A 72,089-nucleotide genomic window follows, 5' to 3' on the forward strand; every position below is an offset into this window, starting at 1 on the left:
ACCGTCTAAATTACCATTTTGTGCATTATCAGCAGCTTCACTTGATGAACCCTCATTATTTGCCAGTATTCCGCCTCAATGCCAACCGATAATAACGAAATCGCGGCGCTTTAATCAGGAAGACCAATCTTTTATTGCGGCTGAAATCTCTCGACTTCTAGCAGAGGATATCATTGAACCATGTTCGTCACCCTGGCGGGCTCAAGTCGTCATTGTCAAGAACCCTCTAAAACCTCACAAACAGCGACTATGCATCGATTATTCGCAAACCATCAATCAATATACCGACTTGGACGCCTACCCATTGCCACGCATTGATGATATGGTTAATAAACTGGCCGAATACAAAGTGTTCTCAACTTACGATTTAAAAAGTGCCTATCATCAGTTACCCTTGAAGGTCTCAGATAAGCAGTACACAGCCTTTGAGGCTAATGGACGGCTGTACCAATTTCGTCGCCTCCCATTCGGGGTTACTAATGGAGTGGCTGTCTTTCAACGGGCAATGGATGGCCTGGTTAAGCAGGAAAACCTAAGGGACACTTTTCCCTATCTTGATAACATTACCATTGCAGGTCACGATCAACAGAAAATACAACTTTGGAGGATGGAACTGGCCTCTTTTGGTTATACCATTCTCTATCGGCCTGGCAAGGAGAATGTGGCCCCGGACACCCTCACACGGGCATTCTGCTCCACTATGTCATCCTCCACCCTCATGGATGTCCACAATGGTTTGTGCCATCCTGGCGTTACGCGCATGCTACATTTCGTACGATCACGGAATCTCCCTTTTTCCACTGGAGATGTAAAGAAAATATGCTCAGAATGCCGGCTTTGTGCGGAATTAAAACCTCAGTTCTTCCGCCCCTCAGATGGTATACTCATACATGCAACCCAACCGATGCAACGACTTAGCATCGATTTTAAGGGCCCAGTGCCCTCTTCAACTCGGAACACATATTTGCTCACCATGATCGACGAATATTCACGTTTTCCGTTTGCCTTCCCCTGCTCCAATATGCTGGCATCCACAGTAATCTGCTGCCTTGAGCAGGTATTTTCTCTCTGTGGCATGCCGGCTTATATTCACTCAGATCGGGGTCCATCCTTTATGTCAAGGGAACTCAAGGACTACCTCTCAGAACGGGGAATTGCTACAAGCAAAACAACACCATACCATCCCATCGGAAATGGGCAGGTAGAGAGGTATAACGGTATCATCTGGAATTCCGTACGTCTCGCTTTAAGATCTCGGGGCCTACCAGACCAGCAATGGGAAACAGTGCTTCCGGATGCATTGCACTCTATACAGTCCCTGCTTTCTACAGCCACAAATACTACACCTCATGAGCGGTTCTTTGGATTCCAGCGTCGCTCATCTCATGGGACATCACTCCCGTCATGGCTAACTACTCCTGGACCTGTATTACTCCGAAGATACGTTCGGACGTCTAAAAATGACCCTCTTGTAGACGAGGTCGAACTAACCGATGCCAACCCCACCTATGCAAACATACGATATTCCGACGGCCGAGAATCTACCGTATCATTACGGGATCTGGCTCCCTGCCCACCAGGACCTAGTGGGACATCGGGTGATGGCATTTCACCAGGAAACTCTTGGGACCTATCGGGTACCCCTCTCCAGAATCCTGATCGGACACCAACTAGCTTGGTGCCGGTAGAACCCCGTGCTCAAGGTTGCGACCCTCCCAGTACCACGCATGAAAGTACTGGTCCGCCACAGACCAGCTCTGCACCTCCCTCTGAACAGAGGCAGTCTGACTTTGAACCTATTGGGGCTCGTACTCGAAGCCATGATCTCCCCGACCCTTCACAGGGCAATCCAGGCCACACGGACTCTGGCCAATGGCCAACCGCATGTAAGCGGACCAGCGACCCTCTACGGCGGGAATCCAAACGGGTGCGACTCTTCCTTGTTCGGCGGCTGCGGACCAAAAGGTAGACCACAGCCTCCTAAACCTGCAGGAGGGAAGAATGTGATAAAAATAATAACTTCCGGGAAGTTATGTCATCACTTCCTGTGAACTGTGAACTATGAACTATGAACTGTGTACATACCTCACTTCCTGTCATGTGTCACTTCCTGTTGGACTGGTATAAATACTGGTCTGTTCAGTATTGTAAGAGGCTTCTACCAGAGGCATGGTAAAGACCTCTCTTGTATATAGTGTGTTTATAAGTTACTTAAAACTTACTTTAAAGTTACTTGATGGTAAGCCTCCTTTTTCTTACATCAAAGTGCACTCTGTAGGACCAAAGACTGAAGTTTGGATAGCTCCCTTGATGGTAAATGGCACCATTGTTCCCTTTAAGCTAGATATAGGTGCTAAGGCAAACGTCATAAGTTGGACTGATGCACGGAATCTCAAACTGCGACCTAAAATACTGAACAAGACAGTGTCTTTGCAGGCATACAATGGACAAAGCATTGAAACAAAAGGAACATGTAGGCTGAATGTTAAGGTAAAAAATCACATTCACCCTTTGACCTTTGTTATAGTTCCTGAAGGACATGAGTCACTGTTGGGGGATAAGGCCTGTGTGGATTTGGGCTTGGTAAAACGAGTCTATACTATCAATGAACTGAACTGTGTCCAGAGTGCCCCCCAAGATAGTACAAATCTGACTCATGATACTATAGCACACAAATATGCAGATATAGTTCAGGGTTTCGGAGCACTGCCCTTTACATACTCCATCAAACTGAGAGAGGATGCACAAGCTGTGATTCATGCACCCAGGAGAGTTCCAGTGGCTCTCCGTGAAAAACTGAGGGAAGAGCTAGACCGCATGGAGGGACTAGCAGCCATAAAGAAGATTGAGGAACCGACTGACTGGGTAAATTCCATGGTCTGCGTCAATTCAAAGAAAACTGATAAATTGCGTGTCTGCATGGATCCCAAGGACCTTAACACCAATATCAAAAGAGAGCGCTACCAAATTCCAAAGAGAGAGGAAATAGTCAGCGAACTGACAGAAGCGAAAGTCTTCTCCAAGATGGATGCCTCGAATGGTTTCTGGCAGTTGAAACTTGATGAAGAAAGTGCTAAGCTGTGCACTTTTAACACCCCGTTTGGTCGATACTCCTACCAGCGTCTTTCCTTTGGTATTAGCTCCACCCCAGAAATCTTTCACAGAGCAATGGAGCAAATCATCGAGGGCCTGGAGGGAGTGCGGGTGTACGTGGATGATCTGGTAGTATGGGGCTCCACTCAGGGGGAGCACGACACCAGACTGGAGAAAACACTTCAGAGAATACAGCAGTATGGACTCAAACTAAATAAAGACAAATGTCAGTTCAGTGTCAATGAAATCACATTCCTCGGAGACAAGATCTCTACAGAGGGGATTCAGCCAGACAAGTCAAAGGTAAAGGCTATGCATGACATGGAGAAGCCAAAGGACAAGAAAGGGGTTCAGCGGGCCCTTGGCATGGTTAACTACCTAGGAAAATTCATTCCAAATCTAGCAGTGAAAACTGTTCATCTGAGAAAACTGCTGCACCAAGAGACAGAGTTCCAATGGGGACATGAACATGAGAGAATTGAAGGGGCTGCTACACATTCTAGCAAGTGAACCCCTACTGAAGTTCTTCTGCCCTAAAAAGAGGACGAAAGTGTCCACAGATGCCTCTAAGAATGGATTAGGGGCTGTCCTTCTGCAGGAAGATGAAGGAGAATGGCGACCAGCGGCGTATGCGTCACGCTCCATGACGGCTACAGAGTGCCGGTACGCGCAAATCAAGAAGGAGTGCCTTGGCTTGGCATTTGGGTGTGAAAAATGTCATACCTACATCTATGGTCTTCCCAAGGTTATCCTAGAAACAGACCATAAGCCACTGCTAGGGATCGCAAAGAAGAATCTGTGTGACATGTCACCACGGATACAACGTCTAATGATGAGACTTCAACGTTACGATTTTGAGCTAACATATGTGCCAGGGACACAAATGTTCATTGCAGACACACTATACAGGGCTGCGCCACACAAAACAGTGAATCAGAAGAGGATGTGGCTCTTCATGTGGATATGGTCTACGCAGCATTGCCTGCCACACAGGAACAACTATCAGTGATAGTCACAGAGACATCAAAGGACCCAGTCCTGAGTAAAGTAATGAGAAATTTGCAAGAGGGCTGGAAGAAAGGGTCATGTAAACAATATTATCACATTCAGTCTGAGCTCTCTGTGGTCAATGAACTACTGCTTAAGTGTGACAGGATAGTAGTGCCCACCTCTATGCGACGAGAAATGCTCAACAGGATACATGAAGGGCACCTGGGTGCAGAAAAGTCAAAAAGGAGAGCACGTGAGGCACTCTACTGGCCAAACATGAACCCTGATATTGACCAGTTGATCAGCGAGTGTGCTACATGTCAGGAGTATCATTACAAGCAAACAAAAGAGCCCCTCATTACCACAGAGCTCCCATCACCACCTTGGGAAAAGGCCGGAACTGATATATTTCACTATGGAGGAAAAGACTGTTAGTTATTGATTATTATTCCAATTATCCGGAGATGGCTCTCTTGTCCAGTACCACATCAAGAGCTGTGATAACTCACCTGAAGTCAATCTTTGCCAGGCAGGGCATCCCTCTAACCCTGGTCTCTGATAATGGCCCTCCCTATGCCAGTCATGAGTTTCAGTCATTTGCTTCAGAGTATGAGTTTAATCATGTAACCTCCAGTCCGCTCTATCCTCAGGCTAATGGAAAAGCGGAGAAGGGGGTACAGATTGTGAAAAGACTATTAAAGAAAGCAGCACACAGCAACACTGACCCATATCTGGCCCTGATGTCGTACAGGGCGGGCCCGCTAGCAAGTGGCAAGTCTCCAGCTGAGCTCTTACTGGGTCGGAAAATCAGTACACGACTTCCCAGTTATGTCACACCTGACCACAGAGATGAGGTGTGGGCAGACAAGGCTCAGAAACTACAACAGAAACAAAAAACACTTCATGACTGCACAGACACTACACTAGTGCCTCTACAGGAGAAGGATATAGTTCGCATTGAAGGGCCTGAGTCATGGCCTAAAAGAGCCACCGTTCTACAACAGGTTGCCCCCAGGTCATACAGTGTCATGACAGAGAACGGCAATGTGTTTCGCAGAAACAGGAGGCACCTACTGAAAACCACAGAGACCTTTCAGCCTCAGGAGGACAGAGAGGATGACGAGATAAGGGAAATGCCACAAAGAGACGAGACGAGGGAAATGCCACAAAGTGACGAAGGACACAGTAGTGATAATGTGACAAGGGACCTGTGTGGTACAGACATGAACTTAAGGGATACAACTGGGGTGGTTCAGCAAACACCCGTTCAGCCACGCAGGTCACAACGCACCAGAAAGCCTGCAGTTAAACTTGACCTGTAGACAGGGATTGATAAGACTGTAAACAGTTAATAGACTCCTGGGTGTGGGTAAGGTTTATACCTACCTGCAATTAGTTCAACGGTGTAGTTACACTGACTGTTTCTATATGATGTTAAAAAGTGTTCTATATGTTATGTTATGTTGTTACTGTGTTATGTCTTCATTGAAGGGGGAAGATGTACGGATAACCATAGCTGTCATAAAGACAGCGGGGTTTGATTGACAGCTGGTTGACGGCTGACTTCATATCCGGGGGCGGGATCCGATGCCATCTTGGCCATGCTTGAGGTACTGAACTAGGAGACACAGCGTCAGGACTGAATGAATGGCACTCCACTACAACTGCTTGGGAGACTTGTAATTACGTTATTAAGATAACATTACATGTGTGAGACCCTGGGTGCCCATTTCCTGGCTTGGTGAGCCATTTGTATTAGTGCTGAAGCACTTTTCCCATTTTTTCAGGTGCGGAAGGCAATTAAGCTTTAAGAGCTGGAGACTGTCATTTGGTAATTCCTTTCAATTTTTCTTCCCAGAAGGCAGCTGAGCTCAAAGGGCTAAAAACTGACTATTTATAAATGATTTATTTTTTCATTTTAGAAGGGAGTTCCCCTTTAAGGGACCACACTGCTGTCCATAATGACTTTAAGAGAAGTCTGTTGTTGCTGCAATGGCGCTAGGGCCATGCTACATTGGGCCTTCTGCTGGTACTACTGCCAGGAGAACCGATCTTGCACACTGAGTTTAGCGTTGCGCTAATGTTAATTACCAAGCAGCACCAATTTACCGATGCTGCCAGCGCTATGAATTTCGGTGGCTGTTAACTGTGGTCCGCAGTGCCACCGGCAGGTTTCCAGCTGTCTCGAATTTCATGGCCAAAGAGTAAAGGCAACATATTTCTCGAATGTATTCAGAACAGTTTTCTGGAAAAATGGGGGTGAAATTGGCCTTGGGCGGTAGAGCAAAACAGGTGATAGCAAATTGGCAAGCCCGTTTTACACCACGCCCAATTTTTTTTCCATTGAAATAAATAGAAAAGAAAATTGGGTGGGGTATAAAACAGACTGCTGATTCAATATCGCCCATTTTGTGCTAATGCCCAAGATCCATTTTGCCCCACTATGCTTTAGAGCCAACAAGGGAACAGGCCATAAAGATTTATTGATGAGTACCGAACCAGAATTAATTAACAATCTGACAGTATGGAAACATCTTGCGAATAGAGACCATACATTGACTGAATTTGATATTAGGTTTGAGAGGGAGAAGGAAGAGTCACACATCAAGTTTGCAAATTTAAGTAAGGCAAACATTTGAAGGGATGAGAAATACATTATCTGCAGTAAACTGGGCTGAAATTTTAATCGGTTACCAATAAACCAATGTTTTTGGTACAAAATAAAACCAGTACTTACCCCAAAAAAGGCAAAAGCTCCACTGGTGCAGTTAAGCAACCATGTTCAACAAATGCAGTAAGAGACAGTGTCAAGCTAAACAAAAGGGTTTACACAAATCCAAGGAAAAGTGGAAATCCAGCAGACAGTGAGAGCTATAAAAAGCAACAAAGGGATACAAAGAAAGTATTAAGAGTTGCAAAAAGGAATATGAATTAAAAACGTGTAAGAGATATCAAAGCTAACAGCAAAGTAATTGTTATATATATATTAAGAGAAAGAGAGTGATAAGGGTAAATGTGGGCCCATTTAAGACAGATACAAATGAGACTATAATGGACAATAATAAAATGGCAGACTTGTTAAGTGAATACTTTATATCAGTTTTCATTGTGGAGGAAGAGGACAAGATAACAGCGTCAAGGGGGAACCTAAAAATAAGTCTAGGGTGGGAACGTTAATATAAGTTTTGACAATGGTAATGGAGAAAATAATGGGACTTAACATAGACAATTCTACAAGAACTGATGGTTTCCATCCCTGGATTTAAAAAAAAATAGGTCAGGAAATTGCAGATACATTAATCATGTTCCAAAGCTCTCTAGATTTAGGAATTGTGCCTTTAGATTAGAAAATATCAAATGACACTTCAATGGCCCGTAATTTCTGATAGGAGGCTTCCTGCGTGCGGATGTCTCCTATCGGAAAAAAATCTACGCCTTCACCTAAGGGCCCCTGAGGTGTGACCATTTCCGATCCTGGGCCTCTCCACAGTCAAAATGCGCAGGGCCCACGTATCCCAGGGGCACATGTGGTTCGCAAGCGTCCCTGGGATCACATGGGCCAGGCAAGCAAATGGGAGAAGGGAATCTCCCTTCATACTTTTGACAGATAGACCTGTCAAAAGTATAAATGGGGATCACTGAAAAAAGGCATCAAAACATTAAATACATTTTTTTTAAACTATCACATTTTTAAAATGAGTTAAAATTACATTAAATTAAATATTTTAAACAAAAATGTAATTTTTTGAAAAAAATAAGTAGGGCTAAAAATAAACTTACCTTTTTTAAAAGTATGTTTAAATTATAAATGAGTGAAAATATTTTTATTTTACTTTTTTTAAACTCTTAAGCTGGTAAAAGCAGGCCTTACGCCTGCTTTTACCAGGCGTAAGATTTTTAAGTGATTTCAGTGGGCGGAGGTTCTGCAGAAAGCAGAATGATACACCCGCAAAGGCCCTTCACCAGGGCAGGGCAGGATTCTTGACAAATCGGAAATGCCGGTTTTCAGCGCATACGCTTCGCATGCCTGAAAGCAGTATTTCTGATGCCCCTACGGGTGTGTACATAGCCCGTACACACCCGTAGGGATCGGAAAATAGGGGCCATTATTTAAGAAGGGAGGTACAAACCAGAAAACTACAGAGCTATCAGCTTAACATCAATTCTGGGGTAGTTACTGGAATCTATCATCAGAAAGTAAGTGACTGAGCACTTGGACAAGTATGAGAGTCAGCAATAAATGCTGGCCTTGCCAATGACACCCACATTCGATAAACAAATTTTTAAAAAGCATGGATTTGTGAATGGTAGGTCATGTCTGACTAATCTGGTTGAATTTTTGAGGTCACTAACATGGTGGATAGGGGAATGTATATGGATGTTGTCTATATTGATTTCCAGAAGATATTTGATAAGGTTCTGCACAAGAGATAATTAGCAAAAATGAAAGTGTATGGATCTGAAGGTAACCTTGTGACATGGGTTGGTAATTGGTTAGGAGTTAGGAGACAGAAAGTAGAGATAAAAGGAATTTACACTTGACTGGTGTTAGGGATCTGTACTGGGGCCTCAGATAATTAAAATATATATCAATGACTCAGATGAAGAAATAGAGAATTGCATAAAAGTGTCAGCTGTGGTTCAATGGTAGCACTCTCACTTCTGAGTCACAAGGTTATGGGTTCAAGTCCCCCTCCAAAGAGTTGAGCACAACATCTAAGCTGATTCTCCAGTGCAGTGCTGAGGGAGTCTTCTTCTTCTTGAGTGCTGCACTGTCGACGGTGCTGCCTTTTGGATGAGACGTTAAACTAAGTCTGCCCACTCAGGTGGACGTAAAAGACCCCATGGCACTAATTTGAAGAAGAGAAGGCGAGTTCTCTCCTGGCCAATATTTATCCCTCAACCACTAATATTAAAACTGAAAATCTGGTCATTTATCATATTGTGGTTTATGGGACCTGACTATGCAGAAATTAGATGCTGCATTTCCTACACTTCAAAAGTACTTCATTGGCTATAAAGTGCTTTGGGGCATCCTGAGGTCATGAAAGGCTCTATAGAAACATAGAAGATAGGAGCAGGAGTAGGCCATTCGGCCCCTCGAGCCTGCTCCGCCATTCAATAAGATCATGGCTGATCATCCAAATTCAGTACCCGGTTCCTGCCTTCTCTCCATATCCCTTGATCCCTTTAGCCTTAAGAAATATATCCAACTCCTTCTTGAATATATTTAATGAATTGGCCTCTACTGCCTTCTTTGGCAGAGAATTCCACACGTTCACCAGTCTCTGGGTGAAGAAATTCCTCCTCATCTCTGTCCTAAATGGCTTACCCCTTATCCTTAGACTGTGACCCCTGGTTCTGGACTCCCCGACCATCGGGATCATCCTTCCAGCATCTAGTCTGTCTAGTCCTGTTAGAATTTTATAAGTTTCGATTTGATCCCCTCTCATTCTTCTAAACTCCAGCGTGTACAAGCCCAATTGACCCAATCTCTCCTCATACGTCATTCCTGCCATCCCAGGTATCAGCCTGGTGAATCTTTGCTGAACTCCTTCCATGGCAAGAACATCCTTCCTCAGATAAGGTGACCAAAACTGCACACAATACTCAAGATGTGGTCTCAGCAAGGCCCTGTACAACTGCAGCAAGACATCCTTGTTCCTGTACTCAAACCCTCTCGCTATGAAGGTCAACATACCATTTGCCTTCTTAACCGCCAGACATAAGCGCACTCAGCACCAGTGCAGATAAGCACACCTCAGTGGGTCACCTGGTGTATCACAAGTCACAAGTGAGCAAGAGCAGATGGTGGAGACAGAGACAGCAGTGGAGACTACTCGCCGGGGGTCGCAGGATGCTCCCACCTCGGCTCAGCTGCATGCAGATGCTGAACCTCGGGGGCCATCCAGAAAGAGGGTGATCCTGGAGGTGCAGCAAGAAGTGCAGGAGGCTCTGATAGGTTTTGTGACCGTGATGTCTGCAAATGTTCAGAGAATGGAGGAGTCCATCTCCAACATAAGCACCACTGTGTCGCAGGCGATGACGACTGTAGGCTCTTCCATGGATAGGATGGCCACCTGTATGGAGCAGCTAATACGCCACTCACAGAAGCACATGGTCTCTATGGAGAATAGATGGCTAACTATGGAGAATAGATGGCAGAGACTCATTGATCTCCTCTCTAGGAGGGTCATCAGTGTAGACATGGGTCCTCATGGTCCCACTGCTGTGCAGCAAGGTGCTCTCCAGCTCCTTGCTAACAGGGAAGTGCGGGTGGCCCATGAGAGGAATGATGGTGAGAGGGGACATGGAAGTGGGGGCTCCTCTCAAAGCGCTCACACTTCTCCCCCATTGCCTCCCCCTCAGTCAGGGCCCACAAGCCTCCTGGGATCGCAATGGCTGAATCTGCCCCTGCACAGTCGCAGGAGGAGCAGACTTTGGCGGGGCCATCACAGGCTCCAAAACCCAGAGGACGTCTGCCAAAAATGTCTATGCAGTCACAGCAGGGAAGTGAGCAGACTGCCTCTACCTCTGCTGAAGCCACAGGGGTTGCACCTTGTAGAAGCATACGTAAGAGGAAGATGACACACAAGTAGATGCACAAGGGTAAGCACTTGGGTGTTTTAATAACTGTTTGTGTTAAGCTTCCGTTATTCTTATGTCACAGATAAAACTGTTTATTTTCACCACTTTCCAGTCATGACCAATTTTGTTTGCAACTTTGGAAGTGGCTTAGTGAGTTGGAGTGCATGGTGAGACATAACGTTACCTCTAGCAATGGGGGTCAATGTGAAAGGAATGGCTTGGTCATTGTAGGGATGCCTTTTGGTGTTGCTGTGGGGTGATGGGAACCTGGTGCAACATATGGCAGCCATATGGGTGTAATGCAGGAAGTTAAGTAAATCTGGCCATGATGAGCCCATCCCTGGCCTCCCGAGCAGCAATGTGATCAGGTGCTGGTGTGGTCTGAAACGCAGGTTCCTCCTCCTCGTCTTCCAGCTGATGCTCCTCCTGCTCCTCCTCTGCTGAAGAGGCTGTGTGCTCAGAGCCTTGCTCCTCATGCAGCACTAATCCTTGTTGCTGTGCTATGTTCTGCAGCACACAGCAGACCATGATGATTCTGGAGACCCTGTCTGGTGCATACTGAAGGGCTCCTCCAGATCTGTCAAGGCATCTGAAGCACATTTTCAGCATGCCTATTGTCTGCTCTGTGACACATCTGGTGGACATGTGGCTTTCATTATATCTCTCCTCGGCCTCAGTATTTGGCCTCCTCAAGGATTCCATGAGACATATCTTCAGTGGATAGCCCTTATCTCCAAGCAGCCAGCCGGAAAGTCTATTTGGAGGAGCAAAGAGCGGAGGGACGGTGGACTAGTGCAATACGAAAGAGTCATGGCAGATGCCAGGGAATTTGGAGCACACATGTATGATGATCTTCTTATTGTTGCAGACCAGCTGCACATTGAGGGAGTGGAAACGCTTGCGGTTGACAAAGACTCCTGGGTGATGTGGGGATGCCCTGATGGCCACATGTGTGCAGTCGATGAAGCCCTGCACCCGTGGAAAGCCAGCCAGAGCAGTAAAGCTGAGCACCCGCTCAGTAACACTGGCTTCATCAGTGGCAAAGTTGTTATAATTGGCTGACTTGTCAAACAGGGCATCAGTCACCTGTGTGAAGTGTTTGTGGGCAGCCGACTGTGAAATGCCACAAATGTCTGCTGCAGATCCCTGGAGGGAGCCGGAGGCGAAGAAGTTGAGGGTGCTGGTGACTTTGACAGTCACTGGTAATGTGAGGAATGGAACGAGGTGAACCCAACTGCAAGAAGGCAAACTGAGGCAGAGGTTAGGTTGCAAAAACAAAGATAGACTTTACTTGAAATAAACAAAATAACAACAGCACAGATACAGGCTAGCAGGCCAGCAAAAGGAATCACAAGGCAGTGAAACTCAAGACTGAGCAAAGAACATAAACTAGGCACCCCTTAAATAGTAGGCATATAACTATGCACAGGTGAGTACAATTAGGAATAAAGAAGTGTAGGGGGTTTCTCTTGCCCGTTCTGGTCTCCTACCAGGCTTCGTGCAATAATTACCCTTGAGTGGTTTGACCCACTCTCCCCTACGGTTCTAGACCTTGGACTTAGGTGCAGGGAACTGTAGTGCAGAGAAAAACTCAATAGACCAGGTTGAATAGCACGAAATGGATGCTTTTATTATTAAACAGTTTGCAGCATTATAAAATACATGTCATAAGCACAGATTAAAGTAACTACAAGCATACACATATCTATAAACTTAACTCTATGGAAATGGGGAACACACGGCACATCGTAAAAGGGAAAACACATTACGATTACCCTTAACCCCTCCCCTAGACCTAGACTAAGTTTCGACTTGAGGAACTCGGAATCATGCTCACCACTTTCAGATTCGCAAAAGAGGGGGTTCGCAGCCTTTTTGGCACAGCTTTCCGTCGTCACGTGGATTTGGAAACTTCTGGCGCAGCTTGTTTTTCTCTCAGGCGATGGAGCAGCAGATACAGTCCCGATGAGCGCTCGTCATGACGGAATCCGTTACCGGCGGGACTTTAAGAACTGGATGCCCATGGAAGACTCAGTCACCAATTCCTGGTCGAATGGTATGTTGAGGCCCTGGAGGGCTAGGCCCGGAGTGTCCTTTTATTTCTCTCTCCCGCCTGGCTCGTCGGCTTTTCCTGAGGGTGTCTTCTCCTTCGGCCTGGGTCATCGATGATCTCCCGACAAAAGTACCCGGGCCACCCTCGTCGTCTTCCCGTTGTGGCCGAGCCTTGCCTGGCCGAACACCGACCACGCTGTCTTAACCGAAGAGTCCGTCCCGAAACGTGAATCTGAAGCGAAGCGCCGAAGCGTACTCCCAAGCGTTGAAGAAATGAAAACCGAAGTGAAGCCTCAAGTGTAGCCGCGCCAAGTATAGCCCCAATGGACCTTTCAATCCATAGTTATACCCTTTTGGGACAGTCTTATCTCCCGCCAAATCATAGTCCTGTCTTTGTAATATTTTTGGCGGGCAGAAATCTCTGCAGGGGCGCTTTGTCTTGTAACGGGAGCTGGTGATAGCTTAACTGGCCTTCCTGGCCGATAATGTCTTTTACTTTGTCACCGTAACTCGGTTCGTATATTGATCGGTCTGGAGATTGCCCTTGATGGCTGTTAAACCCATTTACTGTACAAAGGAAAAACCGTTTAAGTGTTCATTCAATTGTCCGCCCATTTCTTGATGGACCCCATCCTGTTACCTGAAACTGTCTTGTACTTAGAATCCAATTAATATGTATGCTCAGTTCCCTGAGTTTCGTTTTCCCGATACTGGCTTTCGCGGGCTTACTGTCCTCAATCCACAAGCCTGTCTGGCTTGCAGTAACAGAAATCAACTGGTCCCAGAAACTGATCACGAGGTCCGGCGGCCATTTTGTATGCCCTTTTTATCAAAGGTTTTTCTGTACAAGCTTCTTTTGGTCAATAAAACTGTTTTATTAACCCTGTTTTGTTGCGTGATTAAATTACTGAAAATTTCAAATCTTACAGTCCGCCCTGTGATACGGATAGCTTGCTTAAAGTATCAATAATCCTTGGTGAGCAAATTTTCCCTGATTCCTCACATCCAAACATTCCTAGTAATTAACTATCTATGACCCCCATGACACATGCAGTTCCTATTTCAGAAAAATTACCTTGTGTAAACTGTTGGACAATCATAGACAGTATTATCTTATACTATAACACCTTCATCTTTCAGATGTGAAGGGGGCCATTGCCCCTTGCACCACCTGCATACACCTTTTATTAATCAAACAAAGCAAAACTTCACCAACGGCTATAACATTACAGTATTCACACACTTAAATCATGCAGTGGCTGAAATCCAAAAATGGAGGGCCGCTTTAACTTTTAATACTAGCCGCTTACACTGGGGTGTCCTCTTCCCCCACTCGTACATAGCGTTCTCTCCATTCTCCTGTGTTCTCGTGCCTCTGGAGGCGTTTGCCTCTCTTGCAATGCACGAACAATAAAAATATTACAATTAAGACCTGACACACTACTAGGATGTGGGATGCTATTCTAATCCAGGCCAGGATCTCTATATTGGTGAACAGGTCCCACCATGGTGGGGTGACTATGTCCAATATGTCTTTCCCTATCTCTAATGTCTTCTGCTCCAGTTTGTAGAAATGCTTCTGTGAAACTATAACGGCTTTTAAAATCTTGGTGGGGTGTTCGGGGAGAGGGGGAATGACATAACCAAAATGCGCGACGAATCGCTGAAAATCCGTGAAATTCTCTTTTACAGTGAGGTGAACGGTGGAGGGTGCAGGAATGGGGACAATCCGTTGTTGTGCCACTTGAACTTCAGCCCTGGGTTTGAAACAGAAACTGCTGTCACTGACCGGACACCATTCGTGCTGTCCGTGGTGGTAGTGAGGCGCTGCAGTGGTGACACAGTATGTCCCACCTCCAATATATGCCACCTGCGGGGGCACATGGTCCTTTGCCATTGCCTACATGGTGCAATTTATCGGCTTCGCGCTAGCGGCTCTGAACCCGCACTGCGGTTTCAAAAAGGCGTTCAAGTGCTGGGGACACAGGATGATGTGTGCTCCCCGGCTATGACACCCTGAGAGGTCGGTGCCTGTCATCATACGCTCCCATCTGATGACATAAGGCGGGACCACTGCGTAACGAATGTGCGCACCCCCCTGAATGACTCCAATGTTCTCCACCCTGTATACCGGGGCGGGCTTTGCTGCGGGACCCAACACCGGCATCCTTACCACTATTCCCATGATAGTGTGGTTTGAGCGTCCGCAGTCCACTGGGACTGGGTATGCCTCTGCAGCTAGTCTGAGCTGGCACAGGCTTAATGCGTTCTCAAAAGGGTGGAGCGCTTGCAAGTGCTTGTTGCTGATCCAGGACAGGACCAAACCTTGTTTTACATCCTCCAGATTACTGCGGCCCTCGCCCAGTAACCACGCCCCGTATAGCACACAGGCCTCGTTCTGCGCAGCCTGATTGGACGCATTCCGATCCTCCCTAATGAGTGCATTTACCGTTCTAGCATGTTTCTCCAGCTCAGCAATTATTTCTTTTAAGTGTAGTGTCATGGCTTGGTCCTCATGTAGCTCAGAACCCACTACCTTATTCTCGCTTGTCAGTATGTTCCTTAACTGGGCCTTTAAACCATTGATCTGTGTCTGCAGCTCCACGTTGTCTAGAGCATTGACAACAGACGTTCCGGTGTTAAAAGCAGTGAAAATGTCATTTACAGTACCCCTTCTTTGCCTCCCTACCCGATCCAAAACTTCCTGTGGTGTGGTGTATAATTTGGCATTGTCGATGTCGGCAAAATCAAACTCGTAAAATTGTCTGAACATTCGGGTTAACAGGACCTGGTACAATTGTTCCGTTTCCCTGGGACACCACTCCGGCAATCATACCTCAGTGAGGTTTAAAATCACTGAGGCCACCGCGTAGTGTACCCCTTGGTACAGCACCTGAACGGTGGGTACCAATACTAGACCGTTCCCGGGTCCCTTTGTGGTGGTGGGGCACCCTTCCTTCTGGGCTAGTGCTACCGGAATCGTGGGCAGGGGCTTGCGTGGGCGGGTGATGAGTTCAGTGGCGTTTACTGGAATCGGGGAGTATGGGGCTCCGCACGCCCGAGTGCTGACATCCCATCTCATCCCCTTTCCTTCATCCTGCCACTGCCTCTGGAAAAAGATGGATACGCCCTTGGGGCAAACGCGTTTTGAACCCCACATACAGACATATATCCCTTCACCTGGTTCCCACCATTTGTCCCAACACACACGTAATTGTCCGTGAGTCCCCGTAATTGTCCGATGGGTATTGTTACCCAGTCGTTCCCACTCGACAGTAGAGTTCTTCATGTCCTTCCCCAGCTTTCGTAACCACCACCATCTACTTAACGGTGCGTTCCCATTACACACCAAACAGATCCTCTTTCCCACGGTAATGCTGACTCTGGGTGCAAGGATCCTCACCCGAGGGCACATTAACGAAGTCTCTTGGTAGGCGAAACCGAAATTGCTGGAGTATTCTGTAGAATTCGTCCCCAGCCAACCTGGCCATCTCCCTTGGTGGAAGTAGGTGGCTGTTTCCTCAACCTCTCACTTCCCCGTCCCATCCGTCGCGATGGGGGCTTTGTCCCCGGAACATCCGAACACGATGACGTCCTTGGTGCGGCCCCGGTAGGCCAGCCCGCACCCGATCGCCGCGAGCGCTACGAGAATCCTTTCCATCATATCTCTGGTTTCTGTAATCGATAAGATGATGTAGCCAGGCTGCCAATAGGTGCTGGCTTAATTAAACGGACGCTGGGGTCCCCTGACCCCGCTTCCAAACAACCACACATTCTGGGCAGACTCCGAAAACTACCTTTTAAACATCCCCATCATCTTAAACTTTACACACCTTAAACTATCATTACAATTACCTAACTTAACTTATCACTTACTAACACCTATGTACAGCGCCGCCCTCCTCCGGGCGGCCTACTTAATTCCTGTGAGGGCTGCAGCGTGCCGCTCCCTGTGGCGGGGCTGCACTGACCTTCGGCTTTGATCCCCTGCAGCCTGTCGCTGCTGAACGGGAATCGTGCCTTTCTCGGGCTGCTCTGTACCGAGGTTGGGGAAGATAGAGAGAATTTGGCCATTGCTTCCAGGGCTGGGGCGTTCGAGTCGACCTACGAGGGGATACCTTGGGCGAGGCTCTCAGGGCTGACGGACCGGGGACCGGGACCTTCACCGTCACAGCCTGTGGTCCCACCACAGCTGCCGGCTCCGGCTCCCTTTCCTCAGGCTCCGCCCCCCCGGGGCCGGGATCTGTGGCGTCCGACTCCACCTCACCTGTCCCTACAGGTGGTGAGTCTCCGCCCCCAATCCCTACCTCCCCTAAGCTTGAGTCAAGGGCGGGATCTTCGTCCTCTGACTCATCCTCCTCCGTGATCGGGTCAAGGGCGTGGTTGAGCTGTTCGGGCTCTTCCTCGTCCGAATCCCAAATCAGAGGGGAGACCTCCCACTCCAATGGGATGACTCCTCCCTTCACGCAGGCTACTGTTCCAGCCTGTGTGGTCTGTGACTCTGTCGCAGGCTGAGGATTTTTGTCCTCAGACCTGGCCACTGTTGTTGGCCCTTGTGCACCCGACTTAAACAGTTTGCACGGGTTAATGTGAAACCATTTAGTACGTCGGGGCACCTTCACTGCATAAACCATGGGGCTGGCCTGGTCTACAATGCTGTAAGGCCCCATGTACAGTGGTTCAAAACTCCCCACCCGGGCATAGTTCCTAACCATGACCTGGTCTCCGACTTCCCACTCTTGTTGCTTACGAGATTCCAGCAACAGCCGATTTCCCTGATGCTGTCTCCCCATGTTCCCAGCCGCCTGCCCATAAATCTGTTTCAGGCGCTCCAAAAGGGTTTGGACGAACTTGTCTCGCTTCACCTCTTGGAGCTGGCCCTCAGTGAGCACCGGGGCTAGTACATGGGTGGGTGTTCGCATGATCCTTCCAGTCATTAATTCGTGCGGGGAGTACCCCGTACTTTTGGACTGGCTGGCCCGGATCCCCATGAGGACGAAAGGCAGGACCTCCGCCCATTTCTGGGGCGAGCTCATTGTCTCTTTCCTCAGCTTTTCCTTGAGGGTCCGGTTCATGCGTTCAACAATCCCGGATGACTGGGGATTGTACGCTACATGCCACTTCCCTTCAATGCCCAAGAGCATGAGGGTGTTCTGCATCACTTGACCGGTGAACTGACTCCCTTGGTCGGACTCAACAAAACGGGGGAGCCCCCACCGTGAGAACACTTCCCGGATCAAGACCTTGGCAGTACCCAGCGCCGTAGCTGTTCTGCACGGGAAAGCTTCTACCCATTTGGTGAACACATCCACCAGGACAAGGCAATACTTATAGCCTCCTTGGGCGGCGGGCAGGGGCCCTATGTAGTCGACCTGAATCGATTGCCATGGTCCCTCTCCCCTCCTGATGTGCCCCATGGGCACCTTCCTTTTCTGGGGGTCTGGGTTGTTTGCAGCGCACACAAGACAGCTTGCACAGAACTCGCGGACATCGTCTCTAAGTCCCGGCCACCATCCCGCCTGCTCTACCCGTTGCCAGGTAACCTCAGGCCCAGGGTGTCCTGCCCCTGGACCCTCATGGGCCAGTTGAAGGAATTCCCTCCGGTGTTGCTGCGGCACAACCCACTGTTCCTCTCGGAACAGCCTGCCTTCCTTGACTGAGAGGGCTGCCGTACTGTACGGACCCTCTACCTGCTTGCCCTCAGTAATGGCTTTGAGGACTGTTTTTAGGGCGGGATCCAGGGTCTGGACAGTTTTTAGGTCTAGGGGCGGTGTCACCCCTGTGTTCCCTGGAGTCCCCTCCCTGTCTCGGATCGCTGCCATGGGTCCTGGTCCATCGGGGTCCCAGAGAATGCCGTTGCGGGCACCCTCCCTGGCTAGCGCATCCGCCTGCTGGTTGCCCTGACTGCGGGGTTCCGTGGTTGAATGAGCCTTCACCTTGTGGATGAACACCTCCCCTTCCTCCCCCACAGCGGCCAGGATCTTTTCCAGCAAGGGCTTAACTGTTAAAGGCCGTCCGTCCGCGGAGGTATATCCGCGGCGGGGCCAGATGGCGAGGTATTCCGTACACGAATTGCACGTGAACATGCTGTCCGAGCAAATCGTGTAGGGGGTTGGGAAGATCTCGGGGTGGGTAACCACGTACGCCACCGCGGACAGTTCAGCTTGCTGTGCGCTCATAGTGCTGGGGAGCTTAATTGCCAAGGCAATGTCTGCCGTAGGGTCATAAACTCCACACCCTGTGAGTCGTTCGCCAGCAGATACCATGCTGGAACCGTCTACATAGATCTCGCGGCCTGTGGGGTGTATCCCGGCCCGTAAACCTATGTTAACCTCCCATACCCCTTCGATGGAACACCGATGGGCTGTTCCGGGATAGACCATGTTGGCTGCGAGCTTTGGCTCGCAGAGACCTTTAACCTTGAGATCCATCTGGGAAAGGAGGAGGGTCAAGCGCGCAATCTGAGCGCTGCTTATGGTCCCATCCTTAATCCTTCCATCCAGAAGCATCTTTGTGGGGGTGTGATGGGTGAGGAGAGTGATGGGAGAGGTTCCTGTGAAGATCACTGATCTGTTCACAGCCCAATGCGTGGCCAGGAGATGCCGTTCGCAATTGGAAAAACTCCTCTCCACATCCGTGAGTACCCTGGAGGAATAGACTACTGGTCTCAGCTTGCCGTGTCGCTCCTGGAGCAGCACGGCACTCAGGCTGTCCCCACTAGCGGCTACTTCCAGGAAAAACTCCTCCCCCCCATCTATGGCCCCTAGGGCTGGCGCGGTCTGCAGATCCCTTTTCAACTTCTCGAATGCTGCCTGACAACCCTCATCCCAAGACCACTCGATTCCCTTGTGTAAGAGTCGGAGTAGCGGGGCTGCTGTGGCTGCATAGTCCTCGATGAAATCCCTGCAGTACCCGGTCAACCCCAAAAAGGACCTTACACCCGTTACTGTGTTAGGGATCGGTAGATCTTGCACCGATTACCGTCTAGCCTTATCTATGGCTCTTTCCCCAGCGCGGATGGCCAGCCCCAGGAATTTCACCTCCTGCTGGCCGATTTGTGCTTTCTTTGGGTTTACTTTAAAACCCTTCATTTCCAGCAGCTCCAATAATTCGGCTAATAGTGGGCCGTGCTCCTCCCTTGAGTCCATGAACAGGAGTAAGTCGTCCACATACAGCACTATCTGATTGGGCTGGCTAAATTCTTTTAAACTTCCCGCCATGCATTGATGGAAAATGCTGGGGCTGTTGTGAAAACCCTGTGGCAAGCAGTTCCAGGTGTACTGTTGTCCTTTAAAAGTAAAGGCAAACTTGTACTGATCCTCCCGCCGCAGTGGAATGGACCAGAAACTGTTCGAGATATCCAGCACCGTGAACGTGGTCGCGGATGCTGGAATACTCCCTATTAGGTCGGCAACTGCTGCTACCATGGGCAAACAGGCTGGGATGTTACTGTTGTGGACTCTATAGTCCACCGTGGCCCTCCACGAATTGTCCGGCTTCTTTACCGGCCATAATGGGGAGTTCACGTGAGTGGCTATTGGTCTCAACACGCTCTGCTGCACTAAGGAAGATATTGCTGTCTCCATGTCGGGTTCTGCCTCCTTGGGGAAGTTATACTGTTTTTGGGGTCGGATCATGGGGTCCCCGTCTACGCTGACCTCAAACCCGGTGGCCCTCCCACAGTCGTGCTTGTGGGTGGCAAACGCGGTCAGGTTTTCCGACGCACACGCTTGCAAGTCCGTTGGGACGTCCGCGACCAGAAGCTCAAGGTCGTAACCCCCTGACGGCTTCATGGTGCACAGGGTCCCCTTTTCTCCTCTTCCTGGGATTACAACTACCTTGCCCAACCCATTCTCGGCTCCCCAGAGACAGTGATTTCTAAGGTCCACGAGGATCCCATGTTCCACCAAGAAATCAGCCCCGAGGATGCCTTTCCCACCCCCCTCATTCCACTTCAATAGGATGCACGTCCATGTGGTGTGGAGTGCTCCCAAATGAATGGAGAGCGGGATGGAGTACGCGCCAGCCTGTTCTCTGCCTGTGAAACCCGCTACTGAGAATGGAGCCTGGGTAGATAGAGGTGAGGCAAAAGGCTTAGCTGTGTGGATCATGGTGCATGATGCTCCCGTATCCAACAGGTAACTACCCTTTTCCTTCTCCACCTCCATCTCCACAACGGGTCTTCTCCACGCGTCATAGCGGAGCGGACACAGGTAGGTGGGCTGCGCGGGCTTCAGTCATTTGGGCGCTTCGGTTGGGGTTGGGGAAGCAACAGGGCTGTTGACGACTGCCACCTTCCCCTGCGAGGTCATTAGAGACCGCATTGCCTCTAAAACCGACTCGATCGTATCGGGATGGATCGACACATCGGCTCCCCTCTCCCGGACGGGCGCTTGGGCTGGGGCTGGGGAAGTTTTTCCCTTTAAATCCTTCCAGGGATTTTTACAGTCTCGGCGCCAATGACCCTCCTTTCCACACCCGTAACAACTGCTCTTGGCTTGGGGAGGGCGATTCCCCTCCTGATGCCATTCCTTTTTAGCAGGAGCTGCAGGCCTCACCTCATGCACCTTTCCCTTTGAGGAAGGCACATCCCTACTCTTGTTGTTCCTGTAACTTATCGTGAGCTGATCAAGTACTACTTCCTCCGTGGAGCGGGGGTTAGTGGGGTCAAACCATGCTTTGGCCTGCTCCCTCACCGGTGGCAAGCAATTGGCGACCAGACACCGGAGCCAATGAGCCCTTTGGTCATCATTTAGCGCGTTCCGGTCCGGTCCTCCCGGGCAGCTGCGCCGGTACACTGGCCACAACCTTCCGGTGAAAACCCGTGGGGGTTCTCCCTCTAGCTGTACTGTCCTTTCCAAGCGGAGGAACGGAGTTCCGTCACCCTCCCCTATAATCTCCAGGATCTCATCCCGTATCTCCACATACGTCTTGCGCCCTCTCTTGCTCTCGTCAGGGAGGCACTGGAGGAGCGAGCTGTCCAGGGAGAACAGGAGCATTTTGGACATTTCAGCCCCGTCGCAGTCATTAACTGCTGCGGTTTGCTCCACGTCCCGAAAATGCACGGAAGGATCTCCTGACTCGGAGAGTTTTGGGATGTGACTGATCATTTCCCTTAGCTGTCGTGCGATATGGGGCATTATGATCTGATTCACGAGGGGTCCGTCCTCGCCATCCTGGTCCGGACCGAGCCTCCGGTGTCGCATGGGACACATCGGTGCCGGTCCCGACTCTACTACCTGGTGTTGCTCTACCTCAAGAACCTCTGTGTCTGACTTCTCCGTTTCCTCCCCCGGAGTCCAAGACTCGGTATAGGCAGGAGGTGCTGAGGGCTAGGGGGTTGGTACCCTAACTGCCTCCTGTGGAATTGGTCTTTTTGATTCCTTGGCTAACAGTAACTGGCTCGCTGGCGGGTTTATGAGACACACCAAGCCGGTTGCCTTTGCTAGGGCCATTCTCAGGTCCTCTAGCTCCCTGTGGCAAGCGCTATGATCGGTGTTCTCAGACCTAGCCTCCATGGCCATCTTATAAGCTGCCCTAGCCCCCAAGATTCTTTCCTCCTGTGTCGCTATCTGCTTAGCTAGGCGGAAACACCTCTCTTTCATTCTACCTTCACTGGCCTTGGCCTCAATGACCTGACATTCCAAATACTCTATCCGGGTCTCATGGCGGTGAGTTGCGGATTGGCGTTCCTGATTCAGCGTGTTAAGCGATTGAATCAGTTTCTGACCTCCCGCAACCTTTTCCTCTACTTCTGTAAGCAGCCCTTTGATCTGGGCTGTCTGTGCCACAACGACCTGGTCCAAAAGCTGGACTTGCTTCTTGTAACACATCAGCCAGACCGCCTTTTCTACCGATTTCTTATGCTCTTTACTTTCTGTCCACTTGATGGCTGCGTCTAGCGGGCGCCTATCTCTTACTAGGTCAGATATCCACTGTTTTGTAAGGTTTACCTTCCCAAAAACATAATCCGCTATTCTCTCATCCATCACATTCCGTTTATTCAGACCTTGATCTAACACACTACATTCCTGCTGCCAAGGTCCTGCCGCGGTCGCCATCTCTGTAGGGGGTTTCTCTTGCCCGTTCTGGTCTCCTACCAGGCTTCGTGCAATAATTACCCTTGAGTGGTTCGACCCACTCTTCCCTACGGTTCTAGACCTTGGACTTAGGTGCAGGGAACTGTAGTGCAGAGAAAAACTCAATAGACCAGGTTGAATAGCACGAAATGGATGCTTTTATTATTAAACAGTTTGCAGCATTATAAAATACATGTCATAAGCACAGATTAAAGTAACTACAAGCATACACATATCTATAAACTTAACTCTATGGAAATGGGGAACACATGGCACATCGTAAAAGGGAAAACACATTACGATTACCCTTAACCCCTCCCCTAGACCTAGACTAAGTTTCGACTTGAGGAACTCGTAATCATGCTCACCACTTTCAGATTCGCAAAAGAGGGGGTTTGCAGCCTTTTTGGCACAGCTTTCCGTCGTCACGTGGATTTGGAAACTTCTGGCGCAGCTTGTTTTTCTCTCAGGCGATGGAGCAGCAGATACAGTCCCGATGAGCGCTCGTCATGACTGAATCCGTTACCGGCGGGACTTTAAGAACTGGATGCCCATGGAAGACTCAGTCACCGATTCCTGGTCGAATGGTATGTTGAGGCCCTGGAGGGCTAGGCCCGGAGTGTCCTTTTATTTCTCTCTCCCGCCTGGCTCGTCAGCTTTTCCTGAGGGTGTCTTCTCCTTCGGCCTGGGTCATCGATGATCTCCCGACAAAAGTACCCGGGCCACCCTCGTCGTCTTCCCGTTGTGGCCGAGCCTTGCCTGGCCGAACACCGACCACGCTGTCTTAACCGAAGAGTCCGTCCCGAAACGTGAATCTGAAGGGAAGCGCTGAAGCGTACTCCCAAGCGTTGAAGAAATGAAAACCGAAGTGAAGCCTCAAGTGTAGCCGCGCCAAGTGTAGCCCCAATGGACCTTTCAATCCATAGTTATACCCTTTTGGGACAGTCTTATCTCCCGCCAAATCATAGTCCTGTCTTTGTAATAATTTTGGCGGGCAGAAATCTCTGCAGGGGCGCTTTGTCTTGTAACGGGAGCCAGTGATAGCTTAACTGGCCTTCCTGGCCGATAAGGTCTTTTACTTTGTCACCGTAACTCGGTTCGCATATTGATCGGTCTGGAGATTGCCCTTGATGGCTGTTAAACCCATTTACTGTACAAAGGAAAAACCGTTTAAGTGTTCATTCAATTGTCCGCCCATTTCTTGATGGGCCCCATCCTGTTACCTGAAACTGTCTTGTACTTAGAATCCACTTAATATGTATGCTCAGTTCCCTGAGTTTCGTTTTCCCGATACTGGCTTTCACGGGCTTACTTTCCTCAATCCACAAGCCTGTCTGGCTTGCAGTAACAGAAATCAACTGGTCCCAGAAACTGATCACGAGGTCCGGCGGCCATTTTGTATGCCCTTTTTATCAAAGGTTTTTCTGTACAAGCTTCTTTTGGTCAATAAAACTGTTTTATTAACCCTGTTTTGTTGCGTGATTAAATTACTGAAAATTTCGAATCTTACAGAAGGACACAATTAAAAGTTCATGGTGCCCTCTGGTGACGAGGCGAGGCAGAATCTGGGTCATTCCTGACAGGACCGCCCCCCTAGGAACGGCCCCTGACGTTCCCCCAGAAGGTCCATGGCGACGAAGAAAGTTCTGCACTAAATCGCGATCCAGGATGTTCCAGTCCAGGACCCAGGAGCGTTCCTCCGGACCATATCCCTCCCAGTCCACCAGGAACTGGAGGCCCCCTTGAACCCGGCGAGAGTCCATCAGGCGACGGACCGTGTAGGCAGGCTGCCCTTCGATGATGCGGGGAGCAGGAGGAGGCCTCGTGGCGGGTGCCAGGGAACTGATGGCCAGTGGCCGGAGCCATGGAAGGTAGGATGAATCCGCATGGAGCGGGGCAGCTGGAGACGGTAGGACACCGGGTTGACCTTCCTCAACACCGCGAAGGGACCGATGAAACGGGGCGCCAGCTTGCGGACTCCACTCGCAGCGGGAGATCCTGCATAGAAAGCCAGACCTTCTGACCAGGACAGAATGAAGGAGCCGGTCTGCGCCGCTTGTTGGCCTGGATCAGTCGTTGCCGAGAAGCTCGTTGTAAGGCCAGCCGCACTCTCCTCCAGGTCCGTCGACAGCGCTGGACAAACTTCTCCGCGGAGGGAACCCCCACCTCGAGCTCCTGCTCCTGGAACAGTGGAGGCTGAAAACCGAACTGGCACTCGAATGGCGACACTCCTGTGGGGGAGCAGCGCAACGTGTTGTGCGCGTACTCAGCCCAGACGATGTGACAACTCCAGGTCGCAGGGTTAGCGGACACGAGACACCTCAGGGTCGTCTCCAGGTCTTGGTTGATCTGTTCTGTTTGACCGTTAGACTGAGGGTGGAAACCCAAGGAAAGGCTGACAGTAGCTCCAATGAGCTTGTAGAAAGCTCTCCAAAACCGGGAGGCGAATTGTGGACCACGGTCAGAGACGATGTCAAGAGGCAAACCGAACAACCTGAAAACATGCTGGATCATGAGCTCGGCTGTCTCTTGGGCTGAGGGAAGCTTGGGCAAGGGCAGAAAGCGACAGGCTTTGGAGAAGCGATCTACGATGACCAGAATGACAGTGTTGCCTTGAGACGGAGGAAGGCCTGTGATGAAATCCACAGAGAGGTGTGACCAGGGGCGGGTGGGAATGGGGAGAGGATGCAGCAAACCCTGGGGGCAAGATCGAAGGTTCTTGTTTCATGCACAAATGGCACAAGCTGCCACGAGCGCCTTTACATCCTTCTCCATGGTGGGCCACCAGAACCTTCTGCGAAGGAACTCCAGCATCTTGGATGTGCCTGGATGACCGGTGAGTCGCGACTAATGCCCCCACTGCAGGACTTGAGCGTGCCGTGTTGGGAACAAAAAGGCGACCTGGTGGGCTGTTGCCAGGGTCTGCCTCCCTCCGTTGCGCCTTTCTGACCAGCGTCTCGATCCCCCAGCGAACCGGTGCTACAATTCAAGAAGTAGGAAGAATAGGTTCTGGTTGTCTCTCCCGCTCGGGTGGATCAAATTGCCTGGAGAGAGCATCAGGCTTGAGATGCTTGGATCCTGGACGATATGACAGGACAAAGTCAAAACGATTGAAAAACAGTGCCCAGCGAGCTTGACGAGAGTTAAGGCGTTTGGCCTCCTGGATATAGGCCAGATTCTTATGGTCTGTCCAAACAATGAACGGGTGTTTAGACCACTCCAACCAATGTCTCCACTCCTCCAGTGCCAACTTAACTGCTAGTAGTTCCCTGTTTCCAATATCATAGTTTCATTCTGCAGGAGTGAGTCGGCGAGAAAAGAAGGCGCAAGGGTGCAGTTTGTTGTCGTTAGACCGCTGGGACAAAAGGCACCCACTCCTATATCAGAGGCATCCACCTCGACAACGAAGGGGAGTGAGGGATCCGGACTCACGAGGACAGGAGCAGACGTGAAGCACAGCTTGAGATCCTCGAAAGCCTGCGCAGCCTCAGCGGACCAACTGAACCGGGTGGAAGCGGTTTTGGTGAGGGCGTTGAGAGGGGCAGCAATGGTGCCGAAGTTCCTGATGAATCTCCGATAGAAATGAGCAAACCCCAAGAAACGTTGCACCTGTTTGAGAGAGGTGGGTGGTGGCCAATCTCGGACAGCTTGGGTCTTGCCAGGGTCCATTTGGATGTTGCCGCTGGAGATGATGAAGCCCAGAAATGAAACCGTGGAAACGTGAAACTCACACTTCTCAGCCTTGACAAACAAGAGGTTGTTAAGCAGACGTTGCAGGACTTGCCTTACATGCTGGACATGATCGTGAAGAGTTTTGGAGAAAATGAGAATGTCATCCAGGTAGACAAAGACAAAGCGATTCAGCATGTCATGGAGGACGTCGTTGATGAGCGCCTGGAACACAGCAGGGGCGTTGGTCAATCCAAAGGGCATGACCAGGTTCTCATAGTGCCCAGTAGGTGTGTTGAATACCGTCTTCCACTCGTACCCTTCGCGGACGCGGATGAGGTTGTAGGCGTTGCGGAGATCCAATTTTGTGAAGACTGTGGCTCCCTGTAGTAGCTCAAAGGCTGTCGACATGAGCGGAAAAGGATAACGGTTTTTTATAGTAATCCTGTTAAGGCCACGGTAGTCGATGCAGGGGCGGAGACCTTCATCTTTCTTACTCACGAAGAAAAAACCGGCACCAGCAGGAGAGGTGGACGGACGGATGAAGCCAGCGGCGAGGGCATCATGGATGTAATCCTCCATGGCGGCGGTCTCTGGAGCAGAAAGGGAGAAGATCCTACCCCTAGGTGGGCATGTCCCAGGCAGGAGTTCAATGGCACAGTCATATGGCCTATGAGGGGGAAGTGATGTGGCTCGAACCTTACTGAAGACCTCGTTTAAATCCTCATACTCGGGAGGCACTCGGGACAATTCAGAGTGCGATGGGGACTCCTGGGGCTGGGAAGGAGACTTGGAGCAAAGACTGGTGGTATGGCAGGTGGAGCCCCATTCCGTAAGCCGGCAGGCGGCCCAATCCAAGCGAGGATTATGGCAGGCCCACCAAGGGTAACCCAGAACTAATGGAAACATGGGAGAGTGGATAAGGGAGAATTGGATGGTCTCAAAATGTTGTCCTTCCACGCCCAAACACAGGGGGGGCAGTATGATGGTGAATAGTTCCGGAGCCCAGGGGTCTTCCATCCAGGGCGACAACAGTGAGGGGGTGATCAGGGTGGGTCAGGGGAATCTTGGATCTAGGTTTAGCTAAACAGCTCATGAAGTTACCATCGGCCCCAGAATCCACCAGGGCCTTAAGATCATGTTGTTGATTGCCCCAGAAAAGGGAAGATGCCAGCAGGACCCTAGAAACAGTGGGGCCGGGAGGGACGGTTACGCTCATCTCAGGGCCCTCCATCCTGGATGAGCCCTGGCTTTTCCCACCAACTTTGGGCAAGAAGAGTGAAAGTGGCCCGGTTCCCCACAATAGAGGCAAGATCCCTCTCTCATTCGGCGATCACGTTCAGGCTGCAAGAGACGAGTTACTCCAAACTGCATGGGCTCCTCTGGATCAGTCAAAGATGGACTCGGGATGGCTCGGAGGTTCTCGGATGGCTTCGAAGCAGGGAAGGCTCTTGTCTCCGGAAGTGGGGTGAAAAAGAAGTGGCGTTCTCTTCGCCTCTCACGGAGACAATTATCCACTTGAATGGAGATATCAAAGAGAGACTCCAAATCACTCACCGGATCTCTGGAAGCCAGTTCATCCTTGATTTCATCCGTGAGACCGTGGCGAAAGGTGGCGATGAGCGCCTCCGAATTCCATTGGCTCTCTGCAGCGAGAGTGTGAAACTCAATAGCGTAGTCCGCAACTCTACGAGCCCCCTGGCGAAGCCAAAGTAGTTTGTTAGATGCCACTCTCCCACTGACAGGATGATCAAAGACCCTTCTCATTTCCTCAGTGAAAAGTTGGTAGTTTGCTGTTCCCAGATGGCCGTAGCCCAGGTAAGTGCTTTGCTGGTGAGTAGCGAAATGATGTAGGCTACTCGGGAACAGTCACTGGGAAATAATGAACCTTGTAGTTGGAAAGCCAGGGAACACTGGGTTAGAAAGCCTCGACATCCTCCTGGGTTACTGTTGTAGCGCTCGGGTGCAGGTAATCGGGGTTCATTCAGAGGGGGAGGCGAAACCGGAGGAGCGGGTAACGGTGCTAGAGTAGCTTGGATCACCTGACTCTGGCTCTGATGGAAAGCAATGACGAGGGCCTCCAGCTGTTTCAGGCTTCGGGAGAATGACGTGGCGAGGCACCGCAGTTCGTCCAAGATCAGTTGTAGGTGTTCAAAGATTTGTCGTAGCCATTGGCCCTTCTCTGCTGGGTCCATTGTTTGGCTCAGTCTTGCTGTGAGGAACGGAATGAGGTGAACCCAACTGCAAGAAGGCAAACTGAGGCAGAGGTTAGGTTGCAAAAACAAAGATAGACTTTACTTGAAATAAACAAAATAACAACGATACAGATACAGATACAGATACAGATACAGATACAGATACAGATACAGATACAGATACAGATACAGATACAGATACAGATACAGATACAGATACAGATACAGACCAGCAAGAGGAATCACAATGCAGTGAAACGCAAGACTGAGCAAAGAACATAAACTAGGCACCCCTTAAATAGTAAGCATATAACTATGCACAGGTGAGTACAATTAGGAATAAAGAAGGACACAATTAAGAGCTCATGGTGCCCTCTGGTGGTGAGGCGAGGCAGAATCTGGGTCATTCCTGACAGGTAAGGCCTGTCCACCAGGTCCTCTGGGCTCCAGGTCTTGTTCCTTGGGACATTTTACTACGTTGAAGGCGTTATATAAATACAAGTTGCTGTTGTTGTTGAGAGACTTCCAGATTTCTACTACCCTTTGTGTGAAAAAGTGCTTCCTGATTTCGCTGCTGAATGGCCCAGCTCTAATTTTAAGATTATGTCTTCTTATTCTGGATTATTCCAACCGAGGAAATACTTTCCCCGCATCTACCGAGTATTGAATCCTTTAAATATTTTAAACACCTCAAACCGAGCCATAGGCAACTTCCACCAAAGGTGGCTTGTCAGGTGAGATAAGTGAGGCACTGCCTCGCCTCGAATCTTGTCTGTATGCACACGAGCAGGGAGTTGGTGTCGATGTCAGCAGCAGCTGCAGCTCCGGGGAAACAGGAAGGAGCTGAGTGGTGATGTGACTCCACAAGAAGGGCTGCCAGATGAGCAATGGGCCAGCTTGGAGCCAAGTGGGGGTTGGGAAGAAGGAGAAAGAGGCCTGGGTTGTGAGATTAGAGAAAGGGATCGAGGTTTATGACGTACTTCAAGAAAAGGGAGCTGGTTTTGGTGAAAGTGGTTATTGGCTTCTTCTCCTCCCATCTATTTACTGCTTCACCTCTTACTCTTTTCTTTGGCCTTGCCATCTTTTTATAATGAAAGATAGGTATGGAGAAGAAAATAAAATGCATTGCACATACACAAAGGGCCCATTACCATGGTAACATGGTGGCTTGGTTAGGCATGTATAGCCATGCTTCACCTGCCAAAAAGGTCACCACAGCCACTGACCTCTGCCATCTTAATAGGATCTGCTTTAAAACGAAAGTAAATTAATTAATGCATCTGATATGCAACAGCTGCAACTGCAAAAAACGTACAGACTTCAAAGTCAGTGAATTGATCAATACAGTAGACCGTCTACAATTGGTAAAAGTTTGACTTCTATCTCTCTGACAAACATGGGGGCTTCAAATAATCAATTATTCATCATCAATACATGCTGCATGCCAAAAAAAGTGATGTGACATTAAGCTGATGTCCCATCTTGTTACTTTTATCAAAGAATTATGAGCATTTTGTGAATAATTAATGAGCCCTCCTGATTCTCAGAGGGATGGCAGAGCAAGTAAATCCAAGTTATATGAGCCAAGAGCAACAGACTACTTAAATCTAAGGACTGTTGCCAGTGGTGTATGTGGAATCATTTAAAGAATATAATTTCCCCTACCCACATACAGCAGAGCAGAACAATTAACAAATATTATTTCCTCAAGCCAGAAATTTTAGTCTGTATGAAATCTAATTTAAACCGGCTTTAATTTATTGCATAATTGATCTTCTCATTTTTATTAAATCTTTTCTGGCCTTTTTATTATTTTTATTGCAAGATTCTTCAGTTGTTATTAAAATGGAAACAAATAATCTCTGAGCATTGGGGTTTGGACTCTTCTATAACTCACAGTCCCAGTATTACATTAACAACAACAACAACTTGCATTTATATAGCACCTTTAACATAGTAAAACTTGGAAAAGATAACAAGTAATGTGAACTTGGTGCAGAATTAAAACACTTAAGCTTGATTTTAACCCACCATGCCTGACGTGAACGGCGTGCCCGCGTGGTTAAGATTTCAGCCGCATGGCACTCACCTTGTCCACAGGGCGCTCACGCCCATGCTATTTTAACAGGCACATTTTTGGACAGTGTATGAGGCCTCATCGTAGGCAGGTGAGGGACTCATTTAAATGCAAACATCGAGGCCTGATGACGTCATTCAAACCCCAACACCATTTTAACTAGTTTACAGTGAGGCTGGCTTCACCAGGGAAACCTGGCGCCAAGGTGCAGCAGGCCCAGGAAAGGGCTGAGAAGTTGAGTTTATTTACTTTTCAGGGGTCCTTGAAGGCTGGGAGGATCAGTAATGTCCCACAAGGAAACATTGTGCAACCCCCAACCACGATCACCTCCGAACCCCGCCCCAGATCCACATACTTTAGTGCCAGGGACCGTTCCCATAGGCCCCCAGCAGTGGTGACCTCCTGCAATGCTCACCTCGTTCTCAGCTGCCGGCATTACGTCATTGACACTGGTTTCAGGCAGGTCGGGTCTGGTGTATTTATATGAGGCCCGGGAGATAAAATGCCTTGGGCCTCATGTTGGCGAACTGGGGCAAGCCTGACGCGCACCCTGCCAGCTGTTCCCATGCTTGATGCTCACCCCGGATTAAAATCGGGCCTTTACTGTTTCACTTGTGTAGTCAGCAAGTTGTTAAACTTTTCTTATCAATATATTTACTTTTGCGCTGTTTAATGGTTAGCAAACAGTTAAAAAAAAGCTAGTTTGCCAAAAAAAAATTATGCTTCAATCAGATGCTCAGATTAAGATTTGATCAGCAAGTAAAAACAATCAATTGGCGATCTGTTGTACCACAGGACACTTAAACATGTATTCAACAATTCAGTCTAAAACAACAGAATTCCTTAGCAAAAGCAATTTCTATGAGCTGTTGGCTCTGAGTGCAATTTGACAGCGTATTTAATAAATGGGGTATTGAAAAATAGATAATTGAAGAACATTTTATGCTGACAGAGGGTCTTTTATTCAAATGTTATCTTGGTTCACAAATTATATGCAATGCAAGGGAATGGAAACATGGTATTCATAAAAAGAGGATATGGTGTAAGATTCGCAAAATTCCCACATTTCCCCCAAGTTATTAATAAAAGGGACCCTGCATGGACATTTAAAAAAAAGGGTACCCAAAGATGGCGTCCGCACCTCATGACCAAAAGCCTGCAAGATTTTAAAAGCGCCTAGAAATTGGGTTGAGGCGCCAAAGTGGCGCCAAGTTCGCCTGGGCGCTGATTTTTGCGCTGCATTCGGAGCATTAATGAACATCAGAAATTCAGTTTCAGCGCCCCTAGAGGGAGACGGGGCGAGGCTCGAGGCGCTCCGCGTCCCTCTTAGGGCGCTGAAACTGAATATCGCAGTGCAACGTGCCGCAGCGGCACGCTGCGGTACTGCAGGCCTTCCTCCCATTGTTAAGGGGGAGGGGCCTGCAACAGCGCGATCCCTGATCGCGAGTGCCGGCAAAAGAGCCCGGCACCGAGGAGAAGTGCCGGGCTCTCGGGAAACAGCCGGCAATGCCGTGGGGGGGGGCGTCAGGAGGCCGGGGATGGAGGTGCTGGCAGGCGGCCGCCCCGCACCTCCACCTTAACTTGCACCACTGCCGGCGCAGCAAGGCCCCGTGAAGCGGGTGCGGGTAGCGAACGGCGCTACCGCGGTATTCGATACCAAATATCGCGATCGGGGCGCTGCGCACACCGATGACGTCATCGGTGGTGGCGCAGCACAACAGGCTAATGCCACCATTAGCGCCCCCGCTGAATATCGCAGGAGGCGCGGCCAGTGGCACTACAGCCACTGACTACCCGCTTTAGGCACTAATAGGTGGCGCTACATACCCAATTTCTCCCCCTTGGACTCTGTAGCAGCACAAGCAGCTTTTGGGGAAATTGAAACCTAAAATGCAGTTTCTGTGAAGAAGGACTTTGCATTTTGGAAAGCAAACACAGGACTTTGAATATGCATTAAGCTACATCGTAGACAGATCAAAACCAGTTAGGCCTATACTGGAGGCCATCAAGCTGTCTGCATAAATAATCGGAAACAGCTTAAGGAAGCCATCGAGGCTGGACAGACCGATTAGAATGCGTTAATAACAATACAGCTCAGACATCAGGCCATCTAAAAACAGTTAGTTTAGATTGCTACAATTATTTAAACTAGCCCGCCAAAATTGGAACAATGAACTAACCTGATTTGGCGTGCAGATAAGGGGCTATCGTAAGGAGTATAACTGTGGGCCTCGGGTAGCAATCGCTGTCTTGGCTCTTGCTCGCTTGCTCTTGCTCTTGTCCCTGCTCTCGTAGCTCCGGCCTCTTGGGCTGCCACTCACACTCGTGCCCTGGCCTCGTGGTGGGTTCTCTCCTCGCTCCCCGTTGCAGATTTTCAGTAACCAGTTACACCATACCAATCATGGGGAAGGGGAACGAGACCCAAGTCCATAGCCATCCAGGATGCCCAGGCCGCAAAAGGGGTGAGACAAAAGTGAGTAGGCAGTTCAGGACTCGTATAGTAACCGAACGAGATGAGACGATAGGAGACGAAGAAGACGGTAACAACTCGATAAGAGCAGAGCAGGGCAGCGAAAAATGTATTGATGAGGCCAAGCATTTAGTTATAAGCTGGCGCTTGGTGAGACGAACATTCCCTGTTGAACACAGCGAAAATGCAGGTGGCCACGCCATGACGAATATACTGGCGTTCTTATGCTTGGGTAGGAAAATCTAGGCAGTTAAGACTGCCAACTGCCCTATAGGCACAACGCTGCCACCGCCGACCGCCCGAGGGAGACAAAGAGGAGAACCCATCGCGACGAGACAACGACGGCAGCGGAGGGGAAGAAGGTGTGTCGCAGCAGCAGATCTAGCACCGCGCCCCTGAAGACCACGTGGCGACGGGGTACCTAGAAGGACCAAAGACCAAACCTCAAAACCTGCATTCGTCAAACAGTTGGCTTTATTTTGGATTGGTGAGCATGAATTCTGGCTCCTCATAGCTTAATCTAGTTAGGTATAGGGGGTGGGATAAGGATAAGGGGATTGTTAATATAGTTTGTTTTCCCTCGATGTGCCGTGTGTTCCCCATTCCCTGTATAAGTATAGATATTTTTTATTTGCCTGTATTGTTATACTAGTAGCTTCTCATAAGACTGTGTTAATTTCTGGTTTAATAAAATCTTGGTTTTCTTACATCCAAACAACCTGTCAACTCGAGTCTTTCTGTATCGCTGCCTATACCTAAGTCTGGTGTCTAGAACCCAGGGGTGTGGGAACGATTCGAACCGCTCACAAACAGTCAGGGGCATAACTGACTGGGCGTACGTGCCACACCCGCCACCCCCTACAATGGCAGAGCTGGTCATGTGACACATTAAGCATCCTGGATATGGGTTATGATCATCTTATCACATGTGACTGACTTTTTCTATTCATAACACTTGCCGGTTAAACCAATTAAGCACATGGACTGAGTAGCCACTGAATATTAATGCAGATAAACGTAATGTGATGTATATTGAAATAAGAAATGTGTTCACGTGTGATATATAGGTGCCACCCCTTAAAGGGAGGGGATCACTAAGGAATGAAGAAGGGAGTGGCCCACCCAAATCTTGCATTGATCACTGGTGAGGCCACATTTAGAACATTGGTGGACTTTTGCCAGAATACTTTAGAATGACATTGACTTTGATGCCTTGAAAGGTTTCAAAGATAAATAACAAGAAGAATTCTTAGATTTTGGGTTTTAAGTTAATAAAAGAAACTCGTAAAGCTGAACTTGTTATCATTGGAGAAGACAGTGTTGAGGGAGGACATAATCTAGGTCTTCAAAATGCTGACAGGCATATATGTAAATAAGTTATCTGAGGTGTACTGTGAGTTCAAAATGAAAGGACAAAGATTCAAAATTAATATGCCTGAAGTGAGATTACGGTTTGTAAAAAGAAATTCACAGAGTAACAGAAAGATGAAACAGACTCCCAGGAAAAGCTGTTGATGTGTCAATTAGTTTTTGAAAATAATAAAAAAAAACATTGGAATAACACTGAGTTGCAATGAAATGAATTTAAGGCAAGTGTAGTGAGCATATGAATGGTTGGAGAGGAAATTTGTGTGTAAGTGAAATGTAAAGGAATGGGGATAACTAATGGAGTGTGGCACTATGAGGGGACAAACATTCTGAAAGCCTTTAGAAAGGCTGAAAAGGCACTTCAACCCACTAAAAGACTGCCATGGTTGAAGGGAGAGGAAATTCAGAAAATATAGACAAAAATGAAGGTAAAATAAGCCAATATGCAGGTTTGATGTTGCTGCTGACCAGTTCTGTCATTTGCTGTGTTAGACCCTCAAGAGCATGTTAGCAGCAGGTCTCCTCACAGCAAATGGCACAGCACTGCATCTGACTGCTAACCCAGTGAAGACTCTTCTCCAAAGCTATTGCCAGGTGGGTGTGGCAATGCCTATAAATATGGCTGGTGGCATCTTGGCAGGTGCAGACAATCAGGCTCTGAGCTGGCTGATAATCACCCTGATATGCCTTCTTTCATACAGTCACATAAAGCATGGAATGCTAGGATTAGGGTACTTCTGATCCTCTGCCTGCACTAACTCATCTATCAAGGCAAGGTCTGGTCATCTCTATTTACAGAAGTAGGTATGCAAATACCAGCAGCTAAGCACAGACACCTATCAGGCATTGCAATCTTCCTGCTCTCTGAATGTGGGTCTTTGGCCTAGAAATTCAGTATAGCCACGTTTGGGGCGCTACAGCCGGGCGTTCGCTAAATTTAGCGCCCGGCGCAACTTAGCGCCACCTTCGCCGATATTCAGTCGCATCACCCCAAGACGTTGCTGCTGCGCTAAAGCAGGCGATGCACAACTATCATAAGGTGCTAAGCCGGCGTGCCGAGGCGCTAACACCGAGGGCGGGCGCAGCGCAGGTGCGGCGAGTTTCTGAATGAAGGCAGACACGCTGGCGCTGGTCAGCTCTTAAAGGGGGAGGGTCGACTTGTTTGGCTGCCATGCCCTGCACACTGCAGCCCTGAAGCAAGGCCTGACCATTGCTGGTTCATCAGTTCTACGCCCTGGACCATGGGGAAGCCCGCTATTCTTCCAAATCCCATTGCACGCTCTTGCTGCTTGTCCAGGGTCATGGGGAAGGAGATGTACTGACGTCTCCTTCTGAAAAGGGCATTGTTCACCTGGCGGATGCAGCAATGTACCGCGAACTGGGAGATGTTGGCAATGTCCCCAGTAGTGGATTGGAAGGAGCCGGTGGCATAGAAGTTGAGAGCCACCGTTACCTTCACTGCCACCGACAGAGACGTCCTGCTCCTCAGATGTGGCTGCAGATCTCTGCGAAGCAGGTGGCAGATCTCAGTGACCACCTCCCTTCTGAATCGCAGCCTCTGAACACACTGCTCCTCAGACATGTTCAGATATGAGAACTGCTGGCGGTATACCCTGGGTGGGCAAGGCTTCCTGTGCCGACGTCTGTTGGCCCTTCTCCATCTGGCCATGACTGGCACTCTCTCACGGCGTCTCTGATCCCTTTGAATGCAATGCAGAAAGCCAACATTTCCACCCATTGCAGCCCCCATTATATGTGGCGATTCAAGGCTATGGCACTGAAAGTGAAATCCAAGTGCAAAACTCTGGCCTGAAGCCAGAAGTACCTGTGCGAGCGCTGAGTCAAAGCAGAAAGCTCTCTGCCTTTGTCTCTCTCCAAATATCCATCTGTCACACAGAAGGATTGGCACAAAATGGCTGCCACTTATAATGCAGGAGGTGTCCCCTTTAAATAGCGCCCCCCGCGCCCCGCAGCGACTGGGAACCGTTCCCCTCTACCAGTCGCTGGGGGCGTCAGGCGCAAAGAAGGGCAGCGCCACTGAAGTTCCAGTTCGGGGCGCACCAAGGGCGTTGCACCATGAAATGACATCAGGATCTGCGCGCACAGCTGAGCGGGCACTGCGGTTTAGCGCCACCGCTATATCTTGAGTGAATTTCGCGAGAAGCGCAGATCGCACCGTGCCCAGGCGCTAGCCGCTTAGCGCCCCACTTCTCCTCCTCCTAAGGCGCTAGCGGCTGGCGCTAAGAACTGAATTTCTAGGCCTTTATCTTCTTCCCAGCACCTCATATTGCGAGATTTCCATTGGGAAACCCATTGAAGGTTGTAATCATGCTGCACCAAGAAGATAAATAATCAATTGACCTGAAGAATCCATGGGGGTGATTTTCAACTGCCTGCCGCCCTTTTGTCACTTGAAAAATGGACAGCTTGTAGTTGACAATTGGGGGATGGAAGACCTTGGCCACCCCATTGATGCCTAAGGTCTACCTGATGCAATGTGTAGTTAGATTGTAAATGGGCAGACAGCACGCTCGCCTGTTTCCAGCGGGAGGCTGTTTAAATATGGTAATCGGGTCCTATACCGGTTGTAAGATGCCTTTTGCATTTTTCAGGTCCAAATGGGTAGATCAGACAATGAGTGACCTAACCAGTGTTTCTTAAAGAGACTGCTGGTGGCCACTCAAGAAAAGGCACAAAAGGTTCTTTGGGGAATTTTTGTGGGGCCAGGAGGAGCAGGAGTTTGGGCACTGTCAGCATGTGCTTGACCCCTTCTGGATTTAAATGTGGCCTGAACCCGCAAATGCTTCTGGTCTCCCAACACTGGCCTCGGGCAGGGAACACGACAACTCTGCTAACTTCACACCTGTTATGGGCGGAGGTCGAAAATCACCCTGAATGTTTCATGATCAACAGAAAGTTAAGAGGCCTGGTTTGATTTCAGAACAGCAGAAAAAAGTTTCTTTGTGGGCCTTTAAATTTCTTGCCTGCACTGCTCATAACCTGGCAACTGAACGCAGGGCTGGTCTTACAGGTGGGTGACGTGAGCGACTGCCAAGGGCGCTGTGGTCGGGGGCGCTGTGGTCAAGAAGGTCTGACATTAACGGCGTTGACCTCTGCGAAGAACTTGGCGACCTCCGAAGCCTGCTTTGGACTGTAGTGCTCCTCAAGAAGAACAAACTTCCCAAACACATGGGTAGGTAGCACTTAGGATCCTGTTAACCATGCCCGTATCGGTGGCAAGCAGTGAACAGAGCTTCTCAAAGTTGAAGCTCATAAAAATATATTTGCAATTGACCATGGGAGACGACAGACTATCTTCACTGGCCATCCTGTCTATCGAGAACGATATGGCTCAAAATATTTTGGTGAATAAATGTTTTTATTTGTTATTGTTATTTATTAGTTTAGTGTTTAATTTAATGTTTAGTTTATTTGTCACTTAGCTATAATGTTATTTTTATGATTTGATCATGGATATGCTTAACTTTGCCAACATTACAACAGTGACTACACTTTCCAAATACTTCATTGGCTGCATAGTGCTTTAGGACACCCTGAGGGCATGAAGGCAAGCTCTTTCTTTGAACATTAAGCTCTCATACCCACTGGTGATGCCGGTAGAAGTGTGTGTTTAGCGAATGGCATGGACATCCGGCCTAACAAGTCTCTTCACCATTTTTCTCAGCCTAATGCCCCAGAAGCAGTCACACATGTGTGTTAGGCTAAGGAAAATCAGCCCCTATATGCATGCACTCTACCAATTAGGAATAGCAGCATGCCATTTTTTCATTAAGACATCTGGATTTTTGAAAGCGCCATTTATTGCTGGTTAACAGGCTTCATGGCCAATGCAATGGTAGATTTTTTTAAAAATATTTTATATTGACGTTGTATTCCAGATGGTTCAGTTTTCTCTCTGGAGTAAAAGACAGCTAAACATTAATGATATATCGACATAGTTTGCTAGAAACTTGACCCAGTGCTGTCTATGTCTCTATCTTGCAAGAAGAATAAAATATAACATAGTGCCATACATCAGCAGCTTCCTCCTCTGTTCATATTAGGTGACCAGAATAGCTTTGTATCAGATTGTTTTAAAGCACAACCATACATAGTGTCGACAAAAATACATTGCCAGATTAGCACACCATTGTCACTGTATGGAAATACATGTATTTTCATTGGTATTTCTCCATACAAGTGTGATAAAGAGAGAGCATACACTAGCACCTTATTGGCTCAGCAAGTTTATATAATGAGTGAGTAGGTGTCCTACAGTGGACTTGGAATAGTCCCAGGTTCAATGCCATGTCTGTGCTCAGTTAGCTAATCTCAGGTGGTGGTGTACAATAATTGAACCCTAATAGGTTAGGAAATGGAAAACTGACCAGTCTTCCACTTTAAATCATTCTCCAATGAGCCCTTCTGGAGTTTCACATTGTGGACATCGGGTCAGGACAGAATCGGATTTGGCTGTGAAGCCTCCTATGGTGACTAGCTGCTGACATTCTCTGTCGAAGTTCACGTATGAATAAATGACCACTCACTGGAAGGGACCTAATCCTCTTGCAACCAACACCTTCAGGAGAGCAACAGAGAAAAATGTCAAGAACATTTTATAAAGGTAAAAATAAAAATGGAGGTGATGTGGCCACCTGGATGCAATATCTATTTAATGGCCAGACCCCATTAAATAACACAATTGCTTTTTTCAGCTCTGTGTCTGGATCAAGTATGTACTTGCCTGTATTTAACCACAGTCCATTCAATCACTCATTCCAATAAGAATTAACTAGAGGAACTAGTCGTCTGTTTCAAGTTGCTTTAACAGATTTCTGTTAGTTATATTCCTGCTAACAAGATAACAGCTCTCATTCTAATTTTATTTTGGTTTATTTATACTGGAAAGAAACATGAAACATCACACACTATAACATCACACAACACTATGTGGCCATAGTGTTGATTGAGCTCTTATAAAAACCTGTTTGCAGCACAACCCTTTAGAGTTTCCACAAAGGCAGTAAGTACTCTCCTACAACAGGAAAAATATCTAGGCAAAAAATAAACAACCAGCAATCAAACATCACAAGGTCAAAATAATTTAATGAGCAGCTGCAGAATGAGAAAAGCCTATTTGGCCACCACACTGTCAGTGAAAATACTTTGTCACATCAGCACATGCGATTTGATCTTTTTTTAGCATGTAAAATAGTGAACCATTATTTTAACAAAGGCTATTCTGTGTAGGCTATTAATGAAAGTGACATTTTCCATCTAACTGCAGGACCAGCAAGCTGCAAAAGACACCCAGAGGCTGATGATTTTCAGTGGTGCTGTTGAAGCTCATTTGATTTTATAGCTCTTAAATCTGATCTGACATTCTAGTGCTGCAACCTAGTTTCAAATTGTGCAACACAGACCCTGCTCTCCTCACCCACCCCCAATTACTTCTACTTATTTCTGTGTAATCACTTCCTGCTTGTTGATCCCTCTCCCCCACAAAAAAAATGTTTCTGTTATTTTAATGAAACTTTTAGCTGATGCATGTAACTGGTGACTAATTTAGTGGTGTTGTTTTATTTGGCTTTTATTAGAGAGAATAATGTTTTTTTTTAACCCTATTCTTCCTCAGTTACATCCGACATCACTACCTAGCACATTGCAATTGCTCCTCAATGATACGAAGTCAAAGTCAATTCTAATACTCAAACCAGGGTGCATTATCAGTCCTCCCACTGAAACCAAAAGATCAGTTATCAGTGCTCTTCTAGGGCTCAGCAGTGTACATAATCACTAGTTCATGATTTAAAGATAATGCCCATTTTTTTTCAGTTGAAATAAATGTTGTCAACAAAGATCCAAAAAGTCAAATCAAATGAAAGCTTCTTTAATATATTTTTTTAACATGCATCAGTTTCAAATTGCTAGTTGCTTGGAGGGACATGTTGTTCAAGAGAGCTAAACCGAGCACAGTTTCAAATCAGAATAAATTAATCCAAAACAAGGAGAAATGGTAAAAAGACAAAGTTAAAAGCTCTATATCTGAATGCTCACAGCATTCATAACAAGATAGATGAGTTGACGACACAAATAGATACAAATGGGTATGATCTGATCGCCATTACAGAGACGTGGTTACAAGGTGATCAGGGCTGGGAGCTGAATATTCCAGGGTATTTGACAATTTGGAAGGGCAGACAGAAAGGAAAGGGAGGTGGGGTGGCTTTGTTGGTAAAGGATGGGATCAGTGCAGTGGTGAGAAGTGATATTGGATCAGAAGATCAAGATGTAGAATCGGTTTAAGTGGAGATAAAAAATAATAAAGGTAAATAGTCTCTGATGGGCATAGTCTACAGGCCCCCGAACAGTAGCAATACTGTTGGACAGAGTATAAATCAACAAATAATGGAGGCCTGTAAAAAAAGGTACAGTAATAATGATGGGTGATTTTAATCTCCATATTGATTGTACAACTCAAATTGGACATGGTAGTCTTGAGGAGGAGTTCATAGAGTGCATCCGGGATGGTTTCCTAGAACAGTATGTAATGGAACCAACCAGGGATCAGGCTATCTTGGATCTGGTACTGTGTAATGAGACAGAATTAATAAATGATCTCATAGTAAAGGATCCTCTAGAAAAGAGTGATCGTAGCTTGGTTGAATTTCAAATTCAGTTGGAGGGTGAGAAAGTTGTATCTCAAACCAGTGTCCTGATCTTAAACAAAGGCAATTATAATGGCATGAGGGCAGAACTGGCTAAAGTGAACTGGAAAAATAAATTAAAGGGTAAGACAGTTGAAATGCAGTGGTGGACATTGAAGGAGATATTTCATAACTCTCAACAAAAATATATTCCAGTGAGAAAGAAAGATGTTAAGAGAAGGGAGCACCATCCATGGCTAACTAAGGAAGTAAAGGATGGTATCAAATTGAAAACGAAGGCAAACAATGTGGCCAAGATTGGTGGGAGACCAGAGGATTGGGAAATTTTTTAAAACCTGCAAAGGATGATTAAAAAAAAATAAAGAGACAGAAGATGAATTATGAGAGAAAACTGGCAAGAAACATTAAAACAGATAGTAAGAGCTTCTACAGGTATATAAAAAGGAAGAGGGTAGCTAAAGTAAACTTTGGTCCCTTAGAGGATGAGACTGGGGAATTAATAATGGAGAATGGGGAAATGGCAGAGACTCTGAACAAATATTTTTTATCTGTCTTCACGGTAGAAGACACTAACAGCATCCCAAAAATGGATAATCAAGGGGCCACAGGGAGGGGGGATCTAAAGACAATCACTATCACTAGGAAAATAGTACTTGGTAAAATAATGGGACTAAAAGCCGACAAGTTCCCTGGACCAGATGGCCTGCATCCCAGGGTCTTAAATGAAATGGCTACAGAGATAGTGGATGCATTGGTTGCAATATACCAAAATTCCCTGGACTCTGGGGAGGTCCCAGCGGATTGGAAAACTGCAAATGTAACACCCCTATTTAAGAAAGGAGGGAGACAGAAAGCAGGAAACTATAGACCAGTTAGCCTAACATCTGTCATTGGGAAAATGCTAGAGTCCTTCATTACAGAAACAGTAGCAGGGCATTTGGAAAATCAATGCAGTCAAGCAGAGTCAGCATGGTTTTATGAAAGGGAAATCATGTTTAACAAATTTGCTAGAGTTCTTTGAGGAGGTAACGAGCAGGGTAGACAAAGGTGAACCAGTGGATGTGGTGTATTTGGATTTCCAGAAGGCATTTGATAAGGTGCCACATAAAAGGTTACTGCATAAGATAAGAGCTCACGGAATTGGGGGTAATATATTAGCATGGATAGAGAATTGGCTAACTAACAGAAAGCAGAGAGTCGGGATAAATGGGTCATTTTCTGCTTGGCAAACGGTAACTAGTGGGGTGCCACAGGAATCGGTGCTTGGGCCTTAACTATTTACAATCTACATTAATGACTTGGATGAAGGGACCGAGTATAATGTAGCCAAGTTTGCGGATGGTACAAAGATGGGTGGGAAAGCAAGTTGTGCAGAGGATTCAAAGAATATGCAAAGGGATATAGACAGGCTAAGTGAGTGGGCAAACATTTGGCAGATGGAGTATAATGTGGGAAAGTGCGAGGTTATTCACTTTGGCAGGAAAAATAAAAAAGCAAATTATTATTTAAATGGAGAGAGATTACAAAATGCTACAGTTCAGAGGGACCTGGAGGTCCTTGTGCATGAAACACAAAAAGTTAGCATGCAGGTACAGCAAGTAATCAAAAAGGCAAATGGAATGTTGGCCTTTATTTCAAGGGGGTTGGAGTATAAAAACAGGGAAGTCCTGCTACAACTGTACAGGGTATTGGTGAGACCACACCTTGAGTACTGCGTACAGTTTTGGTCTCCTTATTTAAGGAAGGATATACTTGCATTGGAGGCAGTTCAGAGACAATTCACTAGGTTAATTCCAGAGATGAGGGGTTTGACTTATGAGGAAAGGTTGAGCAGGCTGGGCCTATACTCTTTGGAATTTAGAAGAATGAGAGGTGATCTTATTGAAACATATAAGATACTGAGGGGTCTCGACAAGGTAGATGCAGAGAGGATGTTTCCCCTCGTGGGGAAATCTAGAACTCGGGGGCACAGTTTTAGAATAAAGGGTTGCCCTTTTAGAACTGAGATGAGGAGGAATTTATTCTCTCAGAGGGTTGTAAATCTGTGGAATTCTCTGCCCCAGAGAGCTGTGGAGGCTGGGTCATTAAATACATTTAAGGTGGAGATAGACAGATTTTTGCAAGATAAGGGAGTGAAGGGTTATGGGGAGCAGTCGGGGAATTGGCTTTGAGCTCAAGATCAGCCATGATCTTATTGAATGGTGGAGCAGGCTCGAGAGGCCAAGTGGCCTATTCCTGCTCCTATTTCTTATGTTCTTAAGTTCTTAATAACCATTAATAAAATGTGGTTCCCATTTTCCTCTCAGTCAACAGGTGCTGGTAATGGAGGAAGGAGGAAGGCTGCACCAGAGCCACTAGGAGTGGAGGCGGTGTGGGCTCGACCTTTGCGGTTGGGATCCCCTATTGGTACACAGCCGTCATCACCTCTAGTGTCTTTCTTCCACCACATTCCTGGGCCATGGCAACTCCCTCCACTCTATCGGATTTTCCATGCTTCCCTCTCCCTCTGCTATTCTGCTGTGACCATTTAAATCTCCCCTGGACCCATCTTTTGTTTCTATACTTTTCTCATTATCATCCCCTTTTGCCATGCACCTTCATCCTTTTTGTCATATAATCACTCCTGCTCTCCACCCTCTCATAAACCTTTTCCTTTTGTTCTTTCCCTGCCCTCCCTTTTCTCTGGCTCAGCACTTGCTTAAAAGCTGTTCACCTCTCTAACACTTCTGATGAAAGGTCATCGACCCGAAAAGTAAGCCCTGCTTCTCTCTCCACAGATGATGCCTGGACCTGCTGAGTGTTTCTAGCAGGTTCTGTTTTTATTTATGAGTAGAATATTAGTGTGTACGCATTGCAAAAAAATTCACATTTCATCAGGTTTAAATAAATAAAATATTCTTTGAGCTCCATAAATGGCTAACCTTCCTTAGTTGAGTCGATATTGTTAATTATTTATTGTAACATTAGTGTTTGTTTCCGTCTGCCTACTGCCCTGTTTTTTGGTGTGATGGGGCATGTAAGGTTTGCAATATTATGCAGATTCCCCCAAACCAAGAAGATTACCCCAAAGAAGAGATTTTTGGACTGTTTAAAAGAATGTTGGGCCAAAAAGGGGCTTAATGTTAAAACCCCAGGATTTTGGTTATTTTAAAAGGGCATGTCCAGGCCTGTGGAAGGCTGCGACAAAGGGGTTGGGATGGGCCTCTGTAAAACAAGCAGTTTGTGTTGTGTATGTACCTTTAAGAGAGAACTGCTTTTATACTGTAGTACCGGCAGTGACCACACCTGTATATAAAGCCGTAGCAGGCTTCTGTACTTTCAGTTCCAGCATACCCTCTGTTCAGTAAACACCTGTTATTACCGTTCTCCTGCAGTCCGTGTGTTATTGATACGCGGACACTACAGTGGCGATGAGCAGGTTCGAACTCACCTGCAGCACTGCATCACCTCACGGGGATCCATCCCTGAAAAGAAGCTTCTTGGAGGTCGAAGACAGAGCAAGGGTGTCGACCGTGGGCAACCGCCCAGTGATCCATCGGAGTTCAGTGAATCACAGGGGAAGCTGTGGAGAGCTGGGCTTGGCTCCCCAGTCAAGGTGTTCCAGCAAATCAAGCTGGTAGCAGGTAGTGCACTGACCCTTCCGGACTGCGGCGGGTTTGAGCTCGATCGAGCGGCTCTGCAAGGGGGCTGTGCAGCGTCGTCGGGAAGGAAAAGAGAGAGAGAGGGTGGAGCGCACAGGGCGCGGTCGGTGCTCAAGAGCCGGGCAGCGTTAGAGAAAATAAAAGAGGGGAAGGAAAAGAGACGCGCAGTGGACAGCGTCGAAGAAGAATAAAACTAAGGAATTTAACTAACAAAAGAGAGACGTGCCGAAGCCGCGGGGCGCCGCCATTACTATTTAGAATGCTGGGAGCAGCATTGGCAGCAAGGGGAAGAAGGAAAAGCGCGGGAGGTGCCATTTTAATCCATTGGGGAAGAAGGAAAAGTGCGGGAGGCGCCATTTTAAACCACCCAAGATGCCGAAGAGTGGCAGTATCACTACTTTCGACAACGAAATAGAAGACTGGACCACGTATGTGGAAAGAATTGAAGTGTACTGCAAGGCAAATGGGGTGGCCGATGAAAAGAAGGCGTCGGTATTATTAAATTTGATGGGCGCGAGAACGTACGGCCTATTGCGGAATTTAATTACCCCAGCTAAACCAATGGAGAAAAGCTTTGAAGAGATTGTCAATATCTTACAGGAACATCTAAACCCTACACCGCTGCTGATAGCAGAAAGATTCAAGTTCCATAAAAGAAACCAGCACAAAGATGAGAGTAATGCTGACTATCTTACGGAACAACGCAAGTTATCGAAGCACTGCCAGTTCGGAGCAGGATTGGCAGATACCTTAAGGGATAAGTTTGTCTGCGGGCTCCAGAGTGAAGGAACCCAGAAACGACTACTTTCGGAAAGGGACCTTACACTAGAAAAGGCTTTCAGCATGGCAGTATCCTACGAAGCAGCAGCACGGGGAGCTGCGGAAATACAACAGAAACCGCAAGAATATAGCACCAACGAAATGGCATATGGAGCAGAAAAGTGCTATCGCTGCGGCAGAACAACCCATGACCAGAAGGACTGCTGGTTTAAGGAAAAAGTATGCAGGCAATGTGGAAAAGTGGGACACATAGCACGAGTCTGCAGGTCGGGAAAGAAAACCAACACTAAAAGAACTATTAAGGAAAAGTACAAGAAAGTAAAAAAAATGACAGACAGTAGTTCAGAAGATCAGGAGAGTGATAATGACTCCGGGAGCAGGAGGCTAAGTTGTCTAAAGTTACACAACGTGATCGCAAAGGAGGATCACCGAACCATTTGGGTCAGGGTCCCAAGTAAAGATGGAATTGGACACAGGATCAGCCCTAACAGTCATGAATCGACGAGACTATGAGCGGCTATTCTCACACATACTCTTGAAGGACACGTCCATTGTATTGAAGACATGTATGGGGCAAAAAGTCTACCCCAGAGGAAAAATAAGGGTGCCCGTTAAATACAACGGCAAGGAAACACAGAAATTGTATCTATATATACTACAAGATGGAGGACCACCATTATTGGGATGTGAATGGATCCGAAAAATACAATTGGATTGACATTCCATTCAGGCGCTAACTGTGGCTGACAAAAAGGATGACGACGTCACACCTGGACGACTGTCAAAAATTCTAACTGATGCGAAAGAGGTGTTCCAGCAAGGACTTGGGACTCTAAAAGGAGTAACGGCAATGATAAAAATTGAAGATAACGCAAACCCAAAATTTTTTAAGGCCAGACCGGTACCGTACGTGATCCGCCCAGCCGTCGAAGCAGAGCTGGAGAGTCTGGAGCGTTCGGGTGTGCTGTCCATGGTGGACTGGAGTGAGTGGGCCACACCCATCGTTCCTGTAATGAAGAAATCATTGAGCAGCATGCCTGGGGAGCCGAAGAAGGTTCGCATCTGTGGGGACTTTAAGGTAACTGTGAACCCAGTCCTGCACACAGTACAATATACACTTCCACGGATAGAAGATATTTTCGCCTCACTATCTGGAGGGAAACGCTTTACGAAGATTGATCTGGCCCAAGCGTATCTACAAATGAAGGTAGAAGAAGCATCTAGGAAATTCCTCACGATAAACACTCACAAAGGCCTTTACCAGTACAACTGACTGGTATTCGGGGTAGCATCAGCTCCGGCTATTTGGCAGAGGGCAATGGAACAAGTCCTGCAAGGGATCCCGGGGACCCAGTGTTATTTGGACGACATCCTGGTTACAGGCAAAAATGACAGTGAACACCTTGCCAACCTGGAGCAGGTGCTCACTAGATTACAAGAATATGGGCTACGAGCCAACCACCCCAAATGCGAGTTTTTCAGGAAACAAATCTCGTATTGTGGCCACATGATTGATGAAGAGGGGTTACATAAGTCCCCAGACAAGATTGAGGCAGTAGTCAAGGCTCCAGCACCAGAAAATGGGTCGCAACTGAGGCCGTTCCTTGGGTTGGTGAACTACTACCATAAGTTCTTGCCAAATTTATCTACAATTCTGCACCCACTGAATGCCCTGCTGCAAACTGGAGTAGCATGGAAATGGAGTGATGAGTGTAAGCGTGCCTTTCAGAAATGTAAATGCCTAATCACTTCAAAAGAAGTATTGGCCCACTACAATCCAACACTACCGATTCGGTTGGCATGTGATGCGTCTCCCTACGGCATTGGAGCGGTGCTGTCACACAAATTCCTTGACGGTGCAGAGAGGCCAATAGCCTTTGCGTCGCGCTCGTTAACCTCAGCCAAGCGTAACTACGCCCAGATTGACAGGGAGCCCTCAGCCTGGTGTGGGGGGTGAAGAAGTTCAATCACTATCTGCACGGGAAGAAATTCACCCTACTGACTGATCACCAGCCTCTTGTCTCCATTTTTAACCCAAAGAAGGGCGTTCTGGTGATGACAGCGCAACGGCTGTAAAGATGGTCCCTTTTTCTAGGGGCACATCAATACGACATAGAGTACAAGGGTATGAAACAGCATGGAAACGCTGATGGGCTGTTGCGCCTACCGTTGCCTACGGTGGAGGAAGCACCTGCAGTGGACTCTGTTGAGATATTCCATTCGACCATAGTCGAATGTCTACCTGTTACAAACTCAAGTATAGAGATGGAAACCCGAAATGACCCGACAGTCTCTCGGGTCTATGATTTGACGGTGAAGGGATGGCCAGCACATGGCGACTCACTGTTGCCAGCATTCTCGCCAAGGAGAGAACAGCTGTCAGTGTGCCGGGGGACCTTGATGTGTGGTAATTCCACCCAAGTTGAGAGATAGAGTGCTCAATGAGCTTCATGAGGGTCATCTGGGAGGGGTAAAAATGAAGAGCCTAGCCAGGGCGTTTGTGTGGTGGCCGGGAATTGATAAAGAAATCGAGGATATGACCAAGAGATGCACAGGATGCCAGAAAGTCCAAAACGCTCCACCACAGGCCCCGCTACTCCCATGGGAGTGGCCCTCATCTCCATGGCAATGGGTACACATTGATTTTGCTGGTCCATTTATGGATTCAATGTTTTTAATCGCCGTGGATGCACATTTGAAATGGCCAGAGGTCATCAAAATGTCCTCCACCACCACGGAGTAAACTATTGCAGTCCTATGGACCATCTTCGCCAGGAATGGCTTGCCAGAACAGATTTGCTCCGACAATGGACCACAGTTTGTGTCCGAGGATTTCCGGAGGTTTTTGAGGAATAATGGGGTAAAACATTACACATCTGCCCCATATCATCCAGCCAAAAATGGATTGGCTGTGAGGTTTGTTCAGACCTTTAAAAAAGCAATAAAGGCGATGTATAACGACAACATACCACTACAACACAAGGTGGATAATTTCTTGTTTGCTTACCGGAATGCGACACATGCAGTCACCAACCAAGCTCCAGCCATAATGTTCTTTAACCGAAGGTTAAGATGTCACCTGGATTTGCTCAAACCAAACATAAGACGAGATGTTGAGGATAAGCAATTCCAGCACATCAATGAGAAGCCAACCAGGAGCTTCAAGATAAGGCAACCAGTCTTGGCCCGTGACTACCGAACAGAAAAATGGCAGCCAGGAACGATATGCATACGGCAGGGACCACTAATGTACACAGTGGACGTTGGAGAGAGCATCGTGAGACGCCATGCTGACCAGATTCTAGAGTCACAGGAACAAGTCAAACCCATACCACGAGCATGTGCACCTGGTGATGAACCCGAAGTACAGATTGCGTCTACCTCAGAATCAGTGGTATTGGAAGCTGACGAACCAACCAATGACAATGAGCCAGAATCGACTCTGCCGCAAGAACAGGATGCTCGAGAAAGGCACTATCCAGACAGGATCAGGAAGCCTCCTCAAAGACTGAATTTATAAATGATTACTTCAGTTGATGTATATAGTACAGAGAAAATTGTAATTGTAATTAGTTATTATTTAATTGTTAAATGAATGTTATGTAATGTTTATCTAAAAGGGGAGGAATTGTTGTGTATGTACCTTTAAGAGAGAACTGCTTTTATACTGTAGTACCGGCAGTTACCACACCTGTATATAAAGCCGTAGCAGGCTTCTGTACTTTCAGTTCCAGCATACCCTCTGTTCAGTAAACACCTGTTATTACCGTTCTCCTGCAGTCCGTGTGTTATTGATACGCGGACACTACAGTTTCGGTATTGGCATAAGGCCAAACTGTCTGGGAATGTTCTGGACTGTCACAGTCATTTTACATAATGACAATAGGCCTACGGAAGAGCAGTTCCCGCCAAAATTACAGAGCCATCAAGAGTATGCATAATGCAGTACATGCCACTGACCAACAAAAGGGACCCTGGCCCCAGCAGGAGAAGACAAAACTTACTAACCGGACCAAAGATTAAACAGTCATTTAAAGCCAATTTAGGTTTCGATGGACCATCCCGAACCTAGTTTACACCAACTTAAATCAATGTCAATAGATGGGACCAGCTCAAAACCCGTTAAAGAATTAAAAAACTATCAATGTTAACGAGCCCGCCAAAAATTGACAATGGGCCAGAGAAGGTTTGGCGGGCAGATAAGCAAGGCCTCAAATGGTATAATTGAGGCCTGCTTTTTCAGTTAACAAAGTCGGTGAATTCGGAGAAACGGAAAGAATCGATCAAATCGACGGAAGGGCAACAGAAGGAGAATGAAAGGAAAGGAGAGAGGAATCGCGGCAACCAAGGGCCCCAAGAAACAAGCAACCAAAAATATTACCAGCAACTAGGTAATATTGGGCCACCGCAACCAATAAGAAACCAACCTGGAAGAAACCGAAGATCCGCAAGTTTGTTTCCACTCAACAAACTATTCTGACTTACCCCTGGGTAAGATTTGATGAAAAGACTCTAAACCCTATTTATGACCAAAAGAAATTGGGTACTTACCCGATAGATCCAATACGCACCCGACTGCATCAGCGGATACGTGGAGACTGAAAAAGCAATGCAGGTGAAGTCTTCTACCGCATCTGGTGTATGGCAGGCCCCAACCGCCACACCTAGAGAACCCCGAAATCGCGAACCTCTACAATTGTCAAGGAAGTCGTTTGGTGAGCATTATCCCTGGTCCTCTGGAGTCCAACTTAGTTAGTGTAGTGGGATTGGGAGGGGTGAAGTATTCTGTCTATTGTTATTCTCCCTCGTATATTCCGAAGTGTTCCCCCTTTTAGAGTGATAAGATTGTTGTGTTGTGTATATTTTCTTGTCTCAAATAAAATCCAAGTTCTTTTCACCAACTCAGTTGTCTGTTCCAATTTCATTACAACCCCCAAATAAGTCCAAGGTCTAGAACCAAGGGAGTGGGAGCGATTTGAACTGTTCAGGGAGTCAGAGGCAAAGCTGACCACACACACCACTCCCTACAGGCAGTAACGGGACAGAAATTTTAAAAACAAATTGCCGACTTACTGCCAGAGATCCGCCTGCTCTGATTTTAAGGAGGACCTCCATTTTAATGGCATGCTCCCACCAGAAAGCAGTGTGGCCTAATAGATAATGCAAATAAGGATCCTATTATATTGTTAGGACCCAAATAGCAATTGGGTGTCATTCAGTGCTGTCACCACTATCCCTCAACCTCGCACAAATCATGAACGATATTCATAAGAACATAAGAAATAGGAGCAGGAGTAGGCCAATCGGCCCCTCGAGCCTGCTCCGCCATTCAATAAGATCATGGCTGATCTGATCCTAACCGCCAATCCACTATCACAGAACCATCTCCTGAATTTAACAGAATTAGACACACGAAATAGGAGCAGGATCAGGCTACACGGCCCCTGGGCCCGCTCCGCTAGCCACAGGGCCATGACCGATCCGAACCTAGACTCATGTCCAAATTCCTGCCCGCTCCCCGTAACCCTTAATTCCCTTTACTTCTAGGAAACTGTCTATTTCTGTTTTAAATTTATGTAATGATGTAGCTTCTACAGCTTTTTGGGGCAGCATATTCCATGGACCTACCACCCTCTGAGTGAAGTAGTTCCTCCTCATCTCAGTTTTGAAAGAGCAGCCCCTTATTCTAAGACTATGCCCCCTAGTTCTAGTTTCACCCATCATCGGGAACATCCTCCCCGCATCCACCCGATCCAACCCCTTCACAATCTTATATGTTTCAATAAGATCGCCTCTCATTCTTCTGAACTCCAATGAGTAGAGTCCCAATCCTCATATGTCCATCCCCTCATCCCCGGGGTTAACCGAGTGAACCTTCTTTGTACTGACTCGAGAGCAAGTATGTCTTTTCTTAAGTATGGACACCAAAACTGTACGCAGTATTCCAGGTGCGGTCTCACCAATACCTTGTAGCAGGCGGCCACTTCCAACTAATTAAAGGGGACCTCACCTGTTCTCATTTAAATTACTGACAATGTTTAGACATCTTGCTGTTAGTTCACAGTTGTATTTGGCTACAGAATCACTTTTTTACTGCTGGTAGCAGTCGGATAATCTTCACAAAGCTTAAGCAGTGAACCTTTCTGAAAATGGACCTTTCACTTTGGTGAGAGGAAGGGGAGAAAGAGCAGGAGCAGCAACAGGTGGAAGGAACACATGAAGCTGCCGCTGTAGGGAGACCACAGAGGAGGAACAGGTTATAGGCCCAGAGTTACATACTTGCACTTCTCCGAGGAGCAGTCCATAAGGAGGCAGCATTTCTCCAGGGAGGCTGTCAAAGATCTGTGCTGCCTTTTGCCACAGCTCTGGTTGCCATATTATAAAAAGGAGGGGATAGTGAGAATTCAGAGTAAGTATGTTCCCTTAAAGAAAAAGGGTGGGACTAAGAAATCTAGAGCTCCCTGGATGTCAAAGGGCATACAGAGTAGGATAAAGAAAAAAAGGGAAGCTTATGACAGATACCGAGGACTCAATACCTCAATACTGCAGAAAGCTGAGAGGAGTATAGAAATTGCAGGGGTGAAATAAAAAAGGAAATTAGGAAAGCAAAGAGAGGGCATGAAAAAATATTGGCAAGTAAAATCAAGGAAAACCCAAAGATGTTTTATAAATACATTAAGAGCAAGAGGATAACTAAAGTAAGAGTAGGGCCTATTAGGGGCCATAAAGGTAACCTGTGTGTGGAAGCGGAAGATATGGGTATGGTTCTTAATGAATACTTTGCGTCTGTTTTCACAAAAGAAAGGGACAATGCAGACACTGTAATCAGGGAGGAGGAGTGTGAAATATTAGATGAAATAAACATAGTGAAAGAGGGAGTATTAAAAGGTTTAGCATCTTTGAAAGAGGATAAATCCCCAGGCCCGGATGAAATGTATCCCAGAATGTTAAGAATCATAGAGTCATAGGGCTCGATTTTAAGAGCGCTGAGGAGGCGGGTTTGGAGGTGGGTCAGCAACAAAAATCAGAAAAAATGGTTTCAGACACCAAACCCGCACCCAATCCATCCCACCCGCACGTGATTTTCATGAGTGTCGGGTCAGCCGCTCCCAAACTGACCCGACGGGAACCGGTGGGATAGGTATTTAAGGCAGTTAACAGCCTGTTAACTGCCTTGCTAATCCTATTTTGATGGTGGTTTCCAATTTTCATGCTTCTGGCTCCTGTTTCCCATTTTGTCAGAAACAGGCCAGCTGCAAGAGACGAGTTTCTCGAGGACATAATTTGTAGTATTGGTGTAGCACTTTATAAACACTCCTGTATCATGGCTGACATTCAAATGCAACAACTTTGTTGTTGGAGGTTTGGGATAAGATTTTGTAAATCTACTGACCTTATGACTGGTCAAGCTGACAGCCATCTGCAGTGTTATCTGATTGGAATCATTTCAGGCCACTTCTAGTGTGCGCTTGCAAGCTTCTTGCCTCAAGTGAAATCTGTAGCAACAGGATGGGAACCATTTACATCCTCTCATCCTGATCTGGAGGAGGAGCAGCCGTGGCAGCACCACAACCAGCCACAACAGCAGCACCAGCACCAGGAGCGCCAACCTCCTCCTCACCCACCTGATGATGCACAGGGCAGAGGGCCTCAGCGCAGGACTGCACCGCGCCGCAGGAGATACCCCCAACACAGGGTTTACAGGCAGAGGATTAGCTTCCTCAGCATGACTGAGCAGCAGTGCCAAAGGAGGCTGAGACTTTCGAGAGATGTAGTCGCTGACATCTGCAAAATGCTGCACCAACACCTGGAGCCCAGAGGAGCAGGTGGACACTCCTTACCAGTGCCTGTCAAAGTCACCACCGCACTAAACTTCTTTGCTTTGGGCTCCTTCCAGGGATCAGCTGCAGACATCAGCGGCATCTCCCAGTCGGCTGCACAGACCTGCATCACGCAGGTCACCGATGCCCTCTTTGCAAATGCCCACAATTATTTCCACTTCTCCACGGATGGCCCAAGTGTGACAATGCGTGCAGTTGGCTTTGCCAATATGGCAGGCTTGCCAATTGTGCAGGGCATCTTTGACTGCACACATGTAGCCATTAGGGCCCCCTATCACAACTCAGCTGTATTTGTCATCCGCAAGTGATTCCACTCCCTGAACGTCCAGCTGGTGTGTAACCACAGCAAAATCATCACGCATGTTTGCGCAAAGTACCCTGGCAGTTGCCATGACTCCTTCATCCTGCGCCAGTCTCAGCTCTTCCATCTGCCAACCCAACTTTCCAGATGGCTTCTTGGCAACAAGGGCTATCCTCTGAAAAAGTGGCTTATGAAACCGCTGAGGAGGCCATCAAACAATGCTGAGGGGCGGTACAATTTGAGCCACATATCCACCAGAAGCATCATCGAGCAAACCACCGGCTTGCTCAAAATGCACTTCCGATGCCTGGACAGATCTGCAGGAGTTGCAGTATGGACCAGCCAGGGTGTCCAGAATCGGCGTGGTCTGCTGTGCCATGCACAACATCGCACAGCAGTGTGGCTTAGTGCTGCCGGACGAACAAGTGGCTCAGCACACAGCCTCGTCGGAGGAAGACGAAGAGGACGAGGAGTGACGCCTTGCGGAGTCGGATGTGGCCAATCCAGCAGCAGGCGAAGACATTGTTGGCCGTCAAGCAAGGGATGTACTCATCCATGCCAGATTCGTGTAAACTTACGCTTTAACCACAGGTGGCTGGCACATGGAGATGAATATAAATCCGACATTCTTAAAACCCCAGGCATCACCTGTCTATTAAAGCGTTCAGTGTCACCACCAACATTGTACCTGGAATTCTCCCTGAGCCCTAACTCTTGAACTTCCATTTCTCAGAACACAGAGGCCACAATTTAGGTGCTCTCAGCAGATCATTAAAACTGTTTTGACACTAAACCCATGTGCATCTGCACACAGACCTCGAACTCACCTCCTCATCAACTTGCAACCAAGCTGCCTTGGTTTGCTGAGGAAGCCTCCTCTTTCCGTTTCTGGGGAAGAGGACCTCCTGACGTCTTCTAACTCCCTCCACAAAAGCATGGAGGGAGCCCTCATTGAATCTGGTTGCAGCCTTAGTTTTTGGGGCCATTCCTGCAGCAGCCAGCACCTTTAAGAGAAAAAAGCTTTACTTTTACTAAGCCAATGATTGGAACACATTGTTATGTTCATTAATAACTAGACATTCTTATTATGAACAGCTAGCTTCTAGCTAGACATTTATTCAGTACACGTTCTCTAGGTACAGCATCTGTAGAGATCCCGCATGTGTGCTTCTGTGTGCAGGCTTCCATCTTCACTACTGCTTTCTGGGTAGCCTAGTGCATTGTGGGTAGTGTAGTCTTAAACACATTCAACTAAACACACAGCAGTATACAGCTCTATAGCTCCACCTAGTGTACTATTCTAGAATGACATGTTATTGATCATTACATCCCCCTTTCTTTGAGGTTAAACAAAATCAACATCAATCAATATCAATCAACTTTCAAGAAAAACGATAAAGATTGTAGTGTATGTACCTTTAAGAGGAACTATGTTTTTGAAGCCCCTGTGTACTGTAGTACCAGTAGTGACCACTCGGGTATATAAGCCTGTATAGCGTCTTGTGTAGTTAGTTCACCTCCAGACTTTGTTCAGTAAACACTTGTTAAATCAACTCCTGCATTCCGTGTCTCCATTAACACACGGATCTAACAAAGATAATATCAGTAACACTTTTGTTAGTGCTCTATAAACAAACATTTTCACAACAGTCAATACATTTTCAATATAGTTTTTCTTTGTACTCAAAGATTAAGGCCTAGAAATTCAGTTGGGCGCGCCAGCCGTTAGCGCCTTAGGAGGAGTAGATCTCGAGCGCTAGGCGCTTAGCGCCCGGGCGCAGCGCGATCTGCGCCTCGCCCCAACTTCAGTAGACATTTAGCGCCGGCGCAAAGTCTTAGCGCGCCCTGCTGCGCGCGCAGATCATGACGTCATTTCGTCGTGCAACGCCCTTTGTGCGCCCGGAACCGGAACTTCACTCGCGCCGCCCCATTGTGCGCCGGGTGGCCCTAACGACTGTGAAGTGGAACGGTACACAGCCGAGGCGGGCCGCGGGGAGTGCAAATTAAAGGGCACTTACCCTGCACTATAAAGGCCAGCCATTTTGCAGCATTCACTCTTGTGCAACGGTTTTTTGGAGAGAGACCAAGGAGGAGAGCTTACTGCTTTGGCCCAACACTAGGACAGATATTTTTGGCTCAGGCCAGAGCTTAGCAATTATCTTTGCCTTCATTGAGATCTCAGTGTTTGCCAGCATATAATGGGGGCTGCATTGGGTGCCAACGCTGAGTTTCAGCCTTATGCCGGAAGGGCTTACAGACGCCGTGAGAGAGTGGCAGCCCTGGCTAGACGCAGAGGGGGCAACAGGCATCACCAAGTGAGGCCTTACCCACCCAGGGTATACTGCCAGCAGTCCTCCTATCTGACCATGTCTGCCGCGCAGTGTGTTAGGAGGCTGCGATTCAGAAGGGAGGTGGTTGCAGACATCTGCCAGCTGCTGCACAGAGATCTGCGTCCACAGCTGATGCGCAGGACGGTCTGTCGGTGGCAGTGAAGGTGACGGTGGCTCTCAACTTCTATGCCACTGGCTCCTTCCAATCCGCTGCTGGGGGCATCGCTAACATCTCCCAGTTCGCCGTGCATTGCTGCATCCGTCAGGTGACCAATGCCCTTTTCAGAAGGAGACGTCAATTCATCTCCTTCGCCATGACCCTGGAGAAGCAGCAGCAGCGTGCAGTGGGATTTGCAAGAATAGCGGGCTTCCCCATGGTGCAGGGCGCCATGGACTGCACGCATGTGGCTTTGCGGGCACCTCTGGAGCATGCCGAGGATTACCGCAACCGGAAGGGCTACCATTCCCTCAACGTACAGCTGGTGTGTGACCACAGGCAGAGCATCCTAGCTGTCAATGCCCGCTTTCCAGGCAGCAGCCACGATGCCTTTATCCTGTGACAGACAAATGTAGCTGACATGTTCCAGGCACAGCCTCACCCAAGAGGATGGCTTATCGGGGACAAAGGCTATCCTTTGTGTACCTAGCTCATGACCCCGCTCCGCGCGCCCATGACCCCTGCTGAAGAGGCATACAACGAGAGCCATCAAGCGACTAGGAACATCATAGAACAAACAATCGGCATCCTCAAGCAACGGTTCCGCTGTCTGGATCGCTCCGGGGGAGCCCTCCAGTATTTGCAGGAGCGAGTCTCCCAATTCGTCGTCGTTTGCTGCATGCTGCACAACCTGGCTATCCGCAGGACTCAGGCACTGCCACCTCACGTTGGACCACCACCTCAGGAGGAGGAGCAGGAGAAGGAGGAGGACAAGGAGTACCAGCCCAGGAGGGAGGCAGAAGGTCCAAGGGCCGCCCTTCGGCGGCTTATTGACCGTCACTTCTAGGCCCCCTGTCAGGGAATGGCTTGTGCCAATGAAAGAACATGATTGCAGCCGCTCCGCAAGCCGTCAGCCGGTTAAGGCAACAAACACTTCGAAGATCAAACATGGACAATGTGAATAAATAAAATGGTTTATTGTACAAACTCAGGGCCCTTCCCACATGAAAACCAAAAAAAGACGAAACCCCCAAAAAACACTCACACACATGACTCACTCCCACAACCTGGGGAGCATTAACAAAAGATGTAAACAAAAATGGCCTTCATCCTCGGCCTTCACAAAACACACATTCCGGAAAGCACAACATTTGGACACACCCTCTACTTAGTGGCCCGCGAGGGCGATGCCTTCTGGAAACTTTGGCGGCCCCTGCACGCCCTGCTGCTCCTCCTCAAAGTGAGGCCATTGGCTGCTGCAAGGCTGGGGGCAGGCTCCTGAGGGGCACATGTCGTGACGGCAGATGCCCTTGGGGATCGGCCTAGACGAGGTCTGGCCGTCGAGGGGCCGGCTGGTGAATGCTGCAGCTGTGGCTGGCCAGCATCAGTCGCTGCAGCAGCTCCTGGCAGCTCCACTGGGGGAGTGGCAGTGGCGGCTGGAGGAATGGGGGCAAGCTGGCGGATGGCAGGCGCTCGCTGGTCGCCTGAGACACTGGCACTCGGCCGGGCCAGCACTGCAGCATGCGCACCAATCTGCCGAGGGACAGACCGCTGTGCTGCTGCAGTGCGCCGGGTGCCCTGGCGATGCCTGGCTGACACAGTGAGTGTGCTAGCAGTGAGTGCCCGTGTTGACCTGTTCAGTGACCTCATCAGAGCACCCAGTGACTGCACGGCACCACTGATCACCTGGCCACTCGCTGCCTGAGCTGCCCCGAATTCCGCCCGACTGGTGGCCTGTGAGGCCCCGAACTCGGTCACACTCCGAGACAGGGACTCGATGGCCTCAGGCAACCATGCCACTACCCCCATGAGCTCCGTGTGCCGGCGCTCCGAGTCCGCGGACAAGTCCTCAAGGTGGCGCATCTCCTCGGCGTTGGCCGTCGCCGGACTGGAGGCCGGACTCTCCCTCTGGGGAGAAGGCCGCCGAGCTGGCCGACCCATCCTGTGTTGCTGGAGGCCGCTGGGCCCAGCAATTGGACTCCCCTCCGACCCTTCCCCACTCTGGGGAGAAGGCCGCTGAGCTTCCACCCCCCTCCCGCGTTTCTGCAGGCTGCTGGTCCCAGGAGCTACCCTCCCCTCCGACACTTCCCCCACGCTCCCCTCCAGGGAAGACGTGTCCCCTACATTGGCATGGGTTGCCGCGGCTGAGGGTTCCCCTGATGGGCCGCCTTCCTCTTGCTCCTCCTCCTCCTCCTCTTCTGAGGGGCTGTCACTGGCAACTTCAGGGACCTCCTCCTCACCATCTGAAAGCAGGAAGGCACAAGAGTAGCTTTAGAGTGAGGAGAGGGCGTCAGCGAGGGATGCATGAGTGGTGGCATTCGGCGCATTGGTCGGACAGTGGCAAAGGATGTAGATCTGATGCGCAAGTGGGACGAGAGAGGTCCAAAAGGTGATGTCCTTACCATTGGTGCCCAGAACAGGGTCGGCATCTCCAGATGCAACGGGGCCAATCACCCGGGCACCCATGATGCGCTCCACGCGATGTTGCAGCTCGGTGAGCGGCTGGATCTGGGGTCCGCCTCCCCCAGTCGCAGTCCGGCTCCTCTTATTATTGGCCAGCTTGGCCTGCAAGAGAAAAGACGGCCTCTAAGTACAGTGTGTAGCCCTGATCTTGTGTGCACTGCCTCCCATGGTCGAATAGCCTGGCCAGTGTGTAGCCCTGATCTTATGTGCACTGCCTCCCATGGTCGAATAGCCTGGCCAGTGTGTTAAGTGCACAATGTGCAATTGATGTTCATGAGTGTCCCATAGCTGCTGCATGAGGGCTGGCCATTAGGGCTTTCAGGTCCCTTTGCCCATAATGTGAGGTGCACATGCAAGGATGAGGAGGACACTGGAAAGGGTACTCATCCTGACAATCCTGGTGAGGTCATTCAGCTTTTTGCGGCATTGGACACCGCTTCTGGGGACCTCGCTGTTGGATGACACCTTGGTGGCGACATGCCTCCAGGCTCTCCGGTAGACACGGGCCGGCGGCTTCCTGCCATTGTCCGGAAACAAAATATGGCGTCTCTTCTCCACAGCACCAACCAGCACCCTCAGATCAAGCTCTGAGAAGCGCTGCGCTCGTTCATGGGCCTTCTCCATGGTTTCAGGCGCTATTTGGGTCCAGCAGCAGTGTTCAGGCCTAGCTGGAGGGCTCCAGTGTGCAGGGCGTGGCAGCAGACCAAGTCGACCCTTCCCCCTTAAGAGCTGGCCGGCGCCAGGGTGTCTGCTGTCAATCAAGAAATGGCCGCACCTGCGCTGCACCCGGCCTCGGCGCTCTTGCTCAGCACCTCCGGCTTAGCGCCTAAAGAGAGGCGTGCATCGCCAGTTTTAGCGCTCGAGCAAACTCTTAGGGCGAAGCTAATGAATATCAGAGAAGTGGCCTCGAATTTGCGCCGGGCGCAAACTTTAGCGGCCGCCCGACTTTACCGCCCCAAAAGTGGCTGGAATGAATTTCTAGGCCTAAGTCTATCAGGCTTTTTTACTTCAGTGTGGATCTTCTCAACACGGGTAAGTCTGATGTGTTTGCATGAGATTGTTCTGGTGGTGATTGACAAGATTCAGTTGCGGCATTGTCATCAATCTGCTCTTGGATAGTTTCTTGTGTCTTCAGGAGGGAATGGCGGTTCCTCCTGAGAATCTGTCCTTCCTCAGTTCTAACAGTGTATGACCTTGGTCGTACTTCCTCAAGAACTGTAGCTTTCCTGTTCCATGCATCTGGATCCTCAATCCTGACAACATCATCCCTTGTCAATGGTTTTAGAGTTTTGGATGAATTGTCATAGTATGATTTCTGTTTCAGCTTTAACAGTTGAAATCTCTGTCTTAGTTCCTTACTTTGCTTTTTATTTGCACAGCAGGGCAGCGTGGTGCGCAACTTGCGACCCATTAGTAGTTCAGCAGGTGAAGAACCAGAGTCTAAAGGTGAGGCTCGGTAGCTCAGCAGGGCGAGATAAGGATCAGACTTGCTTTCTGTCGCTTTCTTCAGTAGCTGCTTGAGAACTTGAACACCTTTCTCTGCCTTACCATTCGACTGAGCATACAGAGGACTGGATGTGATGTGCTGAAAGTCATACTGTGCTGCAAACTGTTGCCACTCCTTACAGTTGAAGCACGGACCATTGTCGCTAATGGCAATCCTGGGAATTCCATGTCTGGCGAAGATGGATTTCACATGCATTATGACACTGCTTGCTGTGGTGCTTGAGAGCAGCGCCATCTCAGGATAGTTAGAATAGTAGTCAATCACTATTAGATATTCTTTACCATTTAAATGAAAAAGGTCCATACCAACCTTTTGCCATGGTGCTGTTGGTAAGTCAGCTACTATCATTGGTTCCTTTGTTTGTTTGTTTTGGTGTTTCTGACATGTCTCACATTTCCCTATCATGTTCCCAATGTCCTTATTTATGCCAGGCCAATAAACAGTGCCTCTTGCTCTCCTTTTGCATTTTTCAATTCCGAGGTGTCCCTCATGAATCCTTTTGAACATGTCTTGATGTAGAGCCTGTGGAATGACTATTCTGTTCTGTTTTAGTAATAGTCCACTTGCGATACTCAATTCTGACCTTATGTGAAAATATTTTGGACAGGATCCTTTTGGCCAACCATGATGAATGTTCTCTATTACTGTTTGTAACACTGTATCTTTTACTGTTTCTTCTGCTATTTGCTTTGATTTTGTGTCTGACATGGGCAGCGCAGCAGTGACCATACTCACATGAACATCCACGTCTTCTTCAGTAGAGCTCACTTGACTCATTGTGGGTGCTCGAGATAGTGCATCTGCTAACACTATGTATTTGCTTGGTGTGTAGATCAGTTCAAAGTCATATCTTTGCAGCTTCATCATGAGTCATTGAATCCTTGGAGACATCTCATTCAGATTTTTTTTAATGATGGCAACCAGTGGGCTATGGTCTGTCTCAACTGTGAAGGTGGAAGTCCACATATGTAGCCATGGAACTTTTCTAGTCCAACTACCAAGCCTAGACATTCCTTTTCAATCTGGGCGTATCGACACTCAGTATCAGTCATAGACGTGGAGGCATAGGCAACAGGCTTCCAATCTTCACCCTCTGCTTGTAGCAAGACCGCGCCTAGACCATCTTTTGATGCATCCGTTGACACTTTGATTCTCTTTGTTGGGTCAAAAAAGCTGAGTACAGGTGTGGTTGTCAGCACTGTTTTAAGATTCATCCCCTCTTGTTCATGTCTTTCTGTCCATGCGAACTCATTTGTTTTATGTAGCAGGTCTCGCAGACAGGTTGTCTTGGCTGACAAGTTAGGAATGAACTTTCCAATGAAGTTTATCATCCCCATGATGCATAGCACTCCTTTTTTGTCAGTGGGTCGGGGCATGTTGAGTATGGCGTTTACTTTTTCCATATCTGGCTCTATTCCTTTACCAGATAGAATATCTCCCAGAAAAGTGACTTCCTGGACGCCAAACTGACACTTGGCTTTGTTGAGCTTCAGTCCATTCCGGCGTATGCTCTGTAGCACTTTGGTCAGTCTCTCATTGTGTTCTTTCAGTATGGAGCCCCAGATGATGATGTCATCAACATAGACCCAAACTCCTTCCAGACCTTCAATTATGTGTTCCATCGCTCTATGAAAGATTTCAGATGCAGATATTATCCCGAAAGGCATTCTGAGGAAACAATACCTGCCAAATGCTGTGTTGAAGGCACAGTATTTGGTGCTCTCTTCATCCAGTTTTAGTTGCCAAAATCCTTGTGAGGCATCGAGCTTTGTAAAGTATCTGGCACCTGACATTTCACTGGTGATTTCTTCTCGCTTGGGAATCTGGTAGTGTTCACGGTTTATGTTTGCATTTAAGTCCTTTGGATCCATGCATATTCTTAGATCATTGTTCTTTTTCTTTACACATACCATGGAGTTAACCCAGTCTGTTGGCTCTTCGACTTTCCTGATGACTCCTAGTGTGGTCATTCTGTCCAGTTCTTTCTTGAGCCGGTCACGCAGGGGTGCTGGAACTCTTCGTGGAGCATGTACCACTGGCTGAGCATCCTCCTTTAGCTGGACCTTGTAAGTGAATGGTAGAACTCCAAATCCTTTGAACACATCCTGGAAATTATTTACTACAGAATCCACTGAGTCATCTGGTCTGTTTATGGCACAGTTTATACGGTAGACTCTCTTGACCAGTTCTAAGTCCTCACAAGCTTTTTCACCTAGTAGTGAATCAAGTCCTTCAGCCACAACAGAAAACATGAGATGATGCACTTTGTCTTTGACTGTCACTTTAAGTCTGCATACACCTAAGCTATCTATTTTCTGTCCATTATAGTCCTTCAGCAGTACTGACTTTTTCTGTATTTTGGGCTTTTCTTTCATATTTTTAATGTCACTCATACTGATTAAGTTTGCTTTTGCCCCAGTGCCTAGTTTCAATGTAACTAATGCTCCATTTACCTGCAGTGAGATCATCCATTTGTCCTCTTTTACTGCATTAATTTTATGTTCAGCATCGTCCATATCTGAGGGCTGCACATTTTCTGTATCATTTTTGACATTGTCACATGACACCATTTGTACAAAAAATGTCTCACTTAAATCAGTGTCCTCAATTATATTGACTTGTTGCCATTTCTTTGCTTTTACTTTTGAAAAGCATTGTTTGGCAAAGTGATTCTTTCCATGACATTTTGTGCACATTTTTGTAACCACAGCATTTACAATTAAAAATGTCATCCTCTGATTGCTTTTCATTTCTGTTCTGCCCACGTTTCTTTCCTTTGTAGGACACATCACCAACAGCAGCACTGACTACAATCGCATCATTATTGATTTCACTGAAAGTCTTCGCATGCTTTTGAGCTAGCTCGCTGGCTTGGCATATTGTCACAGCATTTTCCAATGTTAGTTCGGTTTCTCTCAACAGACGTTCCCTGACCTTTTTATCATGAATACCAAACACAATTTGGTCACGAATCATGGATGCTTTCAGCTCAGAGAAATTACATGTCTGTGCTTTCAGTTTCAGATCAGTCACAAAGCTATCTAAAGCCTCATTTTGCTGCTGTGTCCTTGAACAGAACACGTATCTTTCATAGGTCTCATTCTTTTTGGGAGAACAATGTGTATCAAATTTCTTTAGCACATCGTCTAAATTTTCTCTGTTCTCCTCTGGATTAAATACAAATGTATTAAATACCTCTATCGCCTGTGGGCCTGCAACCGTGAGCAGCAACGCTATTTTCCTTGCGTCTGGCTTCATACCGAACCCGATGGCAGCAATGTAGAGTTCAAATTGTTGTTTGAAAGCCCGCCAATTGTAGTCGACATTTCCCGTGAGATTCAAACCTCCTGGTGGCTTCAAAGACTCCATGTCGCGTTTCACAATGTTTAGCAGATTTTCACAACCCCTGGTACCATGTTATGTTCATTAATAACTAGACATTCTTATTATGAACAGCTAGCTTCTAGCTAGACATTTATTCAGTACACGTTCTCTAGGTACAGCATCTGTAGAGATCCCGCATGTGTGCTTCTGTGTGCAGGCTTCCATCTTGACTACTGCTTTTGGGTAGCCTAGTGCATCATGGGTAGTGTAGTCTTAAACACATTCAACTAAACACACAGCAGTATACAGCTCTACAGCTCTATAGCTCTACCTAGTGTACTATTCTAGAATGACATGTTACTGATCATTACACACATCTGGCATATTTTTCATTTCTTACTCGCATATTACATTGATAGATAAAAAAATTCATAAATGTCTTTCTGGAATAATATGACCAGCAATTTCAATCCATTATTTGTGTTCACACCAACGGCTGTCAACTCCCCTTTCTAGATAATACAGCACCAAGCCATTCCAGTGAAATTTTTTGCAAAGGGGACACGGCCCCTTTACATTTTTACTCCAGAAACGGGTCATCAGATGCGAGAAACTGACAAGCTCCAAGCAATTGCCTGGAGGGACCCGCACGTCAGTCGTAATGAGGCCAATGAAGCAAAAATCAGAACTGTGTGCCGGCGGCATGCGGGAGCATGTTCAAAAGCTGCTGAGCAGCGGGCACGCCCTCAACCCGCCTCCTCAATAAAAATCGAGTCCATAGAGTCATAGGGCTCAAATTTCACAGGGCCATGGAGGCGGGAATGGAGGCATGTGGGGTGTTAAAATTGCAAAAAGTGGCGGGCGGGCCCAACCCTACCTCCATCCCGCCTCCAAGCAATTTTCAAGAAATTGTGTTTACTGCTCCTGTCTCCATCCCACCTCCAAGAGGCGGGATAACCCCTTAAGGCTCTTAACAAGCACTAAATTGCCTCTATTATCCCATTTTGAAAGGCCTTGATGATTTTAACCCTTTTCCAACGTGAAGCACGCCTGCTCTGAAACACGACGGTGAAACCTGGTGGGAGCACAATTGGATTGCTGACTATTAGCTGCAGCTCCACCATTAAATAGGATATTTGATCAGCCATCATTTGCAGGTGGCAGGACTTTGTTGTCTCAGGTCTGGGGGAACTTTTAGAAGGCATAACCACAGCTGTGGAAGTTTGGAGCCTGACACCCATCTCCAGTGTGACCTCCTGGGAAACACCTCTCGCCACCTTCACTAAGCGCTTCCTCAACTGAGGCATATACCAAGTAATCCTAAGCCCTCAATGTGGAAGACCCATTAGCGAAATGACACATGCCACAACTGCAGCAGTAGCCATCAGGTTTTTTATTTACAGTAACCATCTGATGGCTTTTTAATATTAAACATCAAATTTCACCCAAGTGATTACCCTTGTGACTATTTGTGCAGTATCTTTCTCTTATGCATGCTCCTACGTGGTGCTTCCCCTGTGGCTTCAGCAGATGTGGAGGTCCCTTGCTCACTTTCTTGCTGCTCCTGTCTTGACACCTTTGGCGGGCGTCCTCTGGGGCTGCGAACCTGTGAGGGCTCGCCAACAATCTGCTGCTCCTATGGCTGTGCAGGGGTTGAGATGCCAATCTCAGTTGGGTGTGGACTCTGGTGGGGCTCTGACCGAGCATTCTGCAGTGGCATGGAAGTGTGAGCACTTGGAGAGGAGCCCCCACTTCCTTGATGTCTGCCACCAACTTACCTCTCGTGGGTCAGTTCCCCCTCAGCACTTGCAAGTGGCTTGAGAGCACCTTGCTGCACATCAGGGGGGCCATGGGGACCCGTATCTGCACTGGCAGTCCTACTCAGAAGGACTTCCATGAAGGTCTGGTTTCTCTGTTCAATAGATGACCATCGCTCCTCCAGTGATGTCATTCTATTCAGAACACTCACCATGTTTTCTGCACTCTGGAGTTTGCCATTCTTTCCATGGTGATGCGTTCATGCACCAATGACTCCACAAAGGCTCTGCTCATGTTCGCTATGGACTCCTCCATTTGCTCCACACTCGCAGCGACCCTGGAGACAAAACCTGCCAGAGACTCCTGCATCTGTTCCTGGAGTTCCAGCACCACTGATCTTGTGGATGGACCCAGAGGCAGAGGGTCGACATGCAGCTGAGCCGAGCTGGCAGAGTCCTGCGCCCTCCGACGAGGACTCTCCAATGCTGTCCCTGTCTCCACCATCTGCTGATGCTCACTTGTGAGCTGTGATACACCAGGTGACAACACTGCTCTATCTCGCGAAGGCCCCACCGAGGTGTGAGTGTCTGCGCTGGTGCTGGGTGCGCTGAATTCTGCTGATGCTGCACCCTCAGAGGTTGCAGCTTCCTCTGAGGTGTCTGGATGCTAAGGCTCTTCCTCCTGGCTAGTGGAGACGGGTGCTGTCGATGGTCCTGTGGGGGAGTAAAGGAAAGAGTCAGAGATGTGACGCCAAGGTTACATGCAGATTGCATATTGCAGATGATCATAAGTCCATTTGTTAGAGCTTCAGAATCATTATCAGTGACTCATGCAATGTCAATGAGAGAGATGGAAAACTATTCTGTCACCAGCTTGCTGCGATGCACCCGTCTGTCCGTCCCCCACTCCCACGATCTCCAGGACCACCTCCTGCCAGGTGTTGACCTGGGCTACTGTGGGTGGCCCTCCTCCTATCCTTGCTCTTTCCCTCTTATTGTGAGCTCTCTTTTCCTGCAATGAGGGAGACAAGTGGAGTTTGAGTGAGAATGAAGGAGTGAAGTAGAGAATCCAGAGCATATATGCTTAGATGGAGACAAAGTTGTAGTGAGGTGGCAAAACCAACGGCCCTCCCTGTGTTTTGTAAGTTGTTTTCATAGCATTACAGTGATAGGGAGTGTGAGGGCTGCATAGTCGAATAGTTAGGTGAATGTGACCATAGAGAGAGAGGCAATGAGTAAGGGTGCATGGATGTTAGTGTCAAGTGGAATGTGGCAGAACAGATTGCTAAAGCTGAGTGCTGGTGAGGAGAGGCAATAGGGATCAGATTGAGGGTGATGGGAAAGTCATACTCACTTTTCCAGTGCGCAGAAGGTCATGAAACCTCTTCCTGCACTGAAGCCAAGTTCTGCGGGTTATCGACAAAGAGTTGACCTCCTGGGCCACCTGGATCCACACAGCCTTGGTCTGCTGGGGAGGCTTCTTCCTCCCTGAAGAAGTGAAGAGCACCTCTTTATTGGCTCTTGCTCCCTCCACTAAAGCTTGCAGGGCGACGTCATCAAACCTGGGAGCAGACCTAGGTCTCTCGCTGGTCATTCTATCTCCAGGTCCCTCCAACATGAAAGGTGAAAAGGTTGGCAGTCTGCAGAAGAAGCAAGGCTTGTTGCAGACTTTAAATGCAGCAGCAATGATGACATCATCGGAGGCGAGTTTCAGACTGAGAAAACTAATTGGGCCAAGGGTTCCCACACGCTGGAACTCAATTGCCCACTTAAGTTAAAATCGCATCATTCTCCCACATCGATTTAGAATTGGGTGGCTAACACGAAAAGCGGATTACACGACCCCAGCCCGCCCCAGTAACAAAATCGAGCCCATAGAGGCATAACGTTACAGAAGGAAGCCATTCGGCCCATCGAGTCTGTGCGGACGCTCTGTACAGCAATCCCATCAGTCCCATTCCCCCACTCTAGCCCCGTAGCCCTGCAAGTTTATTTCCCTCATGTGCCTATCCATCTCTCCTTGAAAACATTGTGTGTGTCCGCTTCCACCACTTCCGTCGGCAGCGATTTCCAGGTGCTCACCACTCGCTGCTTAAAAAAGTTTTAGAGAAGTAAGAGAGGAAATAGCAGAGGCTCTGACCATCATTTTCCAATCCTCTCTGGCTACAGGTGTGGTGCCAGAGGACTGGAGGACTGCTAAGGTGGTACTGTTGTTTAAAAAGGGAGAAAGGGATAGACCGAGTAATTACAGGCCAGTCAGCCTGACCTTGGTGGTGGGAAAATTATTGGAAAAAATTCTGAGGGACAGGATAAATTTTCACTAGAAAGACACGGTTAATCAAGGTCAGTCAGCATGGATTTGTTATGGGAAGGTCATGTCTGGCTAACTTGAGGAGGTAACAAGGAAGGTCGATGAGGGAAGTGGTGGAAGCGGAGACACTCATGGCTGAATTTTGTTAATGGGGACAAAATGGAGGCAGGACTCCCACTTTTTGAGTTGTAGTCCCATCTCCATCGATTTGAGGCCAACCCATGTAATTTTCCCTTGATTGACCTTGTTAAGCCCGCCCAATTAAGGACAACATCGAGAGAGACCAAGGGGAAACATCGAGAAAGACTGAGAGGAAACATCGAGAAAGAGAGAGGGGAAACATCGAGAGAGACCGAGGGGAAACATCGAGAAAGAGAGAGGGGAAACATTGAGAGAGACCGAGTGGAAACATCGAGAAAGAGAGAGGGGAAACATCGAGAGAGACCGAGGGGAAACATCGAGAAAGAGAGAGGGGAAACATCGAGAGAGACTGAGGGGAAACATCGAGAAAGAGAGAGGGGAAACATCGAGAGAGACCGAGGGGAAACATCGAGAAAGAGAGAGGGGAAACATTGAGAGAGACCGAGTGGAAACATCGAGAAAGAGAGAGGGGAAACATCGAGAGAGACCGAGGGGAGACATCGAGAAAGAGAGAGGGGAAACATCGAGAGAGACTGAGGGGAAACATCGAGAAAGACTGAGAGGAAACATCGAGAAAGAGAGAGGGGAAACATCGAGAAAGAGAGAGGGGAAACATCGAGAGAGAGGGGAAACATCGAGAGAGAGAGAGGGGAAACATTGAGAGAGACCAAGATGGAAACATCGAAAGAGACTGAGGGAGCACTTTATTTATTTATTTAATTAATTAATTAAATTTATTTAATTATAAGTTGTGAGTTCCTCACAATGCTCTCCCAGGGTGGCCACCCTGTAGCCAGAGATTATTCTAGAAGCCTGGGTAGAAATATCAATGTAATTACTGTAGAAATTACTTTTTTTACATTATTGCTTGTTCATTTTATGTCTGCTTTATTTATATTTAAAGTATGTATGCGTGTATATGTCGGTATGTGTTTTTTTGTGATGGCGCCGATGAAGCTGGCTGCCGTCCTTGCGGGTTCCGTGCGTACCAGGCAGCTAAGTGTTCTTGCTGCTTGGTGCTCTCGGCTCGTCAAGAAAAAAGCATTTCACTGACTAGATTTCATTTCTTGTATTTAGTTATGTGATAAATAAAATTGAAAATTGAAAATTGAAAATTGAAAATTGAAAAATTGAAAATTGAAAGGGACACCCGGTTACAGGTGACGTCAGGGATTGACATTTCATCTTCAAGAGCTATTGACAGATGAAATATCAGCGTTTGACAGCTCTGTGAAGCTGTCAAACACTGACAATCTGTCTTCTAACTTGAATCCTTCTCCACAGACTCAGTTAGAAATCTCTCCAGAACAGAGAGCAGAATGCTGCAACTTTTGACAGCTCGCGGCTATTCTGCTTTCTGTGCCGGTGAGATGAGGGACTCCCGAGACCTGAAGGAAGGAAGCCTGCATTAGTAAGTAAAGGTAAGTAAAACTTATTTAAACACTTTACACACACCAAACACACTTACCTCTGCACTCATGCACCCATCACTCACCTGAACACCGGACATCTCGACCCCTCCAAGCCCTTCAGCCCAACGGTCCGCCTTGCTAACTTGGCATGGTTTGGAGCCGTTGGGAAGCCCACACATCAGGGAGTTAACAGGCAGTTAATTGGCACTACTCCCCTTCCCGCCTCGGGGAGGCGACTCCCAGCACAGGTCGGGTACCCGCCACCTGGGAAACGGGCACGGAGGCGGGTTCGGGGCGGGAAGGGTTCGTGCCCCCCGATTCTGCAATTTTAACACCCCACACGTCTCCATTCCTGCCTCCACGGCCCTGTGAAATTCGAGCCCTCAATGTTTTCAAGGAGAGATGGATAGGCACTTGAGGGAAATAAACTTGCAGGGCTACGGGGAGAGAGCGGGGGAATGGATGTGACTGGATTGCTCTACAGAGAGCAGGCACAGACTCGATGGGCATTTGATGTAGTCTATATGGAATTTAGCAAGGCTTTTGCCTATGATCCCATGGCAGACTTGTCACGAAAGTAAAAGCCCATGGGATCCAAGGCAAAATGGATCCAAAATTGGCTCAGAGGCAGGAAACAAAGGGTAATTGTCGAAGGGTGTTTTTGTGACTGGAAGACTGTTTCCAGTGGGGTTCCGCAGGGCTCAGTACTAGGTCCTTTGCTTTTTATGGTACATTGTAGGAATTAACGAATTCCTACGAATAACGGAGATCGACACAAGAGAACAATCAAACAGGTCTTTACTCAAAGGAGATGCCACGAGGACTGCCTGGGCAGTCCCGTGGTTTGCGACGTGATGTCGTCGCGTTTGCCCGCGTTTTCCCGTGCTCTTAAAGGGGCCACGCCCCACACATGCAAACTCTATATACAAAACACAGTAATGCCTAACACAATGGTACAGGTTTAGGCTGGTGTTAGAACATCGTTAAAGAGAATTATATACAGTTAGCCAGAGCCATTCAGTGGTTCTGCCACATGCGCCCCCCCCAGAATTCGCTTTAACGGACAAAGTCAAATGGTGAGGGGGTCTGACAAGCCTGTCAGAATGACTCCTGTACTCTCGAGGCGGAGGCTGCTGGGCAGCTGGCGGTCTGGCGGGCGGTCGCACTTCGTCTGCCGTAACGACGACGGGTGGCTGACCCTGTCTAGGCGGTTGTGCTGTCTCGACGGGGCGGTCGAGGTCCAAATGTGCTGGCTTTAAGCGGTCGACCGAAATGTGGTCCGGTTTACCACCGACATCTACCGTGAAGGTTTTGTCCCCTGCTTCCAACACGCGGAAGGGACCGGTATATGGGGCCTTGAGTGGATCCCTATATGCGTCATGGCGAATAAAAACGTATTCAGCCTTGTGGAGCTTTGTGGGAACGTGTGACCTCTGCGGCCCGTGGTGCGAAGTGGGCACCGGTGCGAAACATCTGGCCGCCTCTTGGTGACTAGCAAGCTGGGCAGACGCGGACCATTGCTCCGTCGATGTTGGTAGGAAGTCCCCTGGGACCCGCAGTGGCTGACCATACACAAGCTCCGCTGATGAAGAGTGAAGGTCTTCTTTGGGGGCCGTGCGAAGGCCCAACAGGACCCATGGTAGCTTGTCTGCCCATCCAGCGTCCTGGAGGCTGGCTCTCAGGGCGGCCTTCATTGACCGGTGGAAGCGTTCGCAGAGGCCATTCGCCTGTGGGTGGTAGGCTGTGGTGCGGTGTAATTTGACACCGAGTCCTTGGGCCACTGCATTCCAGAGTTCGGAGGAAAACTGCGGTCCCCTGTCTGACGAAATATCGGCGGGTACTCCGAAATGGGCGATCCAGGAGGAAGTGAATGCCCTGGCCACGTCCGCCGAAGTAGTGGATGACAGGGGGACCGCCTCTGGCCATCTGGTGGTGCGGTCCACCATGGTCAGGATGTGTGAAAAACCATGGGAGGGTGGGAGTGGTCCTACCAGGTTCACGTTGACGTGGTCAAAATGTCGCTCCGGAACTGTGAAGGCGGCCAATGGAGCTTTGACGTGGCGCTGTACCTTGGCCTTTTGGCAGACCACGCAGGTGTTGGCCCAGTCGCAGACATCTTTATGCATGCCATGCCATACAAATTTCGCTGACATCAGTTTCTGAGAGGCCTTCAATCCAGGGTGTGACAACCCATGTATGGCGTCGAACAATTTGCGGCACCAGACGACCGGCACGACAGGGCGAGGATCCTGTACGGAGACGTCACACAACAGCATGGTAGCTGCCGAATGCAACTTGACATCGGCCAACTGGAGGCCAGTGATGGCCGTTCGGTAAGCTTGGACTTCCGGGTCTGAGGCTTGGTCTGCTGCCATGAGTGCGTAGTCGATGCCCAAATGAACCGTATTGACGATCGCGCGGGAGAGCTAGTCTGCCACCAGTTTGTCCTTACCGGCCACGTGCCGTATATCCGTGGTGAATTCGGATATGTAGGTCAGTTGACACTGCTGTCGGGCTGACCACGGTTCGGCGGTCTTGGACATTGCAAAGGTCAGTGGCTTATGGTCCACAAAAGCGGTGAAAGGACTTCCTTCCAGAAGGAACCGAAAATGGCGGATGGCCAGCAAAAGGGCGAGCAACTCCCAGTCGAACATGCTGTATGGTCTTGTAAGGGGTTTTCCTTGAGAGGTTTCCCTGAGGTTTCTCTCTCTAGAGGCCTCTCTCTCTTGCACAGTAAAACCTTGAGTGGTTCGACCCACTCGCCCCTTAGATTCTATACTCTGGTCTTTGGGGCAGGAACTACAATGTAGAGAAAACTCTTGTAGACCAAGTTTGATGAAACAAAATGAAATTTTATTGCATAAGGAAAATTATC

The sequence above is a fragment of the Somniosus microcephalus genome, chromosome 2 (genome assembly GCF_052327205.1).
Source record: "Somniosus microcephalus isolate GS21.2 chromosome 2, FLI_Smic_1.0, whole genome shotgun sequence".
NCBI classification, from domain to species: domain Eukaryota; kingdom Metazoa; phylum Chordata; class Chondrichthyes; order Squaliformes; family Somniosidae; genus Somniosus; species Somniosus microcephalus.